We start from the raw sequence: 71,933 nt of genomic DNA on the forward strand, positions 1-71,933 counted from the left end.
ATCGTTGAACAAATAGACTCAGCGTTCTGTCTTGAGGCGCACAAACATCATGTCAGCGTTCCAAGTATCATGTAGAATTAAATCAGAGTGCAAGGCAAAACGATCCTTAAAGTTCCAATTTAATAAAGCAGACATCTTAGGCACATCTGTGTTAATCGCAATTCTGGAAATGACATCAGAATCCCACCCAGTTAAAAGTTCATGATCTTGTCCCCACACCCACAATCCATCACATGGTCCAATCTTCTTCTTCCACGCTGGCGTCTCCACCCAGTTGCTTCCGGTCAGATGAGATGAAGACAATATTTGCGTGGACCCCCATTAAGTGGAGGGAGATGTTGTTCCTTCAGACAAGTGGTGTCTTTTTTTACATGATATTGTTTTAATTTTGTGGAGCCACCCAGAGTTGTTCTGCCATTGGTCAGCCTAAAAATTGAATCAGTTAGTCAATAACTGGCAGAGAATAAAAGGTTATTGACCCGATGTTGACCACATTTAGGTGTGTTCTGTGTTGAAAGAAATGTCCTTCTGGGTTCGGCTCCAAGTGGGGAAAAAGACACTGGAGACATGGAGGCTGCTTGGAAAGATGGTTTATTGTTGGACAGGGCCACATGGCTTGAGCCCTGAACAGAAAAGGTGATCACATGTTTCAATGTTGGTGGAGAAGAAGAGAAGGGCTGAGGGAGGGGCTTGCTAGGCTTTTTATAACCTGTTCAGTCCCACCTCTCTGCTTCCTGTTCCTGTGTAAGAAATGTATTCTTATTGGTTGTCAGACTCCCATGGGGCCATGCAGGGGCAGCTCTCTAGGCTGCATTTTGAATCCAGGTTTGGTTGAGTTCTCAGATGCCACGTGGGGAGTTGGGGCCAATATTATCATGCTTTTAATCCCATTCCCCTGGAGCTGCAGTCTTTATTATGTAAAGTGGGCTAGCCTGGCCTTCTCAATGGCCTATTGACAAAGTGTGGATGGGCAGGAAGCTACAGGCAGCTATTCTGTCTTTTAAAACGTGTTTCTTTCTTTTCACATCCAGAGAAAGATTCTGCCTTTTCAATATTTCCTAGGATTATTTCATTTTTGTGGGAGAGGGCTGAGTGATAACTTCCCACAGGTGCAAGTGGGGAAATGCAGTTAGATGTTATGAATGGTACACTGTTTAAATATAATTTCATTGAAACTTTTAAACAAGAAGGTAAAAACTAAGAAACTAAGAAAAAGCAAAACATACCAAAAAAAAAATGAAGAGCCCTGAAGAAAAATAGAAAAGAAATAAATTTTAAGAAGTGGCTCCCGAAATTCTTCGCAGCAGCCATAACTAGATGGGTTTTTTTAAACCATTTTCTCTAAAGGTTCATCATGAATCTCCTGTTCATGATTTATCCTGTCTAATCATCAAAGACATGAATCATGATCATTTTTTCACATTTATGCAAAAGTCCATAAGAGGCTTCCAGGCACCAATAAATGTAGATGATGGTTTTTTTTTTCTAATAAGTCAATTTATCAATTCAGCTGCACTAACCATTCCTCCATCGTGGGTAAAAACAGCAAATCTTTCCATCTCTGCATATAATAATCTCACTGCACAATCATATATTTATTTCCCATGGCTGGCTTTCTTTCTTTCTTTCTTTCTTTCTTTCTTTCTTTCTTTCTTTCTTTCTTTCTTTCTTTCTTTCTTTCTTTCTTTCTTTCTTTCTTTCTTTCCTTCCTTCCTTCCTTCCTTCCGTCTGTCTTTCCTTCCTCTTTCTTTCTTTCCTTCCTTTCTTTTTCTTTCTTTCCTTCCTTCCTTCCGTCTTTCCTTCCTTCCTTCCTCTTTCTTTCTTTCTTTTCCTTCCTTCCTTCCTTCCTCATTCTTTCTTTCTTTCTTTCTTTCCTTCCTTCCTTCTTTCTTCCTTCCTTCCTTAGTTTGCACTCTTAGATAGAGGGTTATAGGTATTATTTTACCCAGGGGCTCATACTAGAAACCTCAGGTCCTTCCTGCAGTGTGGAATTTATATGGCCTTCTATTTCAATGGTATATATTGTAAAGATCATGAGTTGAAATGCTGGTAAAGTTGAATACAATCTATTAAATTAACCTGTGGGGGTCACCTAAGGGTGACAAACTCAAGGAAGAATGAAACTGATCTTATATTACCTACTAATGTTGAACAAAAAGTATAACTATTATAATACAGTACAAAGGCAAATACTGTACAGGTATCTTTGATTTATGACCACACTTTCGACTGGAGCTTTCATTGTTGAATTGCACCCGGTTTTACTAATATATTGCCATTATAGTTAAGTGAATCACTGTGGTTTTTAAACAAGTCATCAGGTTGTTAAGTAAATCTTGCTTTCCATGATGACTTTACTTGTCAGAAGCAATAAGGTAACTTTGGGTCATGTGTCACAAGTACATGCCAAATACGAAGAACCATAATTGCAATGGAAAACATGTCATATCAAAAGTAAATATCAAAAGTAAAAACGATGCTGCCTTCCTGCAGGCCTGGCAAAGAGCATACAGTACATGAAGGGGACATAAAATCAGTCGCTGCCTAGTGCTTTAGCCATGGCATTGGTAAAGTGACGGCTGTCACATGAAAGCAAGTGGCTTTGGGATTTGGGTGAAAGGCAGAGTTTGGCAGCCTTGCTAAAGGATGCGTCCAGGTAGGTCAAGCTGGGAAGAGACATTTCTGGGCTCTCTCTTCTCAGTATGATTTAGTAAAACCAAATGGCACTTTCGTCTCTCTTGTGAACCATCCACGAGAAAAGAGTCAGGTGAAAAATGTCGTGGGCTTGTTTCTCAAAGCTGTCAAACGCACTGCCTCATCGGGCACGGAACGAAGGCTCGGCTTGATCAATTTCCCGTCTCTTGCCAAGTTGAGTCTGCATGATCTGAATCTCCAGGAGGATCTTTCAAGGAACTTTCTTCTTCCAAGATGTCCGGTGAATCCCTACTTTTGGAGTCCTAGCTGGCTAGAAACCTGGCAAGACCCCCTCTGCTTCCTCCCTCCCTACGTTGGAGCAAGTATAGCTTTGTCACAGATAAAACCTCCAACCTCCGTGACCCGCCAAATGCGCGCCCGACAAAACCGCCGCAACAAAACGGCGAAGTCGAAAGCGCGCCAACAAAACCACGCCCACAAAAGCGCGATTAGGGTTTTTAGGTTGGGGTTAGGGTTAAGGTTAGGTTTAGGGTTAACGTTGTTACTGTTGTTTTTGCGTTTTCAATGGCGCGCTTTTGTCGGCGCGCATTTGTCGACGCGCTTTAGTGGGCGCGCTTTCAACTTCGCTGTTTTGTCGCGGCGGTTTTGTCGGCGCGCATTTGTCGGGCGCGCATTTGTCGGTGAACCTCCAACCTCACCTTCTCTTCTTCAGAGCTTCCAAAGCCTGTATTGGCGGTGTAGCACAGCTATCATACTTCTGAAACATAGAAAGAAGTTGGAAAGTTGCCGTAAATTTCCACCGGAAAGCGCTCTGGCGAGAGAAATCAAATGTTGCAGAAATACAAGACCGGGTGGGAAAGCCAAACAGAACCATCATTTTGGATGATTTCCTACAGGGCTGTACAAATTCCGCAGGGCCTTGAGGAGGATGCAAGGGAAAATATGGGGCAGGAATATCCTACAGGCAAAACGGCCAACAGTGATGCCATATGGGTGGAGAATCATCACAGACAGCAAAAGATGCTCGTCTCCGCAGACAGGAATGGACGGATCTAATAATGGGGCTCAGAATCAAGCTTACTTTCCTGTGGTTTTTCTCTCGTCTCGGTTTTTTGTCCTTGGTCATCTTGAAAGGGAAGGTACAGTATGTGTGTTTGCGTCTATAAATACACGTTGTAATCTTAGCGCTGTGAATTTTATATGTTATTATAGCTGCCCCCAAATTGAGCACTGCTTCTGTTTTTAACTCAGATGCCACTTCTGTCCTTATGTTGACACAAGAGAGTGGGCTGAGTTGTTCTTTTTTTTACACCTGCAGCTCAAACTTCCCTTAAACAAAATAAGTAAATAAATAAATAAGGTGGGACAAAAAGATCTCCAAGCTCCCTTCCAACTCTTTGTTATTCTGAAATGAAACCTTAAGAATTTGTTTCATGTGTGACGTTGTACACTTTGTGCCATCAGAAACCAGCAGTTTGAGTGACCGGCTTGTTGGAGCCATGGATGATAGCAATAGCAGTTAGACTTATATACCGCTTCATAGGGCTTTCAGCCCTCTCTAAGCGGTTTACAGAGTCAGCATATCGCCCCCAACAATCCGGGTCCTCATTTTACCCACCTCGGAAGGATGGAAGGCTGAGTCAACCTTGAGCCTGGTGAGATCTGAACCGCCGAACTACAGATAACAGTCAGCTGAAGTAGCCTGCAGTGCTGCATTTAACCACTGCGCCACCTCGGCTCTATACATGGATGGCTGATTCCTGCCATACAAACAAACTTGGCTTTTCCTCAACTGGAATGATTTTGTTCTCAAGACGTTGATTATCAAGTATTTCATCCATTCTATACACATAATGTAGTTTGCCAAAGTATTCAGAGTGAGGAAAAGATCTGCCTTTTGAACACCATTCCAGTTCCAAATCTCAGCTTTGCCAAGAACACACTTGGTCTATTTATGTTATGCCTCTGAGATGGCTTTTGTTGCTATTTCTTCTCCCCCATGGGACATTTGGAATTGGACCCCCCTGGAAGAAACTTCAACCCCGCAGTTCTTACTTGTGCTCACTCCTTATAATACTTCAGACCTAGAATCAGAGGTGGGTTCCTACCAGTTTTCACCAGTTCGGTAGAACCGGTTCGTCAAATCTACTGAACCGGTTAGAAGAGGCTCCACCAGAAAGCAGGCCGCACCTACAGAAGAGGTTCCAAAATTTTTTGAAACCCACCACTGACACAAACACACACACACACACACAAAAGGAGAAAGAAAGGAAGAAATAAATAAAAAAAGAAAAAAAGAAAAAGTGAGAGATGAAAGAAAAAAGGAAAAGGGGAGAGAGACAAAAGGAAGGAAAGAGATAGGAAGAGAGAGAGAGAGAGAGAGAGAGAGAGAAAGAAAGAAAGAAAGAAAGAAAGAAAGAAAGAAAGAAAGAAAGAAAGAAAGAAAGAAAGAAAGAAAACACATGGCTGGCAAGCCACTCCCACAAAGGAGGCCACACCTACAGAAGAGGTTCCAAAAATTTTTGAAACCCACCACTGACACACACACACACACACAGAATCACACAGAGAGAAAGAGAAAGAAATAAAAAAAAGAAAAAAAGAAAAAGTGAGAGATGAAAGAAAAAAAGGAAAAGGGGACAGAGACAAAAGGAAGGAAAGAGAGAGGAAGAGAGAGAGAGAGAGAGAGAGAGAGAGAGAGAGAGAGAAAGAGAAAGAGAGAAAACACATGGCTGGCAAGCCACTCCCACAAAGGAGGCCACACCTACAGAAGAGGTTCCAAATTTTTTTGAAACCCATCAGACACACACAGACTCACACAAAGAGAGAAAGAGAAAGAAAGGAAGAAATAAATAAAGAAAAAAAGAAAGAAAAAGTAAGAGATGAAAGAAAAAAAGGAAAAGGGGACAGAGACAAAAGGAAGGAGAGAGAGAGAGAGAGAAAGAAAGAAAGAAAGAAAGAAAACACATGGCTGGCAAGCCACTCCCACAAAGGAGGCCACACCCACAGAGTAGGTCACCACTGCCTAGAATGCAACCACCATAACTAGGAGGAAAAGGCTACGTTATAGAGGCATGGTGTGAGATTTTAAGCAAGGGATCTGTTCTACAGCCTCTGCTTTCCCCACTTCGTTCCTCTAACGCGATGGAGCACTGACCTACTTAACTGTATTGTTAAGTATGACTGAGATTGCATGGGATGTACTTTCAGCCCTTTGAAAGCGATACATCAATATAATGCATTATTATTTATTATTCATAAGCCCCTTGTTGGAAAAAAGAGGGATAGTGAAGTGGCTTTTAACTGCTACCTCTTTCCCAGGACTGGAAAACTTTAAGACAAGAGACGGGATCACCAACTCTTCATCCATCTACCTCCAGATCACCCTGGGTCTCCGATAATTGGCATCAAGTGAATCCTCAAGACAATTCTGTCCCGTTGCCAAACCCAGAAAGGCAAAATCGCATCCCTGTCCCAAGCAGAGTCACAGCTATTGCTTGTCATTGCATCTGACTTTAATTGAGAATCGGTATTAGCCAGAAACTGACATTGAAAAGGCTCTTACTGGCTTAGGTGGTGGCCCCAACAGAAGTTATATAACTGAAATCAAAACAAAGTGCATAGATTAAACAGTCACCAAAAGGAGGACATGAAGGGTTGAAGGAAGGGCTTGTGACCTAGCAAGGCCCCAAACCCAGGGTTTTTATAGGAAGGGGAGAGCCAGAGCTAGGAAAGGTTTCTTAGTCCCGTTTTGGGAGGCAGAACGTTGCGTCTACCACACACAAGATCTTAGCTGGAGATCACGTCTAGGAGAGAAGGTTCCAGTAGCGCCTTGTCCGAAATCCCTGCAATGCACCGCCTATGGGCGGGAAGTCCTCTTGTGTCCTATGTGTCTCTGCCCTGCGAGATTAGTTGTGTCCGGCTGGCCATCTTAGCAGAGGTGCAGGAGGTGGAAACAGGAGGAAAGAGGGTATTGCTCAGTTGTCTGGAGTGGTTCCAGATTGATTTGGTTGAATCGTGCCAACTCAGCAGACGGGGGGTGGGGGGGGTTCAGGCACATGCGGAGAATGTGGATGGCAGGAGTTCTGCATGCATATCGTAGCCTTCGTGTCCGGCCCTACGAAAAGGTTGTGGGAAGCCTGTAGGTTTCTAATGGCACATAACTCAGGTGTTTCCCCAAGATAAGGAAAATGCTTTGCAAGCCAAAGGAAGAAAAGATGGATATGCCTCTATCCCGGATTGCATGTTATTAACCTTTGCGCGCACACACACATGTGCATTCTGAACGTGTGATGTACATGCACGCACGACGAGGATGACATGCAGGCACATAAAAACTATAAGTGGAGGGAATGGTGACACAGTATTTGACGGTGCCAAGAAAAATGCAGGTCCATTGCGAGTGTAGGGAGAAGTGGGCATGCTGCAGGAGAAATGTGTGGGCCGATACAATCTGCCCAAGCAGGGCATCCCCTCATTTTCTGCCTCCAGGAAAACTGGAAGGAGAGAGGTACGAGAAATCAATCAAGAGGAACAATCCCGTCATTTGAACACACTCTCTCTCTTCCGTGACGCAGCAAGCCTTCCACGGACCCATCAATGCAAACTCGCCTTCCAATCCTTCCACGGAGTGTGTACTGTATGCATGTGTGTGTACATGTGCATGCGTGAATGTGTGAGATGCTTAACACTACATGATTTAGCAGGGCATGTCAACCACTTTCAGAGCCTGCTGCTAGGACCAGATCAATGACACCTGTTCTCCTCAACCGGGTAGAAGACGCCAAGCTTTACATGACCAAGCAGCACTGGCACGTCTTCTGCTTGCGCCTGTTGTGCTCTTGGCCCTCCTCCTGGTGTGACGCTGCAGGTTGGAAGTGGCACGAGGCAGGATTGCCATCGGTGGTGATGTAAATCGGGGCCTCCTGGACTGAGGCCCCCTGGTGCTTGAGGATCCCACTCTTGGACTGCTGCTGATCTAGAGAAATGTCCTGGGGCGTTAGTGCGGTTTTCAGGTCGTTCAACAAAGGTTGTTGCTCAGCAGCAATATTTTCTTGGATGTCGGTGGTCTCTGCTTCTGAAGCCAAATTAGCATCTCCATCTTCTTTCAATCCCCGGTCCTCTGAATTTACGGTTGCATCCAGAAGGGGTTGAGCAGAATCTTGGTTCACAGTCGATAAAGCATCAAGAACGGTCATCTCTTGTAGTATTGGGCCCTGGCTTTTGTTAGGGGTTGGAGTTTGATCCAGCAGTGTGGGCGTCTTTTCCACAAGAAATGGAGATGTCTTTCCTGGAAGAGCCTCTTCTGTTTCTTTAAGGGAAGAGGTTTGGTCCTGGAGAGAGACTGACGTGAGCTCCACAACTGTTGGCTGAGCTTGGTCTTTAAGCGGTTGTTCTGGGAGACAGGAAGGGGTCTGATTTTGAAGTGGTGAATGATCAGTTAGAGATCCTGTCAACTCCTTGCCATCCAGAAATGGGGGTTTCTGGTCCTGGAGGGCAAGTGGAATTTGGTCTGGCCCAGTTATTGGGGTCTCCTCCTTTTCATTCTCAGATAACGGGATCTGGCCTGGAGGAAATGTATCGCCCTCAGAAAGAAGCAGTGTTTGAGTTTCTGTAACCGTCGGCATTTGGACTTGCAAAGGTACTGGGACGTCTTCCAAGGAAGAATTATTGGCTTCTTCAAGGGGAATGTTTTGATCAGATAGAGAAGAGAGTTGATTAATAACCGAAGGGGCGATATCTGGAAGGGAACCTTTCATCTCCAACACAGATTGTTCTTGATCCACCACAGTTGGCAAGATGTGGGGTGATCTCTGCCCTTCATGTAATGGAATCTTTTTGGGCAGAGATGTGAGCTGGTTTGGAGAGGTAGGCCGTATCTGATCTACTACAGAATCACTACATTCTTGAAGAGCTGTTGAAATCTGGTCCAGATTTTCTCCATTAGCTCCATGTATGGATGATGGGGTCTGCTCAGATAAGAAGCCTTTACCTTCTTGAAGAGCGGCATCGTCTTGTAATGAGAATGCTTTCTGTTCTGGAGAAGACAAAAGGCCCTGCAGAGATGATGGATTCGAAGCGATCAAGGATTCTGGCAACGGAGATGGGGCTTGACCTAGAAGAGAATCCTTATTTTCTTGCAATGAAACAGACTGGTCCGAAAGGAGGGACGGACTCTGATTTGGTAATGATGACTGTTCTGACTCCAGGGACAGAATTTCAGTTTCCTGAAAAGATGATGGATTCTGTTCTGGAAGAGATACTTTAATATCGGACAGAGAAGGGATCTGATCGGATGAAGGTGAAGTCATTCCTGGATCTAGCTTAGCTTCTCCCAAAGGGTTCGGAATTGTTGTTTCTTGACCAGGAGGGATCTGGTTTGAAACAGATTGTTTGGTCTCTTCCCCTTCTTCTGCTCCTCCTAGCATTATTGTGTCTGATCCATGGCATTCTTGTGTCTCTTCCTTCTGTGTTTGATTTGCCTGGTTTCCTGCTGCTTCTTCTGTAGCAACATCACAGACTGCCAGGTTCCTGGCAGGCTCTGCGTCCTCTGCATTTTGTTCTTTTTGCCCCATTTCCTCTTTGACCAACAAGCCTATCTCCTGTTCACTATCTTCCTGCTTCCTGGGGGAATCAAGACAATTAGCACTGTCCTGAAGAAGGTTGGAAGAGTTTTGTTGATCGCAGGAAGTTGGAGACGCTCCCTCTGGGCCATCACGGCTACCAAGATCACAGTCCAGGTGGTTTTCAGTAGCACAACCAGTCTCCTTTTGATCCACCGCATTGCAAAGGCTACCTGAAGTGCTCCATTCTTCACAGTCATTTCCTACGTTGTCATGGTCTCCCAACTCATCCTCTTTTCTAATGAAGTTCTGTGTCTGCCCAACAGCATCCATGCTCCCCACTTCCTGCCCCAAATGATCTCTGATGACCATCTTTTCCACTGCCAGCTTCCTTTGGTGAGCAGTGGGGGCTTCACTAGTCTCCAGATTCTTCAAAGTAGGAGCAGCCTCGATTTTCCCTTGATGAGGCTGAAAGTCCCCGCCTTCTCTAGCCACGGGGTTTACTTTGACTCCTGCTTTTTCAGAGCTGCGTTCATTGCCAGAAATACCTTGGGGGAACAAAAGGAAATGTCAGATATTCTGGGCCCTGATCTAGATTCTCTTTTTAAATATCTCCAATAACATAGAAGGCAACCTTCCCCAATTAGGTGCCCTCCATATGCATGAGAACTACAAGTTTTAGAAGGTTCCACCACAAAACCGCGCTCGACTAAACCGCGTCCGACTAAACCGCGTAGCTGACGTCATCAACAGGGCGACAACAGCGCGGAGACAGAAGCACGCTGTAAACCCTAAACCTAAAATTAACACCTAAACCTAACCACCCTAATCCTAATCCTAAACCTAATCCTTAACCTAACCCTAACCCTTAACCTAACCCTAAACCTAATCCTAAACGTAATCCTAACCCTTAACCTAACCCTAACCCTTAACCTAATCCTAACCCTTAACCTAACCCTAACCTTAACCTAATCCTAACCCTTAACCTAACCCTAACCCTTAACCTAACCCTAAACCTAACCCTTAACCTAATCCTAAACCTAATCCTAACCCTTAACCTAATCCTAAACCTAATCCTAAACCTAACCCTTAACCTAACCCTAAACCTAATCCTAAACCTAACCCTTAACCTAACCCTAACCCTAACCCTTAACCTAACCCTAAACCTAATCCTAACCCTTAACCTAACCCTAAAGCTAACCCTAAACCTAACCCTTACCTTAAGTTGAATCGGCTTGCTTTCAAAGCGCTATTTAAAGCGCCCTTCTTTCTCCGCGCTGGCTGTTGTCGCCCTGTTGATGACGTCAGCGACGCGGTTTAATCGGGGGCGGCTTAGTCGAGCGCGGTTTTGACGGGTCACGGTTTTAGAATTCTTAGACACATCTGACTTTGGGAAATACAGTACAGATAATGGTTTGCTGCATTACAGATTTCTTGACCTCCACCTGCCTCCAAAACCTGGATTTTATAGGTTATGAGGGCGATAGCTTCTTGACAAAAGTGAACCTCTCAGTCTGACGTGGAGAAGGAGATTCATATTCATCTTGTCTACCTCTCTGCTGATGCCCAATCTTTTGTCCCTAGTTTGGACGTAGTACTTTATTTCATTCTTCGACAAAGTAACTAAATGAGTGGAGCAGCAAAATGCTGGTGGACATAGTATACTTCAGTGGTGGGTTTCAAAATTTTTTGGAACCTACTCTGTGCGTGTGGCCTCCTTTGTGGGAGTGGCTTGTCGACCATGTGACCTGGTGGGAGTGGCTTGCCGGCCATGTGTTTTCTTTCCACCCCCCTCTCTCTCTTTCCTTCCTTTTGTCTCTCTGTCCCTTTTTTCTTTTTTTCTTTCATCTCTCTCTCACTCTTTCTTTCTACTTTCTTTCTTTCTTTCTTTCTTTCTTTCTTTCTTTCTTTCTTTCTTCCTTCCTTCCTTTCTCTTTCTCTCTCTCTCTCTGTGTCTGTCTGTCTGTCTGTGTGTTTGTGTGGCAGTGGTGGAGCCTCTTCTGTAGGTGTGGCCTGCTTTCCGGGTCCACTGGTGGAACCTCTTCTAACCGGTTCGGTAGATTTGATGAACCGATTCTACCGAATAGGTGCGAACTGGTAGGAACCCACCTCTGGTATACTTGGATTTCCATAAGCTTTTGACAAAGTGGACCACACACTATTTCTTGGTAAGCTAAAAAACGTGACATAAGACATTACCACCAGATGGATTTGCAACTGGCTGACAAACTACACTGAACATGTAGTCTTTAATCAGCGGTGGGTTTTACATTTTTTTGGAACCTACTCTGTGGGTGTGGCCTCCTTTGTGGGAGTGGCTTGCCGGCCATGTGTTCTCTCTCCCTCTCTCTCTCTCTCTCACTCTCTCTTTCCTTCCTTTTGTCTCTCTGTCCCTTTTTCCTTTTTTCTTTCATCTCTCTCTCACTTTTTCTTTCTTTTTTCTTTCTTTCTTTCTTCCTTTCTTTCTCTTTCTCTCTCTGTGTGAGTCTGTGTGTGTGCGTGTGTCAGTGGTGGGTTTCAAAAAAATTTGGAACCTCTTCTGTAGGTGTGGCCTGCATTCCGGGTCCACTGGTGGAACCTCTTCTAACCGGTTCGGTAGATTTGACGAACTGGTTCTACCGAATAGGTGCGAACTGGTAGGAACCCACCTCTGTCTTTAATGGAATTACATCTACTTGGAGAGAAGTAAGCAGTGGGATAGCCTGTCTCTGTTTTAGCCCTCTTTGAGGACCTGGAGTTTAACCAGGATGGCTTGTGATACTGACATTGAGAGCCCTTTCTTTTAACTAAGACTTTTAACTCTCTCAAGATCAAGCTGATAATCCACACAGTTATGTAATGGATGACAGTCTTCCATAAGGACATAAAATGATCTTGGGAGGCTAGGGTATAACCCAAAGATTGACACTTGCACCATGATCTGGCTTATCTTCCTATCTTGATTTATATCTGGCAGTTGTGCCCTTTCTATTTATTTCAGCGCAGAGATCTTCCCTAAGGGATTGTGCGTTGATGGGAGGGGATAATGCAATTTAGAGTTTCTACTTCAGGCACCCCACCCCACTACATACCAGATGAAGCAAGCTTTGACTTAGAGAGCCGAGGTGGCGCAGTGGTTAAATGCAGCACTGCAGGCTACTTCAGCTGACTGCAGTTCTGCAGTTCAGCGGTTCAAATCTCACCGGCTCAGGGTTGACTCAGCCTTCCATCCTTCCGAGGTGGGTGAAATGAGGACCCAGATTGTTGGGGGCGATATGCTGACTCTGTAAACCGCTTAGAGAGGGCTGAAAGCCCTATGAAACGGTATATAAGTCTAACTGCTATTGCTATTGCTATAGTTGTTGTTTTTTCTTTTGAAACACTGGAAGGAAAGTTTCTTCTCCCTCCCTCTAGTGGGAATGCTCATAGTTTAACATTTAATGCACCATGCCTTCTGTGAAGATGATTGCAGCAAATTGTAGTCTGGTTTTTGAGGGATGAGGGGAACGGTAACGGTTGTAGTTATGGAATTGATCTTCTTGCTCATGAATTCCCAAGAGAAAAATTTTGTGTTTTCACTATTCTGACTAGTGCTGCCAATCTCGGGTTCTATTCCTGCTAATTCTATTGTGTTTTGTTTTTTTTCCAACTAGGAGAGAAGGGATCAGTTTTTCAGATTCAGAGAAGAGCCGAGGTGGTGCAGTGGTTAGAGTGCAGTACTGCAGGCCACTTCAGCTGACTGCAGTCCTGCAGTTCGGCGGTTCTAATCTCACCGGCTCAAGGTTGACTCAGCCTTCCATCCTTCCGAGGTGGGTGAAATGAGGACCCAGACTGTGGGGGGCGTTATGCTGACTCTGTAAACCGCTTAGAGAGGGCTGAAAGCCCTATGAAGCGGTATATAAGTCTAACTGCTATTGCTATCTATCTATCTATCTATCTATCTATCTATCTATCTATCTATCATCTATCTATCTATCTATCTATCTATCTATCTATCTATCTATCTATCTATCTCTATATATATATCCGTCTGTCTGTCTGTCTGTCTGTCTGTCTGTCTGTCCGTCCGTCCATCCATCCATCCATCCATCCATCCATCCATCCATCCATGTCTCTTATTTATCTATCTATCTAGAGCTGAGGTGGCGCAGTGGTTAGAGTGCAGTACTGCAGGCCACTTCAGCTGACTGTTATCTGCAGTTCAGCGGTTCTAATCTCACCGGCTCAAGGTTGACTCAGCCTTCCATCCTTCCGAGGTGGGTAAAATGAGGACCCAGACTGTAGGGGCGATATGCTGACTCTGTAAACCGCTTAGAGAGGGATGAAAGCCCTATGAAGCAGTATAGAAGTCTAACTGCTATTGCTATTGACTCAGCCCCTTAATCCCTATTTCCAAATTCACGGCCTAGTCTGCTGCATTCACTTAGACCTACCGGTATCTCCCCATTTTTGTCTGGTCTCTATTTCTCCTACACACACACGTCCAACTCTGCAAGTAACCTCCCGGGTAGGGATCCGTCTACTAGCCAAGAAGCTCCATTGAGTGCAGATGCGCCGAAGGACACGGAAAAAAGTGCACAATAACTTTATCTTCCCAGCTCCACTTTCACGTGATGGTGCTCCGGTTTAAAAGTTTCAGATAACCCTTCTCACGGAAGGCGTCCCTTCCACCGAAGAATGCTTACAGCTTCCATATTGTAGAAGCGACAGTGCCCATCTATAATGACTGACACACACACACACACACACACACACACACACACACACAGAGCCGTGTTTTGCAGCACGGAGGGAGACAGGCTGAAACTTAAAAGCTTCGTTTTAAAAGCTCTCTAAAAGCTCCCTCTGGGAAAAACGACATTGTTCCTTAGCCCTCTGGGCAAGGAGGAAGAGAAGGGGGAGAGAAAGGAGGAGTGGGCAGAAAGAGTGGTGGGGAGGGGGGAGAAAATAGCATAAAATCAGAAACATTTTTGGCTAGGTTTCGCCCAGAATAGCCACAGCCTATATGTCACTCTTGAAGAGTATTTCAGAGGGCAAGCAAACTTCAGCAGAACATATAGCAATAGCAATTAAGACTCATATACCACTTCATAGCGCTTTATGTCCCTCCCTAAGCCTTTTACAGAGTCAACACATTTCTCCCCATAATCTCAGTCTTCATTTTACCGACATTGGATGGATTCGAGCCGAGATGGCGCAGTGGTTAGGGTGCAGTACTGCAGGCCACTTCAGCTGACTGTTATCTGCAGTTCAGCGGTTCTAATCTCACCGGCTCGAGGTTGACTCAGCCTTCCATCCTTCCGAGGTGGGTGAAATGAGGACCCAGACTGTGGAGGCGATATGCTGACTCTGTAAATCGCTTAGAGAGGGCTGAAAGCCCCATGAAGCGGTATATAAGTCTAACTGCTATTGCTATGGATGGAATGCTGAGTCAACCTCTAGCCAGTGAGACTTGAACTGCCAAATTGCAGGCAGCTGGCAGGAAGCAGAAATAGCCTGCAGTACTGCATTCTAACCACTGTGCCACTGTGCCCCCCATCTCTCTCTCTCCCCCTCCCCTCTCTCCCTCTCTCCCTCTCTCTCTCTCTCTCTCTGAGAAGAGAAAATATTCAGCCTAACATTTCCTATATATACCATTTACACTAATACAAAATCCTCACAGCACATCCAAGAAATCTGTAGAACGATCTCCGTGGATAGTTACTGTGAGACTGGGTCAAAGGCATATTTGGGAAAAGCAATTTATTCCTTCTGTCTTTAGGGGAAAAAAACCTTTTACTGTCTAATAAGGACATTTAAAAATATCTCCATTATCCATTATAGGAGCTATTAAAGCTGTTTGTGGGTACAAAATAGTGCTTGTGTGCATATGGAGAGCTTTATCTCCAATCAGCTGCTAATCAGAGATCTTTCTGACAGAAATTGGGGCTGGATTAGGGTGGAAAGATCAGGGCTTTGGCAGAAGGGGGAGGCCTGATTGGAGAGGAGCTACCTAGACAGGTCAAGGATGATGTGACTCTTATGAGTCCTCCGGGATTGGGCGGCCTATAAATCTAATAAATAAATAAATAAATGAGGCCTACAAACTAAAAGTTTCCCATGCAGCAGATTTTTTTAAAAAAAGTATAGGATAAACCAGCATTTCATGAAATTGGCCTTACCATAATTTTGCATGAAGCTAAAGTGCATCTAATACACACTGGATTTTCCCCAAGTGTTAGTATTTTAGTGGTCAACAAGACTATGTTTCAGAAATGATTTTCCCAGCTCCTGAGAACCACAGGATTTCATTTTTTTTCCAGTTAGACTTATATACCGCTTCATAGGGCTTTCAGCCCTCTCTAAGCGGTTTACAGAGTCAGCATATCGCCCCCCACAATCTGGGTCCTCATTTCACCCACCTCGGAAGGATGGAAGGCTGAGTCAACCTTGAGCCGGTGAGATTAGAACCGCTGAACTGCAGATAACAGTCAGCTGAAGTGGCCTGCAGTACTGCACCCTAACCACTGCGCCACCTCGGCTCTTTTTGTCATGAACTCTCAGCAAAACAAAGTAATTTTCAGCATCCCCACTCTGCATACCCAGATTACTCTTCTAAAACCAGGATGAACTTTCAAAAGTCCTGACCCCAAAAAGGAGAAATCCACTTACAGCGGAAATCAGGGTATTTTTGTGATGGCAAAATTTTCTACCACTCTATTTCAAAGTCCATGTTTGTGAGAAATCATGCGACAGATGCAAAGCCGCTCAGCAGTTTTGCCGATTGTCCTTTGGACTGTGGGTTTTTCATTTTTTTATCACCAACCAAGGATCTGGCTCGATCCCTTACCTAATGGCAGACCTTGCCAAAGGCTAATACTCACCATCTCCTGACATATCTCCATTCTCCAGTTCTTCTTTGGCTGCTGCCTCCATGGGCTTTTGAATAGATGCAGAAGCCAACTCAAGTTTGGTCTCGGTAATATTTCCCTCTGTAAAGAAAGCATTACTTTCAGTTACCTTAACCAGGTCCCTTTGCAGAGGAAGAATGCTGGAGCCAAAAGATGTTTTTTGTAACTCAAAAGGTAAAACAATCTAGGCCTTTTGGTACCCTTGCTAAGATTGAAAGTTAAAAGTCAAGGAAAACTCAAGTCTCAAACTCCGATTTAACAAGATTGACTGAGATGAAATAGCAATAGCAATAGCAATAGCAGTTAGACTTATATACCGCTTCATAGGGCTTTCAGCCCTCTCTAAGCGGTTTACAGAGTCAGCATATCGCCCCCAACAACAATCCGGGTCCTCATTTTACCCACCTCGGAAGGATGGAAGGCTGAGTCAACCTTGAGCCGGTGAGATTAGAACCGCTGAACTGCAGATAACAGTCAGCTGAAGTGGCCTGCAGTACTGCATTTAACCACTCCGCCACCTCGGCTCTCTAAATCAAAGGTTGCTTCATCTGGTATGTAGTGGGGTGGGGTGCCTGAAGTAGAAACTCTAAATTGTATTATCCCCTCCCATCAACGCACAATCCCTTAGGGAAGATCTCTGCGCTGAAATAAATAGAAAGGGCACAACTGCCAGATATAAATCAACCACTGCGCCACTTCGGCTCTTTATAAGAATTTATAATTTATAAGAATTTATAAGAGTTATAAGAATTTCAGTAACTGAACTATTTCCAATTTAGAACCAATTTACCCCTCAACTAGAGCACCAGTTCGCAGCCTTAACACTTTTAAGAGGTCTGGACTTCAGTTTTCCAGAATCCCCCAGCCAAAAATGCTTTAAATTGCTAAGGTGTAAGAAAAACTACATTACAGAAAATATTTCCTTAAATTCTTTTAAAAACTTTCTTGTGAACTAACGTATGGGTTGTTCTTTTAGATGATGATAGATAAGCTTGCAGGTGACTGTTTTAAAAAAAATCACTCCCTGTGAGCTAATCAACCTTATGGCTAACTTTGCAAATAATAGTTTGCTCTTTAGTTAATTCATCATTTTGATATTTTAGCTGGGTGAAAGAGATTAAAAACTTAGAAATTTAGGTCAGAAACCAGAACATTTTGAGATCAGATGAAATATAACACTATATTTCCTTGGACAAGGTACTTTTTATACTGATCCATAAGTATGAGTGGAGGACTAGCTCCGCAACTACTACCCAATTCTAAAGAGGATATAAATCATCAGGTGTGACTCACTTCAACAAATGCAGCCCAAATTCCATGAAATTACCACTAGTTATCTCTTCCACTAATTAGTCTATAAATAGTCTTATTTATGAAGAGAAAGTTTAGAAAACTGGTAAAGTCATTCTACAATCTTTCTTTTGTCTTTTCTAGCATGTAACATTTGAAAAGAGAGCCTTCTCTGTGGCTGCTCCGACCCTCTGGAACGAGCTCCCCATGGAGATTCGAACCCTCACCACCCTCCAGGCCTTCCGCAAAGCCCTTAAAATCTGGCTGTTCCGACAGGCCTGGGGCTAAAGAGCTGTTGCCCCCCCGCCTCGAATTGGTATGACTGCTGTGTGTTTTTTAAATTATGTATTGTTATGTTCTGTCTTTTTATTTCTTGTCTGTACCCCCCTCCCCTGATTTGAATTGTGAGCCGCCCTGAGTCCCCTTGGGGAAAAGGGCAGCATATAAATGTAATCAAATCAAATCAAATCAAATTATTTATTTTAATGCAACTACATAAAAGAATGTCCAGGTTTCATTGGGCCAAGGGTATCAAAGTACTCCAAGCCATCTGCATTTTACCAAATAGAAAATTACTCACTTTCTGGAGAAGAGGAAGATGTCCCATCAATCTGAAAACCAAAGAAATTTTTTTGATAAGGTGATGATTAAGGAGATTTTCCATAAATAAGCTAAATGCACTTTATCTATATTTAACTTGATCATTGTCAGAGGAAACATTGTCAAGCATGGTGAATAAGAATACAATCATTTTCCTTTTCAAGGTTAAACTTCGGTGGGGAGGGGTGTGAATGACGGACATTTGCCAGATTGCATCAGAAGTTTTGTCATTACCTGGATACCATTTGTGCAACATCCACAGTGGTGGGTTTCAAAAATTGTTCGAACCTACTCTGTGGGTGTGGCCTCCTTTGTGGGAGTGGCTTGTCACTCATGTGACCGGATGGGAGTGGCTTGCTGCCCATGTGACCGGATATGAAATTATGAATTAGTACTTAGGTCGGTCCAAGTAGCTATTCAGAAACTCTGGCATTGAAGCATGCAAGTTTTAAAGCTGTCAAGTTACAAGATCCTTGCACCCGTAACCCTAAAGAAAAAACCCCCCAGGGATGTTCAAACTTGACAGCTTTAAGACTTGTGGACTTCAATTCCCAGAATTCCTCCTCCAGTCATGTTGGCTCAAAAACTCTGGCATTGAAGCATGCAAGTCAGTGGTGGGTTTCAAAAAATTTTGGAACCTCTTCTGTAGGTGTGGCCTGCTTTCCGGGTCCACTGGTGGAACCTCTTCTAACCGGTTCGGTAGATTTGACGAACCGGTTCTACCGAATAGGTGCGAACTGGTAGGAACCCACCTCTGAACATCCACTGCAGTTTTGTAACTCTTTAAAACAATGGGCTAGTTACTTGACTTAAGAGGTTGTGTATCAGATTCATCTCTCATACTACTCTAGGCCCAACTTAAAGCCTCATGTACCAAATGTGCTCCCCGAAATCTGCAAATCATACCCCAGACACTACTAAAACTGTTTATTGCATGATTTTTTTTTATCCTTAAGAAGGATAAAGTTTACTCCTCAGTTATTTTTGCTAGGTATAAGTACTGACTTTACAGCGGTAGAGACTAACTTGATCCTGCACCTAATAATGGCAGCAAGACTGTTGGTGGCGCAATACTGGAAGAAGGAAGACTTGCCTACTATTTAAGAATGGACATTAAAAGTCACAAATTTAGCCGAGATGGCTAAAATATCGGCATATCTTAAAGATCACTCAAATGAGAGATATAAACGAGACTGGAAAAAATGGATTGACTATATACAAAATAAATACGGGACCAAGAAATTCCAGTTAGCCTATGCTTAAGATCAGGAATGATTTAAATGGTTTAAAGTTAGCTTAGCAAAAAGAAGCTAAGATCAATGTAGAGATGTTATTAATTTCTTTATTTCTTTTTTCTCAATAGATTTTAGACTGTGTTTGTTAAAAATCTATACCGTGTACGGGTTCTGGGAAGTCGGGGGGGGGGAGAGGAGGTGGGGGGTCGGGGGTCGGGAGGAAGGGATATATATTAGGCTAGACACGATGTGTTAGATCTCAATGCAATGTGACTTCACATGTATACTGTTTTTCTTTAATTTTTCTTTAAAAATAGGATAAGCCAAGTACATTAACATATAGTGGAAATGCACCAAGGGGAGGAGGAGTAGGAAAGAAGGGTAGAGAGGGAAGGGAGAGAGGGTGGGGGGGAAGGTGAAAAGGGAGGGGGGGAGCGGATCGGGAGAGAGGAGTGGTAGAGGGCGAGGGGAAGTAGGGTAGAGGGGGATGATGGAGGGAAGACAGAAAGTAGGAGGGTGGTGGAAGAAAGAGGTGTATGGAGAATGGAAGAGGTATATTGGGCTTTTATTTTCTGGGGCATTGTTGACAAGAGGAATTGATGCAATTATTGTTTAATACTGTATGGTGTATACATGTGAGTCTATGAAAATGAAAATAAAATATACTAAAAGTAAAACTGTTTATTGCATGATTTTTTTTAACATAACGGAGGGTGAAATTATATTAATTAAATTCAAAGCTTAAATTAAATCAAATCAAAAATAGTTTTCGCTTTTCAAAATATAGCTCCTGGCACAGTACTTAAAATTCAGATGTTGTCCCCAGTCTGGAAATGATTGTGCAAATACAGATAATTTAATTTTGTCTTAGCATATTCTAGCTGTAACACGATGTTACATACCAGTGGTGGGTTTCAAAATTTTTTAGAACCTCTTCTGTGGGTGTGGCCTGCTTTGTGGGAGTGGCTTGCCAGTCATGTGACTGAGTAGGAGTGGCTTGGAAGCCATGTGACTGGGTGGGTGTGGCCAACTTGTAAAATGTGGTGAAACTCACTTAACAACGCTCTTGCTTAGCAACCAAAATGTTGGCTCAGAAACTCTGGCATTTGAAGCACGCAAGTCTTAAAGCTGTCAAGTTACAAGACCCTTGCGCCCCTAACCCTTTAGAAAAAAAAACCCCAGGGGTGTTCAAACTTGGCAGCTTTAAGACTTGTGGACTTCAACTCCCAGAATTCCTCCTCTCTCTCTTCATCTTGATGATGTGTGGACGGGCGGGGGGAGGGAGGGAGCTGGAACCGGTTCTAAACGGCACTGTGGATTTGTGGAACCTCTTCTATAGAAGAGGTTAGAACTGGCAGGAACCCACCCCTGATTCATACAAAACTGTAAATTGGAATTCTGCATAATCTTGGCTTATTATTCATGAAAAATGTGATAGAACATTTTGTTCAAATGCTCCTGCGGAGGCCTATTTCCACTAGAAAAACTTCACCATCAGCATGGATTGCTGCTTCCCAAAGATAAAAACCATAGTCTAATTTCAAAGCTTGTCTGTCTAGTTTTTTTTCCCTAGTGAATACCTTGCTTCTGATACCCTTTTTGGGAATGGCAGAAGAATGGAGAGTCCTCTTGAGCCGAACAGTGCAATCAAAAGCTTCAAATAAGATTTTTAAAAGGGAGCATAACAACAGTGAAATGAGATACATTTATCTAATAATATAGAAAGCAAAACACGCTCAACCCCTCTTAGCCCTTGGAAGGGGAAAAATCAGGAAAATGCAAGATTGAGAATCGTCATAAGAAAACAGCACATGGAAGAAAAAGATATGCCAAATGATTTTGGCATCTCTATTAAGACAACTGTACTGATGTAGCCATATTAGTCACCAGGAGTTGGATGAATCTTTATTTCAAAGGCAGCTTTATTTTTTTTTTGGCTACAATGACTTCTAACATGAATTAAAACTTTCTACTGGACAACAGCTTCTGGAAGGTCAACATCAAAAGCTTGTAAATCTTTTGAGGCTGCAAAGGAAGACTCTTAATCTGCTTATATCTATAGTGACACAAGCCACAACTGTATGATTAGATATTTACAATGTTCCACTCGTACTAGCTGCTGTTGCCCGTGACCCGTCAAGACCGCGCTCGACTAAACCGCGCCCGATTAAACCGCGTCGCTGACGTCATCAACAGGGCGACAACAGCCAGCGCGGAGAAAGAAGGGCGCTTTAAATAGCGCTTTGAAAGCAAGCTGATTCAACTTAAGGTAAGGGTTAAGTTTAGGGTTAGGTTAAGGGTTAGGGTTAGGGTTAGGGTTAGGTTTGGGTTAGGTTTAGGGTTAGGTTAAGGGTTAGGTTTAGGTTTAGGTTAGGTTAAGGGTTAGGTTTAGGGTTAGGTTTAGGATTAGGTTTAGGGGGGTTAGGTTTAGGTGTTAATTTTAGGTTTAGGGTTTACAGCGTGCTTCTGTCTCCGCGCTGTTGTCGCCCTGTTGATGACGTCAGCGACGTGGTTTAGTCGAGCACGGTTTTGTGGGTGAACCACTGTTGCCACGTTGCAATTATCTTCTAGGCCTTGCGCTAATTAGCAAAAGTTTCCAGAGGCAATTCAACATGCTAGTTTTGACTTATAGGTTCTAGGAATTGTCAGAATCTCCCACTTCAAGAAGAATTGGCCAATCTCTTCAGAGAACTTCAGTTTCATGAGGTGATGGAGACTAAAGCCAGAAAACACTATTTATGAATCTTATAACTGATAATAATTGATGCTTATTCACTGGAACAGACTCCCATTAGAAGCCAAGCTGGCTCCTTGAGAATGGCCTTGCCAAATACTTGCAACCAATACTCCCTTTAAAGAATGGCAGACGGGTATTTCGAAGTTTGGCATATGGCAAGAGGAAAAAACAAGAATTACATATAAACTAGTGCAAGATGTTAAGGAAAGAAGGGGGTTAGGTTTACCAGATTTGAAACTGTATTTCAATGCTTTTTATTTGGTCTGGCTAAAGGAATAGGTGAACCTCCAGAATAAGTGGTTACTTGGTGTAGAAAGTCATGGATTAAGACTTGGATGGTATAGTTATATATGGTATGACAAGGTCAAAGTAAATGTTGATTTTAACAATCACTTTGCTAGATGTGCCATTCTAAGAGTTTGGAACAAATATAAAATAAGGTTTTCTATGAAGATATCTCTCTGGGTGTCTCCCCAGAAAGCTTTTTTTAGAAAAGAAATGGTGGCAAAACTGTACTGGTAGACTTATGGTAAAATAATAACTTAATAATAATTTTTGTGATCAAGTCTATGAAAGAGCTAGAATCAGAAGGACGTGGTTTTCAAGTCTGCAACTGAAAGATTTAAATTAGACAAAAAGAACTGTGAGTTTGATTCTGTTAACAATGAATTGGAAATCCTACTGTGTGGTACTGATGAACATATTATTGCTAAGGGCTACAAAATGTTATTGAATTTGAATTTGGAAAGTGAATTTGTAAAGCATTGTATGATTCAGTGGCCAAGGAACTTTGGATACAATGTAAAGCTTGAACAATGGAAGAATATGTGGACAAAAGGTTTAAAATTTGCATTACATTACAATTTAAAAGAATTTTTTTATAAGATGATGATGCATCGTTGATAAGTTATAAAGAATGTACTGTATAAAGGAATTTCAAATGAATGTTGGAAATGCAAATGTAAAGGGACTTCTTATCATTTATGGTTGACATGTGATAAAGTGAGGAAATATTGGAGCAGGATTCATATTCTAATACAGAAGGTTCTCAAAGTGAATATAAAGATAAAACCAGAATTTTTTTCCTTGGGTTTAATAGAAAAAGACTTGGAAAAATATTTGAAACTTTGATGTTATATATGTTGACGGTAGCAGGATTACTTTATGGACCAAAATGGAAGAACCCACTTTAATCCCTACAATGGATAAATGGTTGCAAAAGCTAATGGGGTTAAAACAGATGGTTAAATTGACTGCTTTGATAAAAGAAAAAAACACACAAGGACTTTTGTTTCTACTTGGAAATTGCTTCTGGACTTTGTGCTTGAAGTGCAAAAAACCCCGAAACTTTGATTTATGGGTTTACTGATTAGATAGATCTGTTGTTATAGAAATGGCTAGTTTATACCATTATGTCAAAGTAAAAAGCTGGGTTTCAATGTTATTTCTTTTTTTAAAAAATATTCTTTTTTATTTTCCATTTTCATGACATACAATCACATGTATACTATTACATAGCCAATATCCTATTGTATTAAGTAGTAATTACATCAGTTCCTCTTGTCGTCAACGCCCAGAAAGATAAAAACCCATTATTAGCTCTTCTGCTCTCCATGCACCTCTTTCTTCTACCTCTCTCCTACCTCCTTTCTTCCCTCCATCATCCTTTTCTACTCTTCTTCCCCTTCCTTTCTCCTTCTCCTCTCTCTTCATTCCACTCCTTCTTATCCTCCTCATCTTCCCCCCTTACCCTCTCTCCTATCCCTCTCTTCCATCTTTCTTCTCCCTTCTGTTTCCCACTCTTCCTCTCATTGGTGTATTTCCGCTTCCATATCAATATACTTAACATATCCTAGTTTTAAAGAAAAGATAATCCAAAAAGATAAAAACCCATTATTGGCTCTTCTGCTCTCCATGCACCTCTTTCTTCTGCCTCTCTCCTACCTCCTTTCTTCCCTCCATCATCCTTTCCTACTCTACTTCTTCCTTTCTCCTTCTCCTCTCTCTTCATTCCACTCCTTCTTATCCTCCTCATCTTCCCCCCTTACCCTCTCTCCTATCCCTGTCTTCCCATCTTTCTTCTCCCTTCTGTTTCCCACTCCTCCTCTCATTGGTGTATTTCCGCTTCTGAGTTTCAATGTTATTTCTTATTCTACTGCACAAAAAGACTTGGAAGTCAATGCTTTTTCTTTCTTTTTCACTTCTTTTCTACACTTCGTCTTTCCTTTTCCCTCCCCCATTTCTCCTACTATTTGCTTTTGTATGTTTTTATTTTATGTTATAAACTAATAAAAAAGGATTGATGACGCCATAGGTTTATATCAAAAGAGAGAGAGAGAGAGAGGAGAGAGAATGGCCTTCTGAAGATAGTGATTACACTTCCAGAGAATCTTTAGGGAATACTGTATGCCATCTGGAAAGTTGCTTTATTAGTCAGCTGTTTAACTTGTCTTTTTGTTTGAGTTATTAAAATGTATTGCATCTTTCACCAGGGATGTTTAACTCTGTTTCTCTTTTGTCATACGCCGCTGTGAAGCTGCAAAATGTGGCAGCATGCAAATTAATTATAAGTACCTTCACAATGCCATCCAATTGCTTCACATCCTTCAAAGGCTGCTGTTGCTGCTGTCCTTGGGGAAGATCCATATTATCTAGGTCCTGCATTTGAGACTGAAGACTTCAGAGAAAGAAAGAATGAGGTATTAGAGAAAACTCACACCATACTGAGATCCAAGTTCTCCATCAAAGATGGAGAACCTGGGATTCTCTAGATTGGGATTTCTCAACCTTGGCAAGTTTTAAGACGTGTGAACTTCAATTCCCAGAATTTTCCAGCCAGCATATACATATACTGCCTGGGGGAACTGTGGCAACTGCACTAACCTCAAATTTGCCAAAGTTGAGAAAACTGTTGTGGATACTCCTTACATACCCAGCATTCCCAGACTGTAAGACCATTGGGAAGTGAATTCAACAGCATCTAAAGGGCATACCTTTCTCCATTCCTGTTAGCGAAGAGAAGACTCTTTTAGCAGGAAATTCATGGACTTGGGCAGTATACGTGCTTTGAGATCATCTAGAGCAGATGGTTCCACCACAAAACCGTGTTCGACTAAAGGGCGCTCGACGAAACCGTGTAGCTGACGTCATCACAGCGCGACAACAGCGCAGAGAAAAAAGCACGCTGTAAACGCTAAACCTAAAATTAACCCCTAAACCTAATCCCCCTAAACCTAATCCTAAACCTAACCCTAAACCTAACCCTTAACTTAACCCTAAACCTAACCCTAACCCTTAACCTAACGCTAAACCTAACCCTAACCCTTAACCTAACCCTAATCCTAACCTTAACCCTTAACCTAACCCTAAAGCTGACCCTAAACCTAACCCTTACCTTAACTTGAATCGGCTTCCTTTCAAAGCTCTATTTAAAGCGCCCTTCTTTCTCCGCGCTGGCTGTTGTCGCCCTGTTGATGACGTCAGCGACGCGGTTTAATCGGGCGCGCTTTAGTCGAGCGCGGTTTTGTCATGCCACGCGAGCAGATTACTATAAATGTTCAACTCAATGCCTGTTTTTGATGTGTTCCTAAAATACATTTGAGCCAAATTAGAACAGGTATTTAAGATGGCTTCTGAAAAACAGACAACAGTAAGCTTGACATTGTGAGGAAGCCAGAAGGATCAATTTCTTATAATTTGCCTTTCTCCACGAAGGGAAAGAAAGATTTGATCGGCAAACCTCAACCACGTGAATTTTTAGAGAGGAGATTCTAGCTGTAGAATAGAAGAGCCTGGAGAAACATGTGGCCCTTTAGATGTTACTGAACTCGGAATTCCCAGATCTAGAAGCCCAGACATTCATCACCATATAGAATATTAAAAGTTGTAGTACTAAACAAGATGGCTTTTGACACAAACATCTGCAAGCTGCTGAGACAGCTACGGAGTGGATGTAATTTATTACTTCAATATAGATGACTACTCAATTCATTATTATTTATTGATTCGGTATTTTTGTTTTTATTTTATACTCTTATTCTATTTGTAATCTCCACTGGAAAGCTTCTTGGCTACATAGAGGGGGGAAAATGTTAAAATAAATGTGTCTCATTGGTTAAATAGATTTCAAGTCCCTTTCCCTTTGAGAAACAATTCACCCAGCTGTCCTTTATACTGTGAGTTGAATACTACTTACTTTCTTGGGAAATTGTTGAGTAGCTTTTTAAGGGGTGTGCATATAACTGCTACATTTACAATGGGATTTATGTATGTTCCCTTATGGCTTCCCACCCCACACCTACTCAAAAGGTAGGAGTTATATGGTTCCAGTATCTTTGTGATTCAGCCATGCAGTTTTCTTGGCAACGGCCCAGAAGTGGATTTCTTCCAAGATGGTTTTCCAACTTCCTAATCTAGTCTAGTCTAATCTAGTCCACTCTTGGCATTACCTGGTGGTCTCCCATCCAAATATTAACAAGAATCAATGCTGCTTAGCTTTTTCAGGTCAGCCATGGATGCTTGGGGGGTTATCTTTGCATTGTCTCAGGAGGGCTGCTGAATCATCACTCATTTGAGCATTTCCATCCTCCTTCTCTCCAGTTCCCTGAGGCCAGATAGCGGTTTTAAATTTCTTGTGTGTTTGGTACCTCCCACTCCATACACACTTTTAGTTCAGTTTTGTTTTTAGGCTCTTCCGGAAAGGAGGAGGAGGAGGAAGACACCAAGTCCCAGCTAAGCAGTTCTCCCTGATGTCCCCAGAGAACCTCTATGCCATCATCAGTCCCTATTTGCAGCTCTATCCAGAATCACAAATGACTGGAAATGTGGGTCTTTATTTATAAACCAACACCAGAAGTAAAATCTCAGCCCAGGGTGGTTTAAGCTTGAAAATGTGATGCAGAGAAACAAAAGTGGGAGGGGAATGAAATGGAAACAAGTTCAGTCAATTAATGAAGCCAGGAGAAGATGATGAGGTCCATCCAGTCATTTATGCTTCAGGAAGAAAAGCATCCCAAATTCAAAAACTGGGCAGGACATTTATTACAGAGAAAAGTGGGCCAGGTTTTAACTTCTTTTTACAGCTCTTCATTAGGCTGGCAAGTACCGAAGATATCAGTTAAGGCAGTGTTTCTCAACCTTGGCGACTTGAAGTCCTCTGGACTTCAACTCCCAGAATCCCCCAGCCAGCACAGCTGTGCTGGCTGGGGGATTCTGGGAGTTGAAGTCTACAGGACTTCAAGTCGCCAAGGTTGAGAAACACTGAGTTAAGGTAAAACAGCAAATGCAGAGAAATCAAAGTGTGCCTATTTCTAAGATGCTTCTTCTGAGCTCCCAAAAGGAGCTACTCATATGATTCTGACACTGGGGATTGTGGGAAATTCTTCACGAACTGGGGAGGAAATTCAGGAAACAAGAAGGGTGGTGGGTGGCTGGAGTCAAGGCTCGACTACTGCAACGCGCTCTACATGGGGCTGCCCCTGAAGAGTGTTCGGAGACTACAATTGGTCCAGAATGCAGCCGCGAGAGCGATACTGGGTGTACCTAGGTACACCCGTGTTACACCTATCCTCCGTGAGCTGCACTGGCTTCCCATCAGTCTCCGGACACGCTTCAAGGTGCTGGTTATTACCTATAAAGCCCTACATGGCCTAGGACCTGGATATCTCCGTGACCGCCTCCTGCAACACACCTCCCAGCGTCCAATAAGATCGTACAGGGCGGGCCTTCTCCGGGTACCGTCTGGCGGCTCCTCGGGGGAGAGCCTTCTCTGTTGCTGCCCCGGCCCTTTGGAACGATCTACCCCCTGAGATCCAGACCCTCCCCATTCTCCTGGCCTTCTGTAAGTCCGTTAAGACCTGGCTGTTCCGGCAGGCCTGGGGCTGTTGATCTCTGATTGAGCTTCAGTCCCATTATAACTGAGTGCATGTTGTGTCTTTCTGTTTTTAAGTTGTACTGTTCTGTGTTTTAATTCTTTTTAAATATTTTTTAAATTGCTTTTATGTAAGCCCGCCCGGAGTCCTTCGGGATTGGGCGGCATACAAATCTATTAAAATTACAAAAAAATTACAAATGTTGGATAGGAAGCATCGAGGGTACTGGAAAAGTAAAGGCAGCTGTTTGCTGCGTGACCCGTCAAAACCGCGTTCCACAAAAGCGCGGTCGACGAAAGCGCGTATGTGACGTCATCACAGCGCGACGAAAAAGATCGAAAAATTGAAATAAAAATTAAATTACAGCAAGCCGATTCACATAAAGGTAAGGGTTAGGGTTAGGTTTAGAGCGTTAGCGTTACGTTTAGCGTTAGGTTAAGGGTTAGCGTTAGGTTTTTCGTTAGGTTAAGGGTTAGGTTTAGGGTTAGGTTTAGGGTTAGGTTAAGGGTTAGGTTTAGGGTTAGGTTTAGGGTTAGGTTTGGGGGGGTTAGGGTAAGGTTTTCGCTTTATTTTTACATTTTTCGATCTTTTTCGTCGCGCTGTGATGACATCACATATGCGCTTTCGTCGACAGCGCTTTTGTCTACCGCGGTTTTGTGGTGGAACCGTTTGCTGAGAGGGGAGGAGACCCGGAGACAGCTGTGGAAGAAAAGCCACAGACAGGACGATCTAAACGGCAACTGAGGCTGGCTTCTCCCGAGTTGCCACCTCCCGAAGGTATTGCAGATGGAGGGAAACCCCCTTAAAGCAACGACCGGTTCTCTTTGCATCAACCCTTCTCTTGAAACTCTCCTTCTGCTTTAGGAAACGGCGGTTTCTTCGGCTGGCTGAGATTCTGAGAAGCGTCATCCTTTCCAGTTACTGTATTCCCCAAAGCACTACACCCCCCCACCCCCCCACCCCCACCATCACTTAGGACACACCCACCTGGACAGATCTTGTTCTAAGTCTTGGACGCGAGACTCTGCCTCCCAGAGAGAAGACATGTGATCCTTGTCATCAGCAGGCATGGATGCTCCCTCCATCAACCAGCGTTCGCGCAGGGATTTCCTCTTAGGCAGAGACAGAGATTGCATTGAGGGTCTGCTTCACACACACTGGACGCACACGTGGGCCAACGGAATTCATCCAGGCAAACGAGTTCCAGTTCTGAAGCCCGTGCATATGGACACACACACACACACACACACACACACACACACACACACACACACACAGACGTATCTACTATCCTATGCTTGTTCAGCCACACCCATATATGTGGTCCTATATGAATGACATTTCATGTGAAGCTCTACTGCTTGACAGCGGATGTGGGACACACCCACCAGTGCAGATACTCAGCTCCATAATGCATACTATTCTTTCCCTTTCTCTCTCTCTCTCTCTCTCTCTCTCTCTCTCTCTCTCTCTCTCTCCCTCCCTCCCTCCCTCCCTCCCTCCCTCTCTCTCTCTCTCTCTCTTTCTCCCCACCAACCACACACATATAAGATTGTTCTGGGGAGAAACTGGAGCTAGCTCCTGGAGGAGAGATAGGATGTAAGACTAGCAAATAAACTGTCTCAAAGGCAAAGCATCAGAACGAAAATGAACACCGTGCAAATCCAACCAGCCTTCTGGGATTGCCTATAAGGACCCAGCCCCCCAAAGAGTCGGTATTACCCACAGCAGGGTGCATCACCGACTCTTCCTTCCCCATAGTTTGTTAGTGGGGAGGGGAAGGGGGGGGAGATCGGCTGTAGCTTACAAGTATCTCCTTTCTCCCTTCCATGCCGCCGCCGCCCCGCCCCGCCCCCCCATCTTTCGGCTCCTGATCCCCCCCCCCGCGCAGCCATCTCCACCTCTCGGTGGTGGTCCATCCATTCCTGTATCCTTTCCGCGGCTGGTACCTTGAGGCGTTGGGCTCTCAGTCTCTCTTCCTCCAGTTCCCGCCGGGTGGCTAAGATGCGCTCTTGCAGCCTCCGCCGCTCCTGCAGCAAAGCAAAAAAAAAAGAGGGGTGGGTGGGCGGAGGGGAGGCGGAGAGAGAGAGAGAGAGGCGAGGCGAGGCAGGAGCCGCCCTGCAAAAAGGGCGGACAAAGGGCCCGGCGCGGAGGGAGGCAGGGCGGGATCGAACCCACGTGGGCGACCGGCGGACCCGGCTGCTGGTTTTTTGCCTGGGCCGATCACGCCGCCGGGGATGAATCCCCCCAGCAGAAATCAGCCTGGCTTAAAACGAGGCTTCTCCTGCGCTCGACTGTAGTCCCGCCTGCAACGCTGGGTCGGTTCCTTCTGCCTCCCACCCACCACCCCCCCACGGCTGGTTTGGGGAGTCCCGCTCTCGCCAGGCTTCCCAAACCGCCCAGCCGCCCAATTCGCTCACCCTGGAAAACTCTGAAGCGCTTGCCCGGTGAAAGGCATCAAGGGGAGCGGGTGGGGGGGGGAGAGTGCCGCACCCCCTCGCCCTCCCAGCGGCAACTTTGATTTCGCTTTCTCAGAAACCCCAAACGCCTTGGGAGCAGAGAGAGAGACTCTTTGGATAGAAAGCAAAGGAAGCAGCTTTGATGCCAACAAATGTGTTAGCATAGATTTCTTATGAAGGATCTTGTTGAGTGTCGCCCTTTCTTCTTCTTCTTCTTCTTCTTCTTCTTCTTCTTCTTCTTCTTCTTCTTCTTCTTCTTCTTCTTCTTCTTCTTCTTCTTCTTCTTCTTCTTTTATGCACTTAAGAAATTAGTAATGAGGGATTTGTACACCATTTAACTAAATACGTATTCTGATTTACAATATTGGTACTAAAACGCCCTTTCTTCTTCTTCTTCTTCTTCTTCTTCTTCTTCTTCTTCTTCTTCTTCTTCTTCTTCTTCTTCTTCTTCTTCTTCTTCTTCTTCTTCTTCTTCTTCTTCTTCTTTGCACTTAAGGAATTAGTAATGAGGGATTTGTACACCATTTAACTAAATACGTATTCTGATTTACAATTTTGGTAGTAAAACGCCCTTTCTTCTTCTTCTTCTTCTTCTTCTTCTTCTTCTTCTTCTTCTTCTTCTTCTTCTTCTTCTTCTTCTTCTTCTTCTTCTTCTTCTTCTTTGCACTTACGAAATTAGTAATGAGGGATTTGTACACCATTTAACTAAATACGTATTCTGATTTACAATATTGGTAGTAAAACGCCCCTTCTTCTTCTTCTTCTCCTCCTCCTCCTCTCCTCCTCTCCTCCTCTTCCTCCTCCTCTCCTCCTCCTCCTCCTTCTTCTATGCACTTAAGAAATTAGTAATGAGGGATTTGTACACCATTTAACTAAATGCACATTCTGATTTACAATATTGGTAGTAAAACGCCCTTTCTTCTTCTTCTTCTTCTTCTTCTTCTTCTTCTTCTTCTTCTTCTTCTTCTTCTTCTTCTTCTTCTTCTTCTTCTTCTTCTTCTTCTTCTTTGCACTTACGAAATTAGTAATGAGGGATTTGTACACCATTTAACTAAATACGTATTCTGATTTACAATATTGGTAGTAAAACGCCCCTTCTTCTTCTTCTTCTTCTCCTCCTCCTCCTCCTCCTCCTCCTCCTCCTCCTCCTCCTCTCCTCCTCCTCCTCTCCTCTTCCTCCTCCTCTCCTCCTCCTCCTCCTTCTTCTATGCACTTAAGAAATTAGTAATGAGGGATTTGTACACCATTTAACTAAATGCACATTCTGATTTACAATATTGGTAGTAAAACGCCCCTTCTTCTTCTTCTTCTTCTCCTCCTCCTCCTCCTCCTCCTCCTCCTCCTCCTCCTCTCCTCCTCCTCCTCTCCTCTTCCTCCTCCTCTCCTCCTCCTCCTCCTTCTTCTATGCACTTAAGAAATTAGTAATGAGGGATTTGTACACCATTTAACTAAATGCACATTCTGATTTACAATATTGGTAGTAAAACGCTCCTTCTTCTTCTTCTTCTTCTTCTTCTTCTTCTTCTTCTTCTTCTTCTTCTTCTTCTTCTTCTTCTTTGCACTTACGAAATTAGTAATGAGGGATTTGTACACCATTTAACTAAATACGTATTCTGATTTACAATATTGGTAGTAAAACGCCCCTTCTTCTTCTTCTTCTTCTCCTCCTCCTCCTCTCCTCCTCTCCTCCTCTTCCTCCTCCTCTCCTCCTCCTCCTCCTTCTTCTATGCACTTAAGAAATTAGTAATGAGGGATTTGTACACCATTTAACTAAATGCACATTCTGATTTACAATATTGGTAGTAAAACGCTCCTCCTCCTCCTCCTCCTCCTTCTTCTTCTTCTTCTTCTTCTTCTTCTTCTTCTTCTTCTTCTTCTTCTTCTTACTTAAGAAATTAGTAATGAGGGATTTATACACCATTTAACTAAATACGTATTCTGATTTACAATATTGGTAGTAAAACGCTCTTTCTTCTTCTTCTTCTTCTCCTCCTCCTCCTCCTCTCCTCCTCCTCCTCCTCTCCTCCTCCTCCTCCTCTCCTCCTCCTCCTCCTTCTTCTTCTATGCACTTAAGAAATTAGTAATGAGGGATTTGTACACCATTTAACTAAATAAGTATTCTGATTTACAATATCGGTAGTAAAACAATATCAAGTTTGAAACTACCGGCAAAAAAACAATGTAACATAAATCAAAATATTTAAAATGTTCAGAATTAAAATTTAAAATGACAAAGTAATGTCGCATGTTAAGTACTGAATCTTCATACAGCTACTGGATGATCAACTTTTCCAGGTAACGGGAAATATTTTTTTAACCTAGTTAGGAGTGAGGGAATCCTTGGAAAGGCTATTTCACGGCTAGGATGCAGCTACCCAGAAATCCTTTTCCTGCTCTCCCAACGAAGGCAATATTTGGGCCACACGTAAGGCCAGACAGTCAAATTAAAAGTGAACATCTTTAATATCCATATTCCATACATACATATATAGATAAAGGTAAAGGTTCCCCTTGCATATATGTGCTAGTCATTCCCAACTCTAGGGGGCAGTGCTCATCTCCATTTCAAAGCCGAAGAGCCAGCGCTGTCCGAAGACGTCTCCGTGGTCATGTGGCTGGCATGACTAAACAGCCAAAGGTGCACAAAACGCTGCTACCTTCCCATCAAAGGTGGTTCCTATTTTTCTACTTGCATTTTTTTAAGTGCTTTCGAACTGCTAGGTTGGCAGAAGCTGGGACAAGTAACGGGAGCTCACTCCATTACGCAGCAGTAGGGATTCGAACCGCCGAACTGCCGACCTTTCTAATCTATAAGCTCAGAATTTTAGCCACGGAGTCATCATGTCCCATACATACATACGTACATACATATTCCATACGTGGCTTTAAACAAAAACATAGATTACCATGTTTTCAGATCCTGGAGCAGCCACTACTTAGGGGTGATAGAAACCAGACTTCATAAGCAAGACTCAAGAAACAATTCAAATTTTAGTTTCTGCTAACACAAAATGGTGTGTGTTTCAGGCTCAGATGACAGAGGAAGACTTTGAATAAGAGTCAGGCACTCTATGTGACCTCCGTTAACAATAAGAAACTTCACCATGATAAGGGAAGAAGAAAGAGGTAAGGGAAGGTGGGTGGAGGGGAGAGAAAAAGAAGAAGAGGAGGGAGGAAGAGAAAGAAAGAAGGAGAGAAGGTAGGAAGGAGAAGAAAAAGGGTAGGAGTAGGGAAGAGGTAAGGGAAGGAAGAAGGGGATGGAGACGAGGAAGGAAGTAGAGAAGGAAGGGAGGGAGAAAAGAAAAGAAAGAGAAAACAAGGTGGTGTCTTAGCAGGTGCAAAGTATGGTAAACAAAGCATTTTAAACTATACCTTATAACCTTCCAAATGGAATAATAATAATAATAATAATAATAATAATAATAATAATATAAGAATGGCAAAGAGAAAGAATAATTATGTGAATGAATACCTATAACTGTATGTAAGAGAATAAATGACAGTAAAAATATAAAGCATAATATAGGTAAATAATATTTGGTCATAAGTAGCTAAGTATAAATAAATAAAGAAATGTATATAAAAATGGATAATGAATAAGGAGATTATGAACGCAAGATAGAAATGTATAGAAGGGAAAACACTAACTGCAAAGAAACCGATTCGGAACTGCTGTATGATATACGATGGAACTTATTGTTCCTATGTTGTTTTTAAGTTATGCGTTTGTTTTTGTTGATGTGCTTATGTGTTTAAAATAAATAAAAAATTATCATCAAAAAAAAAAAGAAACTTTACCATGAATTACTGTACTTGTAGCTTCTAAATATTTCTCCTATACGTCTGAATATGTATATTTTATTTTTTCAGACAATGCCAACAAGCTAATAATATTTTGGAACCTTTTGCAACTTGGACTGATCCATGTAGATCTATATATTTTTGGAAATCTGTTAAAGCTTCCTTTTATTCAAACAGATCAGACTCCCTGGTGATTCACTCCATTCATAGGAACAGGGAAGCGAAAGCAGGCAGGCACCATTCCTGGAGTTTTGTTTTAATTGTTGGAATAACGATTCTATGACAGGAAGCAAAGAGTCGGAGGTGGTTAAGAGAGACTCCGTCAAGAGGAGATGGTTATTTCACTGCAAGTTATGATCGAAGGGTATTGTATATGATGGGTGTCTGTCTGGAGCACCTAACTATTGAGGATGGTGCTCTTTTTCCCCCAGTGGCAATGACTTTCTAGGAAATGAAGGATCCTCCCCCTTTTGCTACCTGAGATCAATTACCTAATGCCATAGATTTAATGTGGAACTGTGGCAGTGGTGGGATTCAGCCGGTTCGCACCTATTCGGGAGAACCGGTTGGTAACTTTCTAAGGAGTTCGGAGAACCGGTTGTCAGGCCTGGGGCTGATGAGTTCCCAGCCCCACTCGAATTGCTGATTGTTGTGTAGTTTTTAATCTGTCTTTGTATCCTGTCTTGTTTCGTTCGTTTTTGTATTGTCCCCTTCCCCATGTGTCTGTTCGCCGCCCTGAGTCCCTCCGGGGAATAGGGCAGCATACAAGTCTAATATAGAAATGGAAATGGAATGGAAGAAATCTCCTTTTGTTTTTTCCCACTTTACAAGGCTAATCCTGTAAGGAAGGCAGGAAGGAAACATTCTAGTATTGTTTCTAGCTTAATCTTTATTGCCCTGCTTACAGAAACTGAAGGTTTGAAGGTTTGAAGGTTTATTGGGATTTATATGCCGCCCTTTTCCCCGAGGGGACTCAGGGCGGCTTACAACCACAGGGGAAGGGGGTGCAAGGTCAAAAACAAAACAATATGTGAACAAAGAAAAAATAATAAAACACAACTTTCATTCAGCAATCAAACACTCGGGCGGGTAATTGGAAGCCTATCCCCAGGCCTGCTGGGAGAGCCAGATCTTGAGGGCTGCGCGGAAGGTCTGGATAGTGGTGAGGGTACGGATCTCCATGGGGAGCTCGTTCCACAGGGTCGGAGCAGCAACAGAAAAGGCTCTCCTCCGTGTAGTCGCCAGTCGGCATTGACTGGCAGATGGGACTGCCTCTCCGGTTAACCCTTATTACCATTGTAACAACTAAGACGAAGCGCCCATCGACCTGAGTGACATTGAGTTGGCCACGCCCACATGAGCACATGACCACCAAGCCCCGCCTACCCAGCTGGTCATTAAGGCAGAGAACTGGTTGGTAAATTATTTGAATCTCACCACTGAACTGTGGGTATACAGAAATCCCCGCTTTGGATAAGAAGGAAAATAAAACGCCTGCCTGCCGCATTGGATTTGGAGAGCAGAAAACAGACAGATCTGATTCCCAATGAACAAGCCGACAGGGCTTCTCAAAATTGCACCAGGTCACTGAGAAAACGCTCTTTTAATAAGAACTTGATCAGGAGGAGACTTGTCTATGATCCTCATCACATATGAGAGACCGCCTCCTGCCATTTACCTCCCAACGACCAATAAGATCGCACAGATTGGGCCTCCTCCGGGTGCCGTCGACCGGACAATGCCGGCTGGCGGCTCCCCGGGGGAGGGCCTTCTCTGTAGCTGCTCCGGCCCTATGGAATGATCTACCCGTAGAGATCTGGACCCTTACCACTCTTCCGGCCTTCCGTAAAGCCACGAAGACCTGGCTGTTCCGGCAGGCCTGGGGCTGTTGATCAGCATCCAGCCCCACTCTAGCAGTATGGATGGTGTGAAATTTTAATAATTGTATCCTTATTTTAATTTTTTTATATATGTTTCTTTTGTCTTGCCTGTAAGCCGCCCAGAGTCCCGAGGGAGTGGGCGGCATACAAATGTTAATAAACTAAACTAAAACTAAATATGCAGAAAAGAGGTGGTGTGTTTAGTTTGCCTTGGTCTGCCCTTCTTGCTAAGAGGTGAAACGGGATTCTTACCTGCATCGGTGTTGGATAAATGAAAATAAAAACTGGTGTTGGCTTTGGTTTAATTGGTGCCAGTGAGTACCAGGAAATTTTCTATTTGGGCACGTACCTTCTGGTGCCTCTGCTCTCTGTGTGCAAAAGAGTACTAGCTGCTTATGAAGTCTGCGTGGGTACCAGACACCTTGCTGCAGACATATGGCCATTGATGTGTCTGTTACTGATTGCACACTCTTGGTTCCGGTGTGTCTCCAAAGTGCACAGGCTGTTTTCACAGCCTCTTTTCTGCCCTCTGCACTCGGCTCTGTCCAGATCTGGAAAATCAGCCCAGATTTGATCCCTGCATAGAAGCATTTACTAAAACAATTCATATTAGCAATAAATATGTACTTGAGAGACCGCCTGCTGCCAATTACCTCCCACAGACCCATTAGATCTCACAGGGTCGGCCTCCTCCGGGTGCCGTCTACCAGCCAATGCCACCTGGCTATTACCCGGGGGAGGGCCTTCTCTGTGGCAGCTCCGGCCCTCTGGAATGAACTCCCCCGCAGGGATTCGAACCCTCACCTCTCTCCAGGCCTTCCGAAAAGCCGTCAAAACCTGGCTTTGCCGGCAGGCCTGGGGGTGATGAGTTCCCCTCCCCTCTCGACATGTATGGTTGTGTGACTGTTGTTTACTTTTATTATTTGTATTTTGTTTTTTATGTTCCCCTTTCCCTCCCTTGAATTGTTCGCTGCCCTGAGTCCTCCCGGAGAAGGGTGGCATACAAATAATAAAATACCAATACCAATACCAATACATATTTGCTACACTCTCCGGAATGCAGCATTCATGTCAAGCTCATTATCAGGGTGTGTGTGTGTGTGTGAGTGTGTGTGTGTGTGAGAGAGAGAGAGAGAGACTCCACACAACGGTAGCTGGGCTGCAGCTCAGGAAACAACCGGAACCCAAACTCTGCCTCTCCAAATCTGGGCAAGGCTCCAAAGTTCTCTCTCCTTCTGTTGGGTTCAGGTTGAAGCTATTGTCTGGTGAATTATTCATTTGTTTGAAGAGAGGCTAAGCCAAAGAAAAGGACTCAGGTTACCCCAGGTTTCCCATGGAGGAGGGCAAAGAGCCCATATTTAGCACAAACCCAAAGCCACTGGGCAGAAAGTCAAAAGACTGTAAGTGGAGAACAGCTGGCACCTCGGTCGCTTCTACTTGGGACATTCCTGCAATTTATTTTAGACATTCCTCGGACAAATCAGCCAGAGTCTGGCAACTTTTCCCCAGCAAAAATAAGATTTAATGAAATCGTCTGGAGAGCATCCGTTATTCTCAAGAGGAATACCCCTTCTGCCTCTCCCCACGGAAGTAGAATCTCAGAAATTCCATCCCCAGCAAGGCAATATTTTTAATGAAGGGAAGGAATTATAATGGTTGCCTTCAATTTCTTCAGCTTTGTAAACAGCCACTTGGCACAGTGAGAATTGAGAATTGTAGTTAGTGCACAATTTCAGTAGCCTTTAAATTAACCCAGCTGCACTGTTACTGTCGTCCTTTTAATCTAAGACAGAAACTAGGCCTACAAATGGTACTATAGTTTGCTTAATCATAGTTTTCTGATCAATCCGGAATTTGATGAATTCGTAAAATATATTAAGCCGCAATGCATTTTACAAAACGCGGCTGGGTGTGTGATCTATTCGTGTCCATTTTGCATCTGTCAGCCTCTGCTTTGCTGCTGTTTCGGCTGCCATTGAAACAGGGGAGGGAGGGCATGGTATTTGGGAGGGGTTTACTAATTGTGCTGGAGGAAGATTCTGGAGCTCAGCTGCCTGTCGGACTACGCATGCGGAGGAGGTTCCCGCCAAGGCCAAACAGCACCGACATTCCATCTTAGTGATGCCTTTCGAAGTTATCCCACACCTGACACTTGGGAGAATTATGATTGGACTGTAACTGGGATGCAGTGGTGGGTTTCAAAATTTTTCGGAACCTACTCTGTGGGTGTGGCCTCTTTTGTGGGAGTGGCTTGCCGGCCATGTGTTCTCTCTCTCTCTCTCTCTCTCTCTCTCTCTCTCTCTCTCTTTCTTTCTTTCCATTTGTCTCTCTGTCCCTTTTTTCTTTTTTCTTTCATCTCTCTCTCTCACTCTTTCTTTTTTCTTTCTTTCTTTCTTTCTTTCTTTCTTTCTTTCTTTCTTCCTTTCTTTCTCTTTCTCTCTATCTCTGTGTCAGTCTGTTTCTCTCTCTCTCTCTCTGTTTGTGTCTGTAGCAGTGGTGGGTTTCAAAATTTTTTGGAACCTCTTCTGTAGGTGTGGCCTGCTTTCCGGGTCCACTGGTGGAACCTTTTCTAACCAGTTCGATAGATTTGACGAACCGGTTCTACCGAATAGGTGCGAACTGGTAGGAACCCATCTCTGCTGGGATGCCAAGGGGAGGGGAATGGGTTATTCTATATATCATTTGCTTTCACACCTAAATAATCAGTCTTTCGCTTTGCTACGCTTCTAATCATTTATAATTAGTAAAAGTACACTTGATTTCTATCAATGGAGTCTCGTGGTTTTCTTTCCTAATTATTCAATGGAGGAGTGCTGACAGCATCATTGCACCCCTCAAAAAAACCATTAAAATGGTTCTTAACTTCAAAGAGTTCCCTGCTAGGTCATTTTGATGGGGGGGGGGGAATATATCCCGTTTCCTTCCCCTTGCTTATAATGAAACACCTTCATTCTGCTTTTCTGTTGTCCAAAAAGATCCTTCTTTGTTGTTTTATCTGTGTTAAATTAGAAACTGTAGGGTCCCCTTTGCAAATGCTGTTGTCAGGCCTGGAAGCCATCTTTTGCATTATGGTCACCAGGCCTGCCATATTTAATGCTGTGGGAAATTGGGAGAGGGGATTATATGGAGCGTGAGAGATACAGTCAAAATAACATTCCTTTCTCAGAGAGTCAAGGACGTCTTGCCCTGCACCTGGAGTGGTGTGACTGGGAGGCATCTCCAGTTGGGATGGTGCCTGATTGGGCCATGTGATGGACATGCGGGTGCTGGGTAAGGTGCTTGGACTTTCTTTTGAATGGGGAAAACCTGGAAGCTTTCAGATTCCAGTTTTCCCAGATGTGCCGATATGTCATTTCTAATAAAATGGAACTTTGAGGAAACGCAAAGCCTCAGAGTCTTCTTTCATTGGGGGTGTTACTTGGAAGCCTGACAGCTGTTCTGTACTCAGGAAAGCACCACCTCACATGAATAAAAAAAGTAGCATCGGTAGCAATATTATTGTCACCTCAAGGCTCTATTACTGCAACGCACTCTACATGGGGCTGCCCTTGAAGAGTGTTCAGAGACTACAGTTGGTCCAGAATGCAGCCGCGCGAGCGATATCGGGTGTACCTCGGTACACCCATGTTACACCTATCCTCCGCGAGCTGCACTGGCTCCCTATTAGTCTCCGGACATGCTACAAAGTGCTGGTGATTACCTTTAAAGCCCTACATGGCCTTGGACCTGGATATCTGAGAGACCGTCTCCTGCTACACACCTCCCAACGTCCAATAAGAACCCACAGGCCAGGCCTCCTCCGGGTGCCGTCGACTGGATAATGCCGGCTGGCGACCACTCAGGGAAGAGCCTTCTCTGTAGCTGCTCCGGCTCTGTGGAACGAGCTACCAGCAGAGATCCGGACCCTTCCCACTCTCGCGGCCTTCCAAAAAGCCACCAAAACCTGGCTGTTCCGACAGGCCTGGGGTTATTGATTTATAAATCAGGTCCAACCCCCAGCTAAGCCAAATGTATGTTGTGTTTTTTTTAAAACTGTTTTGTTTCTCTCCCCTATTTGTTATTTTATTTTATCTCGTATTTGTAAGCCGCCCGGAGTCCTGTAGGTAACAGGACGTAGCAGATCTGGCGTGTCCCTGGGAAGGGATGAGACAGGCCTAGGAGCTGGAGGACGGAAGGACCTGCTGGAGCACTTGCCTTCCGAAAGCTGCATCGGCCGATGCCACAGGGGAGAATGGGAAAGCACACTTACCGCAATAGTATGCAGCCGCTGGGCGAATAAGGAGCCTTCTGCCATTTTCCTTCTGAAAGAGAAAAAAAGCCTTTTGGGATATGTCCAGTGGAGACTGGTTGACAGTACTCACCATCTCACCCTCTTTCGTCCCCCAACTCCCATCTCAGGTCCTTCATGCTTTATTCCCTGCACTCTGGTAGACCCTTCTCTCTCTGTCTTCTGCTCCCAACAGCTGGTCATTGTCTTTTAACAGAGCCGAGGTGGCGCAGTGGTTAGGGTGCAGTACTGCAGGCCACTTCAGCTGACTGTTATCTGCAGTTCGGCGGTTCAAATCTCACCGGCTCAAGGTTGACTCAGCCTTCCATCCTTCCGAGGTGGGTGAAATGAGGACCCGGATTGTTGGGGGCAATATGCTGACTCTGTAAACCGCTTAGAGAGGGCTGAAAGCCCTATGAAGCGGTATATAAGTCTAACTGCTATTGCTATTGCTATTTAATGTCTGTCAGTAGCAAGGTATGTAGGACAATTGGTGTACAGACAGATTTCTCTCCTCTAACTTCTTCTATCACCTGACCCACCACCGTGTTCCTTTTTCAATGGAGAAGCAGCATCATTCCCATAGAGAAGGCCTCCCAACACAGCTCAGCTCAAAGAGGTAAAATATAAATGTCATTTTTTTAAAGAGAAAGAGAAAGCACATTCCCAAAGGTGTGTACTCATAGTTATCTCATATGTGCACCACACTGGCCAGATAATAAAGGCTCCACCGGTAGTGAAACGGCCAATCATGTGCTGAGAATGCATGAATCCTCCTTCTGCTGGTCTTCAAGTATCCCTTTTCAGACCACTATTGTCACGTATAAAAACACTGCAGTGCAAAACTCTGCATATTCTACACACATGGTAAACTCGAAGTGGGAAGCACACAGTTTATGTGGCATACACTATCCTCAGCTCAGAATGCCTCCTCCCTGAGAGTGCACTGACAAATTACAGAAATATGATTTTCAATTATTATTCTGTAAAATTATCTATCTATATCTATCTATCTATCTATCTATCTATCTATCTATCTATCTATCTATATCTACCTACCTACCTACCTACCTACCTATGGTATCTGTTCTGACCCCCTCCTCCATCCAGTAACGAATGCCGAGACAAGCTTAAATGAGAATGTCCTTTAATAACAAGTTCAGACTCTCAGTGGCTGAAAGCCAAATAAACAAACAGATAAGGACCTTGGCAGCAAGGCCGACAAACTTTGGCAGCAATTCAGACAAACTCTGGCAGCAATCCAGCCTGCCAACTTTGTTTCTCTTTAGTCAAAGCATTGACTTCTGCAAGAAGGGCGTCGCACAAGCAGTCTCTTTTATAGTCTGGAGAGGAGCCTAATGACCATCAGCTGAGCGTAATTACCTTCTGTAATTACGTAGTTGTTCTTGACGCTGAGTAGCCCTTCGACGGTGTTCATCCCGGAACAACTCACAGTTGGTTCACAGTTGGATCACTCTCCCTTATCTCCTCCCCACTGATCCAAGGCTCAGGCGCCACCTGGTAGCCAACCAGTCTCTCTGCGCCCTGCTCGGAGTCGGAACCCTGTCCAGGGTCCTCCACATCCTCCAAGGCCGACTCATAGGGCCCCTTGCTGTCGGAGTCTGGTGGCAGCTCCAACGGCTCCTGCTGGGCCACAACAGGAATCTATCTATGGTATCTATCTATCTATCTATCTATCTATCTATCTATCTATCTATCTATCTATCCATCCATCCATCCATCCATCCATCCATCCATCCATCCATCCATCCATCCATCCAGTTTCTGTGCCATATCCCATTATTCCTTTTTAATGTCAACTTCAGCAATGCAATTCCACATTTTACCACCACTAAAACGCCTGCTCATGGATAGATGATAAGAGGGAAGAATTTGCATTTCTAATGGTATGATCATCTGGGTTTATCCAATAGTGTTTTGTAATTATACAAATATATTGAAGACTGAAACCTTTTTGTGTGGGAAAAAAATGGTATTAGGGCACAGTGCCCAATTCTGGCAATAGCAATAGCAGTTCGACTTATATACCGCTTCATAGGGCTTCCAGCCCTCTCTAAGCGGTTTACAGAGTCAGCATATCGCCCCCACAGTCTGGGTCCTCATTTCACCCACCTCGGAAGGATGGAAGGCTGAGTCGACCTTGAGCCGGTGAGATTAGAACCGCCGAACTGCAGCTTAGCAGTCAGCTGAAGTGGCCTGCAGTACTGCACTCTACCCACTGCGCCACCTCGGCTCTACAATACAATACAGTATGAGCTATCTACCATATACATTTGGTGCAGAACTATTAGAACCAACCATTGAAACCCCACCATGAGTGTTCAGCGCCAGAAAGTAGAACATTATTAGCTAGGCAACTAGGAGTAAATGAAGCAAGATAGCAATGGGTAGCATATCGCATTAGGTATATTTCAATTGGGTGGCACAGGAAGTGTGAAAGATATTTTTAAGACTTATCAAGAAAACACTTAGAATACAGATTCTACAAATGGCAAGAGATGTTGGACTGCACTACTACTGGAAGGACACAGGATGATGAAATGAAATGTCACAATAAAATTAAGTTAAACTTAGTTAAACTTTGAGTACTATGTATAAGACAAAGTAATAATAGTTATAGTTAAATAAATGATTAACAATGGTAATAATGCATTTATATATACTAGATTGATAATATGAAATTTTATATAAAATTGCAAGTGGAACTATGGAGATGATGTTGAAAAGCCTTTTTATAAAAGATAAACAATTTTATATAGAATAGAATATAAAGAAGTAATATCATTGGATGATTTCAGGATGATGTAATGAAACTGTCCATAATATAAATTTACTTTAAATTTAGTATTCTTCATATTAAAAGGATGTAACAATAGCTATACTCAATGAATGTTTAATAATCATAATAATTGTATACATATACACTAGATTGATGATACCAATAATGGAAGAAACATGGAATTGGAAATTATTAGAGAATGTTACCAATACTAAAATCATAGAATGACTTAGAATAGGATATAAAAATACTTTTTTATTGGATATATTGAAGATGATATAATGAATTATTATAATATAAATGAATTCATATTTAGAATGTCTTGTTTAAAATGAAGAAACAACAATTATGATCAAACAAATGAAGTATTATAACAATAATGCACACAAATACATTTGATTGACAATATGTGACTTTAGATAAAGTTTAAGTGATGACTATGGAAAGGACGCACAAAAACCTTGTAACCAATCTGTACGTAATTTAAGATGTTTTTATGTTACATGTCTTGTTTGTTTATGTTTGTTTAAAAATACAAATTTTATTTTAAAAAAAACAAAACAAATTGTGGCAAGTTCTTAAAGAGATTGGAGTACCAGACCATCTTATTTGTCTCTTGAGAAACCTATATGCGGATCAAAAAGCAACAGGACATGGAACCACTGATTGGTTCAAAATTGAGTATACAGCAAGGCTGTATACTGTCACCCTGCCTATTTAACTTATATGCAGAGCACATCATGAAAAAGGCGGGGCTAGATGAATCACAAATTGGAATTAAGATTGCCGGGAGAAATATCAACAACCTCAGATATGCAGATGATACCACTCTAACAGCAGAAAGTGAAGAGGAACTAAAGAGATTCTTGATGTGGGTGAAGGAGGAGAGTGAAAAAGTTGGCTTGAAACTCAACATTAAGAAAACTAAGATCATGCCATCTGGCCCTCTCAATTCCTGGCAAATAGGTGGGGAAGAAATGAAGGAAGTGACAGATTTTATTTTCCTGGGCTCCAAGATCACCGCAGATGAGGACTACAGCCGAGAAATTAAAAGACGCTTGCTGCTGGGGAAGAAAGCTATGGCAAATCTAGGCAGCATACTAAAAAACAGAGACATCACCCTGCCAACAAAAGTGTGTATAATCAAGGTTATGGTTATCCCAGTTGCAATGGATGGCTGTGAAAGTTGGACCATAAGGAAGGCTGAGCATCAAAGGATTGAGGCCTTTGAATTATGGTGCTGGAGAAGATTCCTGCGAGTCCCTTGGACTGCAAGGCGATCCAACCTGTCAGTCCTCGAGGAGATCAACCCAGACTGCTGTTTAGAAGGCCAGATCCTGAAGAGGAAACTCAAATACTTTGGCCACCTAATGAGAAGGAAGGACTCACTGGAGAAGAGCTTCATGCTGGGAACGATGGAGGGCAAAAGAAGAAGGGGACTTCTATCTATCTGTCTGACTGACTGCCTACCTATCTATCAACTATCTATCTATCTATCTATCTATCTATCTATCTATCTATCTATCTATCTATCTATCTATCTATCTCCTGCGAGTCCCTTGGGCTGCAAGGCCATCCAACCGGTCAGTCCTAGAGGAGATCAACCCTGACTGCTCTTTAGAAGGCCAGATCCTGAAGAGGAAACTCAAAGACTTTGGCCACCTAATGAGAAGGAAGGACTCACTGGAGAAGAGCCTCATGCTGGGAAAGATAGAGGGCAAAAGAAGAAGGGGATGACAGAGAAGGAAGTGGCTGGATGGAGTCACCGAAGCAGTAGGTGTGAGCTTCAATGGATGGTAGAGAACAGGAAGGTCTGGAGGAACATTGTTCATGGGGTCGCGAGGGACACAACTTCACAACCAACAGCAACAAATTCAGAAATGTAGTTCATGTTTCTAAATATGGAGAAACACATACTGTATAAGAACAAATTAACCTTTCCCAAAGGGCATTTTCTATGCTGTAAGAAGTACATACCTAAACAAGAAGAACAAGAATCTTGGACTAAAACATCTAACAAATAGATGCTTCTTATGGAGACCAGGGATCCACATGCAAATATAGGCAGATGTTGCTCGTAGAACCTATCTGCCCCCCTGGGCTTGCTCAGTCTAAATCTAGGGTGTTTTTGAGGGGTTCAGCCTTTAATCCTGAGAGACCTGATCCTCTGGGTGTCAACCAGAGGTGGGGTCCTACCAGTTCGCACCTATTCGGTAGAACCGGTTCATCAAATCTACCGAACCGGTGAGAAGAGGTTCCACCAGTGGACCCGGAAAGCAGGCCACACCTACAGAAGAGGTTCCAAAGATTTTTGAAACCCACCACTGGTCCTTGGATATGATTATTCTACACTATCATGATCCTATTTATAAAACTCAGTGCCTCTGTGAAAGGGAAGGATGTCTCCTGCGTTTGTGGTGCAATCAGAACATTGCGTGTGTTGAAGTTGTTTTAACGCAAACCAAAGATGCCTTTTAAAAAACAAGTTTACATCCTATTCTTATGCATGCCAGTGCTGTGTGTGAGGTCATTTAAGGTGGTTCTGACAAGTGTCGTCGGCATCTTCATATCCGGTCACATGGGTGGCAAGCCACTCCCATCCGGTCACATGGGTGGCAAGCCACTCCCACAAAGGAGGCCACACCCACAGAGTAGGTTCGAACAATTTTTGAAACCCACCACTGGTGTCAACCCATTGAAGCGAATGCTGACAAACTATGGAGCCGTGTTCCTTTTATAATATCAGTGTGTGTCTCTCTGTACGGCCCTGGTTGAATGCCCATTTGCCCAACAGGCAGATCAGATCGTCTGTTCTTTGGCAGAAGGGCAACCAGCCCTTCAATTAAAGAGCATTTGCTTTGCCTGCTTTAACTGACACTCATTAACCTTTCACTGGGCACTTGTGCAAGAGGCCAACTTCTGCTTAAAAGCCCTGCTCTGAAATGGCTACTTTGCCCTTTTGGGCTGCCTCCTCCCACAAGGTTAATGTCCCACGCCACCAAAAGTGCTGCTTCAGAGGAAAGAGAGGCTTGCGGTTATTCCAAAGGTTATGTGGGTGAAAAACAACAGCCAATAGGAAGAGAAATGTGCTTTCAGATGGCTACAGAGGCCAGGCCTCCAAATTAGGATCCAAGTGATTCCACCATCATCTTAATCGGCAGCCCCAGCAACCAAATAGTCTTGGCCCAGTTGAAGTCCACAAGTCTTAAAGCTGTTAAGTTTGAACACCCCTGGGTTTTTTTTTCTAAAGGGTTAGGGGTGCAAGGGTCTTGTAACTTGACAGCTTTAAGACTTGTGTGCTTCAATGCCAGAGTTCCTGAGCTAACATGACTGGAGGAGGAATTCTGGGAGTTGAAGTCCACAAGTCTTAAACTGTCAAGTTTTAACACCCCTGGGTTTTTTTTTCGAAAGGGTTAGGGGTGCAAGGGTCTTGTAACTTGACAGCTTTAAGACTTGTGTGCTTCAATGCCAGAGTTCCTGAGACAACATGACTGGAGGAGGAATTCTGTGAGTTGAAGTCCACAAGTCTTAAAGCTGTTAAGTTTGAACACCCCTGGGTTTTTTTCTAAAGGGTTAGGGTGCAAGGGTCTTGTAACTTGACAGCTTTAAGACTTGTGTGCTTCAATGCCAGAGTTCCTGAACCAACATGACTGGAGGAGGAATTCTGGAAGTTGAAGTCCACAAGTCTTAAAGCTGTTAAGTTTGAACGCCCCTGGGTTTTTTTTTCTAAAGGGTTAGGGGTGCAAGGGTCTTGTAACTTGACAGCTTTAAGACTTGCGTGCTTCAAATGCCAGAGTTCCTGAGCCAACATGACTGGAGGAGGAATTCTGGGAGTTGAAGTCCACAAGTCTTAAAGCTGTCAAGTTTGAACACCTCCGGGTTTTTTTTCTAAAGGGTTAGGGGTGCAAGGGTCTTGTAACTTGACAGCTTTAAGACTTGCGTGCTTCAAATGCCAGAGTTTCTGAGCCAACATGACTGGAGGAGGAATTCTGGGAGTTGAAGTCCACAAGTCTTAAAGCTGTCAAGTTTGAACACCTCCGGGTTTTTTTTCTAAAGGATTAGGGGTGCAAGGGTCTTGTAACTTGACAGCTTTAAGACTTGCATGCTTCAAATGCCAGAGTTCCTGAGCCAACATTTTGGTTGCTAAACAAGAGCGTCGTTAAGTGAGTTTCACCACATTTTACAAGTTGGCCACGCCCACCCAGTCACATGGCCAGCAAGCCACTCCCACAAAGCAGGCCACACCTACAGAAGAGGTTCTAAAAAAATTTGAAACCCACCACTGGTAAAGGGACGTAGTTGAACCAATTATTTCCATGTGTAAAACAGTATTCTCAAACATACTACATACTACAGTGAGGCTTATTTTCCCTATTGGATTTTTCAGGCAGACACAAAACATTTATCTAACATTTATCTACTATCTTTTTTAAAAAAGTAATTTAAGAGTGGACAGTGAAAAAAATACAATTCTTCATAATGGGAAAGGGGTGCTTAAATACATAGAATTCTTTAATATTCCTCTACTACTGCTATCACTATTTTATTAAATGATAAGGATTTGCTTATCATTGCTTAAAGACAGTTCAGTCTTATTAATTTGTACAGGGAGTAGTTGCTTGGGCAAACCAGCAACCAGTAAATCCCACCAGAGTTAAACGCTGGTGCTTAGTGAAACATTTTAAGTTCTTGTTTAACTCTGTCACTGAATTCAGTAAGGATTCAAATGGCTAATTCCTGGCTTGATCAAGTCCTTTCTGATGTACGTATGTATATATTCATTTAGACAGGAAAGGAGCTTAAAAGTAGTGGATTTGAGTTCGATACCATGAGCATTGAAGCATGGCAGTTTCCTGAGATTCACTATTACCATCTTTCCTGTAATTAAATCTGTGTTTCAGACATCTAAGGACAAAACTAGGGGGAAGGAGGGGATTTCCAGACATTTGGCCAAGGGATCACCTCCTTCAGCTCATCTTAAACTAATAGATAAGACTGAAATCGCAACATCCATTTCCTTACAACAATGACACTTCATCATATACCTTAAACCAGTGCTTCTTAACCTTGGCGACTTTAAGTCCTGTGGACTTCAACTCCCAGAATCCCCCAGCCAGCGTAACTACGCTGGCTGGGGGATTCTGGGAGTTGAAGTCCACAGGACTTCAAGTCGCCAAGGTTGAGAAACACTGCCTTAAACAAACATGGAGGAGAATCGTAATTTGATATTAGATTAGAGAGATCAAATGATAAATTATGCCCGCATAAACAAAATAGAATTCACTTGCCTTTCTGAAACCAACCAGAATCCCTCAGGCCCTTTAAGGAAGCTAACTTTGCAACTTCAATGAGGCGAAAGTAGTATTTCCCCCAACAGAAATATCACCAGCGGATCTCAAAGGATCAAGACATGGAGGAGGCTCCTGCTGTTGTAAATTAAACAGCAAAAAAATATATTAAACCAGCAACTCTCTGTACGGTGCACAGAAACTGGAAAAGCAGTCAGTGCAGCTGACGGAGTAGTAATTATGCACCCTTGGCAAAAGGAAGTGGTCAGACACGTAGCTGCAGCTTCAGAAATTTGTTTGAAAGCACATTTCATGTCATGCGCTGCAAATCTCTGATCCTTCAGATTACAAAAGCATGATTTTTTCAGTTGATTTTGGTGGATGAACTATAGGATTATAGAAACTCTGGGAACATTAATGAGTTCCCTTAACTCCCTAATTTCAAACAGCGATCACTCAAATGCAAGTGGGGTTTTCAACCAGGTGACTAGTGCATTGCACGTCAAAACAACTAGCCACTAACCTGATTTTGCATTTAATAACTGCAGCTAGATTGTTGGTGGCGCAATACTGGAAGAAGAAGGAAGACTTGCCTACTATTCAAGAATGGACATTGAAAGTAACAAACATAGCCGAGATGGCTAAAATATCTGCATATCTCAAGGACCATTCAAACGAGAGATATAAACTGGAGTGGAGAAGATGGATTGACTATACTCAAAATAAATATGGGACTAAGAAATTTCAGATAGCTTATGACTAAAGAAACAAGGAATGATATATAATTTGCTTAGAGCTATTTATTTATTTATTTATTTATTTATTTATTTATTTATTTATTTATTTATTTATCTATTTATTTATTTATTTATTCATTCATTCATTTATTTATTTATTTATTTATTTATTTATTTATTTATTTATTAGACTTATATACTGCTTCATAGGGTTTTCAGCCCTCTCTAAGCGGTTTACAGATTTTTAACAAATTGAGTCAGCATATCGCCCCCACAGTCTGGCTCCTCATTTCACCCACCTCGGAAGGATGGAAGGCTGAGTCAACCTTGAGCTGGTGAGATTTGAACCACTGAACTGCAGATAACAGTCAGCTAAAGTGGCCTGCAGTACTGCACCCTAACCACTGCGCCACCTCGGCTCATATAAGCTAGCCTACCAAGGAGGAGTTAAAGCTCAAATGAAAGATGATATTAACTTTTTTTAAAGCTCATTTTAGAATGTTTTTGTTAAAGATAAGCACTCTGGCAGCAAGTCCTACAAACCTTGGGAGCAATGCAAACAAACTCTGGCAGCAATCCAGCCTGCCAAGTTTGTTTCTCGCTAGTCCCTAATGTTGACTTCTGCAAGAAGGGCGTGGCACAAGCAGTCTCTTTTATAATCTGGAGAGCAGCTTAATGAGCATCAGCTGAGCATAATTACCTCCTGTTAATTACATAGTTGTTCTTGACGCCGAGTAGCCCTTCGACGGCGTGCATCCCAGAACAACTCACAGGTGGTTTCTGGATCACTCTCCCATGTCTCCTCCCCACTGATCCACGGCTCAGGCACCACCTGGTGGCCAACCAGTCTCTCTGCACCCTGCGCAGAGTCGGAACCCTGTCCAGGGTCCTCCACATCCTCCAGGGCCGACTCATAGGGCCCCTCGCTGTCGGAGTCTGGTGGCAGCTCCAACGGCTCCTGCCGGGCCACAACAGCTACCATAAACATCCCTCCAGAGATATTGGGACCTTCAGTCTCCCGGTGACAGGAAAACCAGTTGTAAAGTTGTAAAACTCAGTTGTTTCAGATGTAGCTAATGATTTAACTCCGAGGCTCCCCTCCTCCCAATTGAATGGCAGTATCACTTTTAGGGATCTGACAGTATAGTTTGTGTTGATTGCATATTTAGTATCCTATGGCTATCACTGAGTGTTGTATCTTATGATTTATGATGAATATATTTTATGATTATGATCATGATTTATCACTTGCTGCTTGTATGTGCACTGAAAGCTTCTACACCAGAGACAAATTCCTTGTGTGTCCAATCACACTTGGCCAATTAAGAATTCTATTCTATTCTATATTAGTTACAATCAGAGGTGGGTTCCTACCAGTTTGCACCTATTCGGTAGAACCGGTTCGTCAAATCTACCGAACCGGTTAGAAGAGGTTCCACCAGTGGACCCGGAAAGCAGGCCACACCTACAGAAGAGGTTCCAAACTTTTTTGAAACCCACCACTGGTCCTTGGATAGGATTATTCTACACTATCATGCTCCTATTTATAAAACTCAGTGCCTCTGTGGAAGGTAAGGATGACTACTGCGTTTGTGGTGCAATCAGAACATTCCGTGTGTTGAAGTTGTTTTAACGCAAACCAAAGATGCCTTTTCAAAAACAAGTTTGCATCCTATTCTTATGCATGCCAGTGCTGTGTGTGGGGTAATTTAAGGTGGTTCTGACAAGTGTCGTCGGCATCTTCATATCCGGTCACATGGGCGGCAAGCCACTCCCATCCGGTCACATGGGCGGCAAGCCACTCCCACAAAAGAGACCACACCCACAGAGTAGGTTCGAACAATTTTTGAAACCCACCACTGGTTACAATGCAGCCAAATGATTATGGTAAGTATTTAGCTAGTTTCCTGGTGACTATATTGACTAATGCCTCCTACTTTAATCTATAGGCTTTCAAGAACATTCCAGCGATTTCTTCAGACCCTATTATCTATTATCTTCCACTTCTTGCTCTTGCCTCAAACTTGCCAAGTTTAATCATTTTTCTAATCTAGCCCCTTGCGTCACATGTCCCAAATGTGTGACTTCTGGCTAGCTGATAATCACTTCAAGGAAGCAGTCGGTTTTATTTGGTTATAAGATGACTTATAAGAAAGTCAAGGAGGAAACAGGAGATTATTATTATTTCTTTTAAAAATCCAAATTATTATTTTTAAATATTTTTATTTAACAGTTATTTTTAAATTTCCTCGTAAATGTACTTCTCCCCCGCCCCCTTATTTCAGTCTATACATATACATATGTATGTACATATTTTTGTCTATACATATGATACTATTATATACATTCCTTAATTTACAATCCTTCATTCCATCTATATGTATTTATTCATCTCTACCTATACATTGCTAAATTTAACTCCTGTGTCTACTTCATTTAATCTTTCCTTAAGCTTTACACCTGTCCTCTAGCCATTTGTACCACTCGTTCTATACCATATAATATTCTGTTTCCTCCTAATCCACATTAATGGTATAAGAAATGGGTATAAGAAATGGGTAGCTTCATCTGTCAGGGTTCCGAGTAACCAGAGGTGGGTTCCTACCAGTTCGCACCAGTTCGGTAGAACCAGTTTGTCAAATCTACCGAACTGGTTAGAAGAGGTTTCCACCAGTGGACCAGGAAAGCAGGACACACCTACAGAAGAGGTTCCGGAAATTGTGAGTCCTGGTCCTGCTTTAGGCATGAAAATCAGCTGGTTGACTTTGGGCCAGTCATCATCCTCTCTCACCTCCCAGGTTTATCGTGGGGGAAATAGGAGGAAGGACTATACGTATGTTTTCCGCTTTGTAAGTTTGTAAGTTTGATTTTATTTATAGCCGCCCAATCCCGAAGGACTCCGGGCGGCTTACAGAAGGGAAGAGAAAGAAAATAAAAGAAAGTAAAAATAAAATAAGAAAAGTTAAAACGACACAAAGACATTTATTTCAATCGGGGCTGGACCTCAACAGTGAGGTCAACAGCCCCAGGCCTGCCGGAAAAGCCAGGTCTTGACAGCTTTTTTGAAGGTCATGAGAGTGGGTGAGGTCCGGATTTCTGGGGGTAGTTCGTTCCAGAGGGTCGGGGCAGCCACAGAGAAGGCTCTCCTCCGGGGAGCCGCCAGCCGACATTGTCTGGCTGACGGCATCTGAAGGAGGCCAACCCTGTGGGATCTCACCGGCCGCTGGGAGGAATATGGCAGTAGGCGGTCTCGCAGGTATGCTGGCCCTAAGCCATGTAGGGCTTTAAAGGTAATAACCAGCACCTTGAATCACATCCGGAGACCAATGGGTAGCCAGTGCAGCTCGCGGAGGATAGGTGTAACATAGGTGTACCTAGGTACACCCAATATTGCTCACGCGGCTGCATTCTGGACTAGTTGCAGTCTCCGAACGCTTTTCAAGGGCAGCCCCACGTAGAGCGCGTTGCAGTAATCCAGCCTTGAGGATTTGTTAAAATCCTTTGAGTCATTTGTTAAAAAAAAAATAATAATAATAAAGGCAGGATTAAAAAAAATCTACAATAAATAAATTGGCCATGCTGGCTGGGAATTCTGCCGGTTGTTAATTTTACATACCTTGAGGGTTTTAGACTGGGAAAGACTGCTACGTAACATAAAATATAGAACAACAAGGACGGAAGGCAGACTACAATATTGAAATGCTGCTTTTTGCCAGCTAAAAAGAAACCAATGGGAAAATTGTTTCAATGAGCTCAAAGTGATTCACGCCCAGATTTCACTCAGCCAGACAGGATCGGACACAGATTCTAGGTGGCTCAACAAGCACCAGAGACTATTAACTATGACCATGCTATCTGCCACCAATCTAGATAAAGGCCCATTTTGCAAACTGGGGTGTCAGGAACAATAGAATGGACAGATTTCTGATGCTGCTGAAGTGACAGTGCTGTAGTGATTTTGCATTCGACCGCTACTCCTGAGGTTTCTCTTTGACAGTTCCCATTTATTTTGAATGGCTCTGTGTACCGCTGTATCCCAGAGACTTACGCCTTGTATTAATTAGCAAAGCCATAGGTAACATTTTAATTTTATGCCATGGATGCCAGTGAGTCTTTATTCAGCCCTGAAGCCAGATCAGTGGTGGGATTCAAATAATTTAACAACCGGTTCTCTGCCCTAATGACCAGCTGGGTAGGCGGGGCTCGGTGGTCATGTGATCATGTGGGCGTGGCCAAGTCAATGTCACTCAAGTCGATGGGCGCTTCGCCTTCGTTGTTACAATGGTAATCAGGGTTAACCGGAGAGGCAGTTTCTGTAAGCAGGGCAATAAAGATGAGGCTAGAAACAACACCAGAATGTTTCCTTCCTGCCTTCCTTACAGGATTAGCCCTGTAAAGTGGAAAAAAACAAAAGGAGATTTCTTCCAACAACCGGTTCTCCGAACTGCTTAGAAAGTTACCAACCGGTTCTCCCAAATAGGTGCGAACTGGCTGAATCCCACCACTGAGCCAGATGCATAACAGGTGCTGGAGATGCTGCTTTTTAGCCTTGGCAAATTCAGCTGCCAGCTGAGTATCTCCAAGCCCTTTTCTGCCAGAGACCATCAGCATTTGCTGCCAAATGGACTCCTTCCTTCCTGTTGTGCTAAGTGGTAACCTCTGATGTATCAACAGCACCAAGGATAGGAAACCACCACAGCTCCCTGATCCGTGTCCCAGCGAGGCTCTCTGGGAGGCTTTCTACTGCCATTTAAGGAGGCAGGGAGTGGAGAAGGACCTTGGGAAGAAGAATGCAGACTGCAGGCCATGCTTTCTGTATCTTGACTTGGCTTCTGTAATATGGTTGACGCAGGACGACGTGAAGGTGAGCAGAATAACAGTTGTGAAATATGCTTTAAGAGCCGAGGTGGCGCAGTGGTTAAGAATGCAGTACTGCAGGCCACTTCAGCTGACTGTTATCTGCAGTTCAGCGGTTCTAATCTCACCGGCTCAAGGTTGACTCAGCCTTCCATCCTTCCGAGGTGGGTGAAATGAGGACCCAGACTGTGGGGGCGATATGCTGACTCTGTAAACCGCTTAGAGAGGGCTGAAAGCCCTATGAAGCGGTATATAAGTCTAACTGCTATTGCTATTGCTATTTAAATAAGAATGTGCTCAGCCTTCGCGATCCCTTTCTTAAAAAGTTAAAATCTGGCATGGGCTTCTCAATCTCAATTTTCTTTTTGTGGAAACACAAAAGCTGAGGACCAGAGATGCTTTTAGCATGCTGTAGAAACCCTTGCCGCTATGTTTTAAGGTTTCGGTGAGCTACAGTGGTCTTATTTCAAGAGCTTCCTTCCCACTGGAGCTAAGCTCAATTCAAAAATGTTATTAACTTTCTACATTTTCTTTAAGTATATCTTAAACTGTTTTTGTTAAAGATTTATACCTTGTATTGGTTCTGGGAAGTCAGGGGGGGGGGGAAGGTTGGGAGGGGGGAGGGAGTGGAGTTTACTAAGTTGGAGAAGGGATGTTGGATGATTGTACATGTATACTGCTATTTTTTTTCCTTTCTATGTATATTGAAATGGAATTATAAATACCATCAACACAAAAGGGAGTTTGCTCAGAAGCTGAAATACACCAAATGAATGAGAGGAAGAGTGGGAAGCAGAGGAGAGAAGAAAGATAGGAAGAGAGGGACAGGAGAGAGGGTGAAGGGGGAAGATGAAGTGTATAAGGAGGAGTGGTAAGGGGAGAGAGGAGAAGGAGAAAGGAAGGGGAAGTAGAGTAGAAAATGATGGAGGGAAGACAGGATGTAGAAGAGTGGGAAACAGAGGAGAGAAGAGAGATAGGAAGAAGAGAGGGATAGGAGAGAGGGGGAAGGGGGAAGATGAGGTGTATAAAGAGGAGTGGTAAGGGGAGAGAGGAGAAGGAGAAAGGAAGGGGAAGTAGAGTAGAAAATGATGGAGGGAAGACAGGATGTAGAAGAGTGGGAAACAGAGGAGAGAAGAGAGATAGGAAGAAGAGAGGGATAGGAGAGAGGGGGAAGGGGGAAGATGAGGTGTATAAAGAGGAGTGGTAAGGGGAGAGAGGAGAAGGAGAAAGGAAGGGGAAGTAGAGTAGAAAATGATGGAGGGAAGACAGGATGTAGAAGAGTGGGAAGCAGAGGAGAGAAGAAAGATAGGAAGAGAGGGACAGGAGAGAGGGGGAAGGGGGAAGATGAGGTGTATAAGGAGGAGTGGTAAGGGGAGAGAGGAGAAGGAGAAAGGAAGGGGAAGTAGAGTAGAAAATGATGGAGGGAAGAAAGGATGTAGAAGAGTGGGAAGCAGAGGAGAGAAGAAAGATAAGAAGAGAGGGATAGGAGAGAGGGGGAAGGGGGAAGATGAGGTGTATAAGGAGGAGTGGTAAGGGGAGAGAGGAGAAGGAGAAAGGAAGGGGAAGTAGAGTAGAAAAGGATGATGGAGGGAAGACAGGATGTAGAAAGGGGGAGGAGAGAAGGGGAAGAAAGTGTCGGATAAGGTATAAATACGGTGTATGGAGAGCAGAAGAGCCAATAACTGGGTTTTTCTTTTTCTTTTTTTTCCTTTGGTAGTTGATGGTAAGATGAATTGTTGTATGTACTTAATAATACAACTTGATATTGACTATGTAATAGTATACATGTGATTATATGCTATGAAAATGGAAAATAAAAACTTTTTATGACGAAAAAGAGCTTCCTTCCCACTGTGTCTCTCCTACGATAAATGCCCTCTACTGGGAGCTGATATCTCTTGCACATGTGGATCTCTTATTGTTCCCTCAATAATTTCACTGGGTGAATTATTGTTTTGGAATTACTTACTACTTATGAAATGGCCCAATGGAACAATGATTCATCTAGGGACAGAACCAGAAGGATGAAGTCGCAAACTGAACAGAGTCTCCAATTTTAATTCAGAAAAGGACATCTTTGGTTATGAGAAACTTGGAAAACTGGCATGCCAGAGCTGTTTCATCTGAATGGATAAATCAATGATTAATAGGATGCAATAGATTTTTTTTTCAATATGAGCTTGCTTATTAATTTCTCTTAGAGGAATCATGGGGTGGCAAACAGCCAATTAATGAATCAAAAAGAAACCATAATCTTCTAACAGACATAAGCACTACTTTTTAATCCAGATGCTGGAACAGGGGCAAATAAATAAGCAATGGAAGATGGGCTAGATCTGCTAGACTAATAATTGTGGGATTGTTTACCTGACTGTTGCCCAGAATACGACTGACAAGCAGATGTCAATCATTAGAAACAGCGTGCCATGAAAGCTAGGCTTCTTATGATTGGGATGATTGATAGTTGCTAGGATATTTGATGAATTTCAACCAACACTTTGGATGAGCAAACCAAATTTTTTTCCCCCCCACTAGAGACCCTTACTATATCTCAGCTCTTGCGATAGTAAATGTAACCTCTTGTTGGAATGATAATGTGAGGTCTTCATTCTTGTGGTGTCTGGCTAGGAAAGTTTGTTGTGCTAAAGGGAGTGAGATGACTATCTGGAGGGTGTTAATTATCTGAGGAATGGGCAACAGCAGGAATTTCTCTCCCTCCCTATTTTCAAATAGAGGAATCCTCCAGGAAATTTACCAATAACTAATCAAGGCTGGCTAGAGACTTATTGAAAGGAAAGGAAGCAGCATAATAAAGTCTGTAATATAATGAGATTTTTACCTCGGATTAAAAAAAAAGAACTAGCACATTAACCTGGATTTTAATCCTCCCAAAATTGGGGTACGCAACGTCTTTGAGTGCATGTTAAGGTGAGGATTATTTTTAGCAACCATGTTCATGTAAGTCCTTTTGCAAACAAATCTTATCCAGTCTCCCCCACTTTCCCCCCTAATTATCTCAATTTTAGGGGCTTAAATCAAGAGGACAGAGGATTTTTACCATGGTATTCTCACATGATTACAGATAGAAAGATCTGCTGATGTACAGTATTTCAAGCTACAAACCCCCAGATGCCCCAGCCATTGAGTAGCTCAGTAACATCAGGAGGGCCACAGTTTCCTCTGACCATTTCAGGGGGGGGGGTTGGAAAAGGCCCAGGGAGAAGCGAAGAAATGAGCAGAGCTAAGCGGGTTTCAGAAGATCCGAAGGCTCCGTTTCCAGTCTCAAATGCACTAAACCGTTTCAAGGCCAAGTCAAGGACAAAAGCTGCTACTGGACAAATAAGGGACAGATCTACTCTGGGCATTTTTACACTTGCTAAATTGATCTGGAAGATCCTTCATGCCTTTATTTATTATACATAAAATCATTAAAACGCAATTAGGTCATGTGATACATATATACATATATACATATATCCATGATCAACCTAAACTTGGTTTACTGAATACAGTTATCTGGATGCAGTGGTGGGTTTCAAAAATTGTTCGAACCTACTCTGTGGGTGTGGCCTCTTTTGCGGGAGTGGCTTGCCGCCCGTGTGACCGGATGGGAGTGGCTTGCCGCCCATGTGATCGGATGGGAGTGGCTTGCCGCCCATGTGACCGGATATGAAGATGCCGACGACACTTGTCAGAACCACCTTAAATTACCTCACACACAGCCCTGGCATGCATAAGAATAGGATGTAAACTTGTTTTTTAAAAGGCATCTTTGGTTTGCGTTAAAACAACTTCAACACACGCAATGTTCTGATTGCACCACAAACGCAGTAGTCATCCTTACCTTTCACAGAGGCACTGAGTTTTATAAATAGGAGCATGATAGTGTAGAATAATCATATCCAAGGACCAGGGGTGGGTTTCAAAAAAATTTGGAACCTCTTCTGTAGGTGTGGCCTGCTTTCCGGGTCCACTGGTGGAACCTCTTCTAAACGGTTCGGTAGATTTGACGAACCGGTTCTACCGAATAGGTGCGAACTGGTAGGAACCCACCTCTGTCTGGATGTATAGTACACACAAAACACCTATTGGGTGGGTTCATACAACACACTAAGCCAGAAATTAACCAACTACATTTTAAACTAGCATGTTGACAGCTTAATACTTTTGCTTCATGACCATATTCATAACTATAGTTGAGAAAGGGGGTGAAAGCCTTGTGGCTTTGATTAAACTTCATACCTCAATAAACTCAAAGTGTGCATCCGGCAGAACATCTAAAGAATTTTAAGAATTAACCACCTTTAAAAAGTCATTTTCGGTGTGCATTCTTCAAATACCTATGCATGGAGGACACCTGGGCATGATATCTCCCAGCAGTCACCTTAGGCTGAAACTATTCCCTTGAAACTTCACCTGTAGCCCAGTAGGGAGACGTTTGAACATGTGTCCACTGGAAGTCCATAGGGTGGAGCCAATGATGTCATTCGGGTCATGACATCATTGCAAACCATATAGGGTTTGCAATTGGCGTCATTTGTGCAATATCGCGGTGCACGAGACTCACTGGGGCTTCCACCGGGGCACCCATAATGAAGAAATTGGAAGGTGGGGGTTCTGATTAAAAAGTTGTACACCTGTTGTTGTTGTTTTTGACAACCCCTTGAACATCTGCAGCTGTCTGGAACATCAAGGCCTCCCTTTCCTTAACACTGATTGCTTTTTTGCAGCCCTAATTATTTACTTTGCCCAGCAAGGAGGCACTTTAGGACAGAGACCGGAGTTAAAAAAAAAGGGAACATAACAATTTGAGCGAAGCAACTTGGCTGCTCCCTATAGAACAAGTTCCACCTGCTATCTTCCTTCATGTATGGAATTATAAAGGGATCCACAGCTGCCGTCTTTGCCTCTGGTCACAAATGGCATGATGAGGAGCTTTGCAAAACAGGGGTCTTGTTGTAGGACTAACTAGCTTGGTTACTTTTTCTCCTGCTCCTCATTTTGTTGGATGAATTGCTCTGGCCTGGTTTTAACCCAACAGCCCCCAGCCTGGTCATTCCGCTCTGCTTTTCTCCCTTCACTTCCCAAGCCCCTTGGCCAGCATCTACCCGAGCTGTCCAGTCCTCTTGTGCCTTCCTTACCTTTCAGCCACGGGATGTCCAGCCAGCCAGTGGTTCTTTTTCAGAGTTTCTTCTGACGCAGAAGGGATGAGCAAGGGGGTGGGAAGAGCTTCTGTCCCGCTTCAGTGGGATGCAGCCAGAAGAGCAGAATCAAAGAGCGCATACATCTTTTAACATCCTAGCAGGGCCTGACTTGGCTCCAAGCCTTTCTCCTCTCTCTGTGTGCCTAGATCAAAAGACAGAGGAGAGAAGAAATGAGGCTCTCTGGAGCTGGTCAGTCCGGTTTCAGTTCGGAAAAAGCCGAGAGGCAGGCAGAGTTGGGCGAAGGGAGGTGAGTTTCCCCCGCACAGGCAGCAGCACCAGCCCTGCTGGGCCCTGGCGCCCTTGAAAGCCTCCCCCCCCACTCCCCCCCCACTGCTGGGTCAGTGACTTATCAGCTGCCTAGCTGAATTATTTACCAGCATTCCTGAGCTGTTTGGTTACTTCTGGTTTTCTGTCCTCCCTCTTGAGACCATCTTAAGGCCAGAAAATGAAAGAAGAGAGAGAGGGCTGCCCACTGACGCGCTAATGGTCCCCGTCCATTTAGGCTTAAAAATCCAGTCCTTAATGGTAAGGCTGACCGTACACAGCTCCTGTGGGACCCTCCTTCTGGGTCATCCCGTTTCTGCCCAACTGTCTCCTTTCCCCCTGAGTGCAAAGCTCTCCCCCAGCTCTTTCATGGCTCAGTGAAACAAAGGAAAGAGAGAGAGAGAGAGCGAGAGAGAGAGAAAGAAAGAAAGAAAGAAAGAAAAAGAGAGAGAGAGAGAAAGAAAGAAAGAAAGAAAGAAAAAGAGAGAGAGAGAGAAAGAAAGAAAGAAAGAAAGGAGAGAGAGAGAAAGAAAGAAAGAAAGGAGAGAGAGAAAGAAAGAAAGAAAAAGACAGAAAGAAAGAAAGAAAGAAAGAAAAAGAGAGAGAGAATGAAAAAGAGAGAGAAAGAAAGAAAGAAAGAAAAAGAGAGAAAGAAAGAAAGAAAAAGAGAGAGAGAAAGAAAGAAAGAAAAAGAGAAAGAAAGAAAGAAAGAAAGAAAAAGAGAGAGAGAAAGAAAGAAAGAAAGAAAGAAAAAGAGAGAGAGAGAAAGAAAGAAAGAAAGAAAAGAGAGAGAGAGAGAAAGAAAGAAAGAAAGGAAAAAGAGAGAGAGAGAAAGAAAGAAAGAAAGAAAGAAAGGAAGGAAGGAAGGAAGGAAAGAAAGGAAAAAGAGAGAGAGAAAGAAAGGGAAGGAAAGGAAGGAAGGAAGGAAGGAAGGAAGGAAAGAAAGAAAGAAAGAAAGAAAGAAAGAAAGAAAGAAAGAAAGAAAGAAATGGTCAAAGGTTTCCATTTCATGAAATCGTCTGTGTGGCAAAGGGCTTATGTTACAATCCTTTCTCTTTCCAAAAGCTGTTCAGCTGCCAGAAGACTCTGCAACTGGGTTTTCAGAAACAGACCCGTCATTTTCAAAATTACCACATTTTTCTGGGTTTAAATGATCTGACTGCAACAATGTGGATCACTATTAGATGTTAGCAAAGGTATCCCTTTGCTGCCATCTTACTATTCCCTGGGTTTTTGTAACATACTAAAAATCTGTTCCCCCCTCCCCAAAACATGAAAGCCAGGCTGCCTGAATTCATATACCATGTTTCCCCAAAAATAAGACAGGATGCTGAGGTGGTGCAGTGGTTAGAGTGCAGTACTGCAGGCCACTTCAGCTGACTGCTATCTGCAGTTCGGCTGTTCAAATCTCACCGGCTCAAGGTTGACTCAGCCTTCCATCCTTCCGAGGTGGGTAAAATGAGGACCCGGATTGTTGTTGTTGGGGGACGATATGCTGACTCTGTAAACCGCTTAGAGAGGGCTGAAAGCCCTATGAAGCGGTATATAAGTCTAACTGCTATTGCTATTGCCATTTTCTTTTGACCCCCAAAATAAGCACTTGTGCTTATTTTGGTGGAGGTCTTATTATTATTTTTTTGAGAAATTTTTTTATTGTTTTAGTTAAACAAAAAGACAAAAAAAGAATCATCTTTCGTTACATCTTGTTGAAAGCGTATCGATTGGTTACAAATAGATTCCGTGCGTTTCTTCCACAATCCTTACATCTGCTTCACTCAAATCAGGTTGTACATTTTAAGTCAAGAAAGAAAAGTTATGTATTTTACTATCCCAGGTACCATAATTCTCATTTGGTTACCATTGTTTAAACATGTTTTTTATCTAGAATCATTTATATTAGAAGACACAACCACCTACTGGCGTTCATTTGCAATTTCAATAGATCTCCAATAACATTGCACCTTTATAACATATTCTAAAATTAATTCGGTTAAGTAAGATATCTAAGCGTTTCCCCCCCTGTAACACACCTGTATGTATCATTAAATATTGTCCATTAACATTTCATTGTTATTATTGTAGTTAACTAAAAGGAGGTCTTATTATTTTTGAGGGGCAGGAGGCGGTGAGGATGGTCACCTAATGGCTGCTTCTGTGTTGCAATATTTTTGGGGAGGGCTTATTTTTTTGGGGGAGGGATTATTTTACCGCATACGGTCAGCTTATTATCCAGGGAGGGCTTATTTTACAGGGAAACAGGGTAGTATACATGGGTAATATATAATTAGCAAAATTGGCTTTGTTATTTTTGTTTTAGTACTCTCAAAGTTTGGTGTAATCAATAAGATGTGGACTAGGACCAGGGAGATCCAGATTCAGGTCTTCCCTTAGCCATGGAAACTCAATGACTCATTTTGGACCACTTAATCTCTTTACCCACTTACTTTGTGTTAGTATGTGGGTGGAGAAAGGAGGGTTGTGGTTATGAATTAAAATAGGAGAAATGATGGATGTGTATGTCACCCTAAGTTTCTAAAACTGAACAAGAAAAAGTGCATATCTTGGGAACATATTGGTGATTCTTGATAGATCCAACCACATACCATGCACCCAAATATTTTGATTCTCACCACCCATAATTTTTCATGCATTCATTCATTCCGTTTTAGTCTGCTGTAATGTTGTTAAGATTCCTAGCAGTCAAGAATAGGCATACAATATTAAAACATTCACAGCAACAAGCAAAATACCCATGATGAAATGTTAGCGTCAATAATAGCAACCACATATATGGCCTATTCAACCTTGGTAGTGTCATTCCTTCGCTTCTTCTTTGGAAGAATTCATTTTTAGCATTTTCTTAAACAATTTCACAAAGTTTCTGTAGCTAGAGAGTGACGGGTTTCTCTATACCGATTAAAAGTTAAAGTCATAACACAGATTCCAGTTCCATCTAACTCTTACAAATCAGCTAATTAATTCTTACAAATCAGCTATCATTAAAAAGCAGAAAAGCCGAACTCCTTTGATGGTTTTTATGGTGATCTAAATAAGTTTTTATTAAACCTCCCCAAGATCACTGGAGGGAATCAGCAAAACACAATGTCTTATCTCCAACCATAATCTGAAGAGAAATGATGAGATATTCCTCCTGAATTACATTTTATCTCCTCTTTCCTGGTACTCTAATTCTGTTTAGTGTGCGGTTTTATGAAGCTAACGTAACGTGTAGGCCTGAGGTTTTTTTACATTTCCTGTCATTTGTCTAGAACAGCACTTTCAAATCTTAAAGCTTTTCCTTGCATCAAATCAGCACACAAACAAGACATATTTTCTTCTGCTGTATTCATATAATGTTAACTAGACAAGAGACACAGATGTTAATTATCCATAATGTTTAATTTTTTTTTTTTTTAAATTTGTCTTTGTAAATATGTTTTATTTTCCATTTCATTTCGTACAGTCACATATATACTGTGCATAACCAGGGCCATATAACATTAAACAATAAACACAGCCATTCCTCTTGTCAATAATACCCCCAAAAATAGAAACCCAATGTACCTCTTCGACCCTCCATACACCTCTTTCTTCTGCCCCCCTCCAACTTTCCATCTTCCCTCCATCATTCCCCTCTACCCTACTTCCCCTCCCCCTCTATCACTCCTCTCTCCCAGTACACTCCCTCCCTTCCTTCTCGCCCTCCCTCCAATCCTCTCTCCCACCCTCTCTACCCCTCTTTCTTCTTTCCCTCTACTCCTCCCTTCGGTGTATTTCTACTATCTATCAATATATTCAGCTTGTCCTATTTTTATACTAGAATTAAAGAGCAACAGTATACAAGTGCAATCGTGTTACTTTAAAATCTAGCACATACTATATTTCCCCCCTCCCCCCTCCCCCTAAGACCCCACCTCCCTTCCCCCCCCCCCCGACTTCCCAGAGCCCGCACACGGTGTAGCTTAATGTTAAGAGTAGTATTTTCCTCCTTATTGTGCCACTATCTAAGGCAGCCCTCAGATGTATAAATTTCACAAGATGTGGTCATGCTTATATGCTAGAGAGAAGTAGTTGACTGTTCTGCCATGAAGCAATAAAGATTAGTAATCGGGACAGCAAATTTCATGCTGATGCAGTTTTACGTGGACAGCACTTGAAGGGAAGGAGAATAGATGTGGATCAAATGATCAGTGAAATAAGGAGAATGGATTACATCAATTTGGAAGATACAGTTTATTAATGCTGTCGTGTTAATTTCATGCAAAGAAGACACCATGGCAAACAAGCTAAGAAGGCAAACATTTCTTTAACGCCTTGTTGCCATCTAGTGGTCATCCAGGGTTTTGCAGCCCATTTGTGATCGATATACTTTAAACCCATATAATGTGGCTTGAAGCATAGATCCAAATTTTAGGTAACCAGAAGGGTTACGAACCAGCTGTCAGGCCTGTAGCGGTTCCTTTAAGAATCTTTGCCCTGCCACGCTCTCATTAAAGCGGGGGGGGGGGGGGTAGCAAGGGCTAGAATGTGTTGTTTTAAAATTTAAAAAATCCTTTCTAGAAACTCAAGGTCATCTTTTGTCTCCGCACCTTTGCACCTGACCGGAAGCAGCTGGGTGGAGATGCCAGCGTGGAAGAAGAAGATTGGACCATGTGATGGATTATGGGTGTGGGGACAAGATCATGAACTTTTAACTGGGTGGGATTCTGATGTAACTTCCAGAATTGGGATTTCAGAGCCAAGGTGGCGCAGTGGTTAAATGCAGCACTGCAGGCTACTGCTAGATCAGCAGTTCAGCGGTTCAAATCCCACCGGCTCAGGGTTGACTCAGCCTTCCATCCTTCCGAGGTGGGTAAAATGAGGACCCAGATTGTTGGGGGCAATATGCTGACTCTCTGTAAACCGCTTAGAGAGGGCTGAAAGCCCTATGAAGCGGTATATAAGTCTACTGCTATAATGCCAAGATGTCTGATTTATTAAATTGGAACTTTAAGGATCGTTTTGCCTTGGACTCTGATTTAATTCTACATGATACTTGGAACGCTGACACCAGCTTGTCTGGCTATTTACCCGATCTCAAGTTGAGGGTGGGAAACCAGTAAGGGTAATGATGAAGAGCCGAGGTGGCGCAGTGGTTAAATGCAACACTGCAGGCTACTTCAGCTGACTGCAGTTCTGCAGTTCGGCAGTTCAAATCTCACCGGCTCAGGGTTGACTCAGCCTTCCATCCTTCCGAGGTGGGTGAAATGAGGACCCAGACTGTGGGGGCGATATGCTGACTCTGTAAAACCACTTAGAGAGGGCTGAAAGCCCTATGAAGCGGTATATAAGTCTAACTGCTATTGCTATTGCTATAAGAACTAGGAATTGTAATTCGGCAACATTGATAAGATCACAGGTTCCCCTGTCCTTACTGGTGGGGAAGTCGTGTGTTTTGTATACAGCAGGCTTTAAATTCAGTCACCGGTGCCTCGAGGTAGTACGGCAAAGATCATCTGAACCCTTGGGGAACTGTGGCCAAGGCAATGTCCTGCTGAGATGGAAGGGCAATGGCATTATTTTTTTTATGGTCCTCCTGGGACATCTGGCAAGTGAAGTAATTTTAACCTGCATTCTGTGAAGAAGAAATAAAAACCACAAACGAAGTCCTTCATAACCACACAGTATGTCATGAATCAGTTAATCTGTTATTTATTATAAGGTCTGCAGGTTCTCTCTCTCTCATAAAACTGAACCAGCCCAGTGCGACTGTGTGGGCTGGAACCAGCAGCATTAAACCTGAGGCTGCCCACCCTCCTCATTTACGTTTCTGTCTCCCTTATCTATAAATGACTTATAAATGACTTAGGCAGGCGGTTGGACTAGGAAAATTTCAAAGGACCCTTCCAGCCTTACGATTCTGGTAGCAATCAGGAATATTTCTATTGTGATTAATCCTCTTGCAACCCCTGCTGGCAAGGAAATGTATTTCCCGAGTTACATTACTTGCCTTCTTTCCACATTTCAACCGTGGCACGACATAACCGCGAACGTCAAAAGCGTGCCGACAACACCGGGGCGCTAAAACCGCGATGTCAAAAGCGCGCCAACAGCCCGCCGACAACAGTGCGCTGACAGAAGCGCGATTTAACTTAAGGTAAGGTTTAGGGTAGGTTTAGGGTAGGTTTAGCGTTAGGTTTAGGGTTAGGTTTAAGGTTTTTTTTAGGGTTATGTTACAGCGTGCTTCTGTCGGCGCGCTGTTGTCGGTGCGCTGTTGTCGCGCGGTTTTGACGGTGCGGTTTTGTCACCGCGCTTTAATCACACGCGCTTTAGTCTACCGCGGTTTTGTGGTGGAACCCATTTCAACTGCTGCTATCTCCCTATTGCAAAAGCCTTCTCCACAACCCACACCCTGTTCTTCCTTATTCTCACTATTTTCCATAGCTATTTGGTGGGGAAAGCGATGTAGGATCTGATCTTTCCGAATAAAAATCTGGACCTGTGAACTACTGACTCACTCGGTTCCCAACCCCAGAAAGTTTACACTCCTACCTCTCCGATATCAGTTTTTCTTTCGACTCTAAGTTTAGATAAGCATGCCAAACAGAAGGTGCGCTATTCTCCCTTTCCCCAACCGATAATTAAATGTTAGCTTCTCTTCCGAAAATATCTTCAGCCATAAGGAAATAGGTGGAACTTAACATTAAAAACAAACATGCTAATCAAATGGGTTAAGATTTCTGTGCAACCTGTTTTATGTTCTTCCATCAATTTCTCTGCGTATTTCATACATTGTGAGACAGAACAAATTCTTCTAAATCTTGTGTCTTTCTCTAGTTTTCCCTGCCCTGCAGTCCTAACAGAGGTATTTTCATTTTCATTTAATGTTTAAGTAGTTAAAAATTTTATATTCGGGCATTCGGCGGAATGCCATTTGTTGCCGTTTCGCTCTTGATTTCAGCAGCATTTTACAATATACTATAACCGCACAAATTATTTCCATGTCAGCCTTAGAATTGGAATTGGAATTTATTGCATTTATATGCCGCCCTTTTCCCTGAAGGGGACTCAGGGCGGCTCACAATCCAAGTCAGGGAAGGGGGTACAGACAAGGGATAAAAAGACGAACATAACAATACACAATTTAAAAGCACACGACAACCATACCATTCGAGGGGGGGGGACAAAAGCTCTTTAGCCCCAGGCCTGTTGGAACAGCCAGGTTTTAAGGGCTTTGCAGAAGGCCTAGAGGGTGGTGAGGGTTCGAGTGTATAAAATGCCTATGAATATCCTGGGTGCCAATCCTGGCTTCAAGGGGAAGAGAAGAGCATCCAGATGAGAAAGAACAAAAGACATGGGTCCCGACAGAGTCTCTCTCCGTCCCCCCCCCCCACCATCAAAGGCACTTGGTTACCTGTTTTTATTTTTCACAACCAAAAGCATTTTTTGTTTGTTTGCCTAACATGCCTTCAAGTTCATCTCTCAGGAGTATTAAGCAGCTTAGTCTTCTAAAGACAGCTGTATATACCAAACACTGCCCCACCAGGAAAAGGTTTGGTGATTAGGAAGACAGAAATAGAAATACATTGATGCAGGCTAATTTACAGGGTGTTGGGAAGAAGAGAGATCCCATAGACACGGTATGCAAGAAGATAGGTTTCCTGCACACAACTAGAATACATGATTCAAGACGTAGTCCCCAGAATTTATTTATTTATTATTTATTTATTAAATCGATTTATAGGCCGCCCAATCCCGGAGGACTCCGGGCGACTTACATCGAAAGAAAAAAAGAATAATAAAAATGACAATAAAAACATGTTAAAAACAACACACATACATTCATTATGATCGAGGCTGGACCTCAACAATGAGGTCAACAGCCCCAGGCCTGCCGGAATAGCCAGGTTTTAACAGCTTTCCTGAAGGCCATGAGAGTGGGTGAGGTCCAGATTTCTGGGGGTAGCTTGTTCCAAAGGGTCAGAGCAGCCACAGAGAAGGCTCTCCTCCGGGGAGCCGCCATCCGGCATTGTCTGGCTGATGGCATCTGAAGTTGGCCCACCCTGTGGGATCTTACCGGCCGTTGGGAGGAATGTGGCAGTAGGCGGTCTTGCAGGTATGCTGGCCCTAAGCCATGTAGGGCTTTAAAGGTAATAACCAACACCTTGAATTGCATCTGGAGACCAATAGGTAGCCAGTGCAGCTCGCGGAGGATCGGTGTGATGTGGGTGTACCTAGGTATACCCAATATCGCTCGCGCGGCTGCATTCTGGACTAGTTGCAGTCTCCGAACACTTTCTCCGAATCTTTGCAACATCCTTGATTGGTGGATGTTGGTGTGTTTAATACTCAAGCTGTATACAAAATTGGATTTGTAAAGGATAAAGTTTACTCCTCAGTTATTTTTACTAGGTATATGTACTGACTTTACAGTGGTAGAGACTAATTTGATTCTGCACCTAATAACTGCAGCCAGACTGTTGGTGGCGCAATACTGGAAGAAGGAAGACTTGCCTACAATCCAAGAATGGACATTGAAAGTCACAAACTTAGCCGAGATGGCTAAAAGATCGGCATATCTTAAAGATCACTCAAATGAGAGATATAAACGAGACTGGAAAAAAAATGGATTGACTATATACAAAATAAATACGGGACCAAGAAATTCCAGTTAGCCTCTGCTTAAGACCAGAAATGATTTAAACTGTTTAAAGTCAGCTCAGCAAGAAGAAGCTAAGATCAATGTAGAGATGTTATTAATTTCTTTATTTCTTTTTTCTCAATAGATTTTAGACTGTGTTAGTTAAAAATCCATACCGTGTACGGGTTCTGGGAAGTCGGGGGGAGGGAAGGAGGGGGGGGAAGGAGGAGAGGGGTTGGGGGGGGTGGAGGGAGGGAGGGGCACACAAAAATAAATTGTACTTCAATGTCTTCATGATTGACGAATGATGAAATATTTGTGTTTTTTAAAAGAAATAAAATAAATATTTGTGGAAAAAAAATTGGATTTGTAAAATTATTGTTTGTTTTTTTTTAATTCTAGAGCCCTGGTGATGAGAATGTTCTCTTTTGCAGTGTATGTACTGAGGCCCTCGTCTGGCGCCATCATCTGTGAATGCACTTTGGCAAGGAAACCTTGGGCATCCCAGACAATACTTTACCCTTCTAAAATGGAATGAATTCTATTACACAATCTCCATAATTGTGTATCTGGCTCTCTGACCATTAATATCCGAGACTAATTACAAGCAGACTGTTTCCTTTTAATTTTCCTATATTCTTTGTATTCTTCCCCCCCATCTCCATATACGCATTCTTGATGAATAATTTCGTGCAGGATTGTTGCCAGCGCAATCCAGCATACGGGAGGCAATTAACCTGGTGCCCTCCAGTTGTTTTTGGATCGCAGCATAATTTAATATCCAGTCAGAGAAACATGCAGAATGTGCAGGATAATTTGCAAGTCAAAAATGTCAGTGTTGTTTTTGAAGCTCCAGTTCATTTTCGCCTCTGGAGCTTTCACTGTGTTTTGTGATACCAACCGATTTTGGCTTGCTACGTCGTAGAATACTACTGTTTTCTCATTCCAACTCGGAATATAACCTAGACTTTTGCAGAGAGAGAGAGAGGTTGTTGTGTCCTTTTGCCACTTGCCTACATGCCTGCCTGCCTGCCTGCCTGCCTCTTTGGATGAGCGTGGATAGAGAATGGGGTTTCCCAGATGAAATGAGCTGGGGGGACTCTGAGGAATATAGCGGGTGAAGAGAATGGCATCCCGGCTGTGACCAGGGGGGGCCTTTGCCCAGGTTCGCGTGGTACACCAATTGCAGCCCTACTTGGACAAGGGGACACTTCAAACAGTCACTCAGGCCCTTGTCACCTCAAGGCTCGATTATTGCAATGCGCTCTACATGGGGCTATCCTTAAAAAGCGTTGGGAGACTACAGCTAGTCCAAAATGCAGCCGCGCGAGCGATATTGGGTGTCCCGAGATACACCCATGTTACACCTATCCTCCGCGAGCTGCACTGGCTGCCAATTGGTCTCTGGACGCAATTCAAGGTGTTGGTTATTACCTTTAAAGCCCTACATGGCTTAGGACCAGCCTATCTGTGAGATCGCCTACTGTCATACACCTCCCAACGGCCAATAAGATCCCACAGGGTGGGCCTCCTTCGGATACCGTCAGCCGGTCAGTGTCGGCTGGCGGGCCCCTGGAGGAGAGCCTTCTCTGTGGCTGCTCCGATCCTGTGGAATCAGATACCCCCAGAGGTCCGGACCTTACCCACTCTCATGGCCTTCAGGAAAGCCGTTAAAACCTGGCTGTTCCGGCAGGCCTGGGGCTGTTGACCTTAGTGTTAAGGTCCAGCCCCGATTAGAACGTATGTGTGTTGTGTATCTTAAACTATTTTTTTTACTTATTTTGCTTTTCTTTTCTTCTTCTTTCATTGTAAGCCGCCCAGAGTCCTTCGGGATTGGGCGGCCTATAAATTTAATAAATGAAATGAAATGAAATCCTCAAGGATTTCGCCCATGTGACCGGATGGGAGTGGCTTGCCGCCCATGTGACCGGATATGAAGATGCCGACAACACTTGTCAGAACCACCTTAAATTACCTCACACACAGCACTGGCATGCATAAGAATAGGATGCAAACTTGTTTTTTAAAAGGCATCTTTGGTTTGCGTTAAAACAACTTCAACACACACAATGTTCTGATTGCACCACAAACGCAGTAGTCATCCTTACCTTTCACAGAGGCTCTGAGTTTTATAAATAGGAGCATGATAGTGTAGAATAATCATATCCAAGGACCAGTGGTGGGTTTCAAAAACTTTTGGAACCTCTTCTGTAGGTGTGGCCTGCTTTCCGGGTCCACTGGTGGAACCTCTTCTAACTGGTTCGGTAGATTTGACGAACCGGTTCTACCGAATAGGTGCGAACTGGTAGGAACCCACCTCTGGTTTAACTGCTATTGCTAAGTCAGACTTCAAGGCAACATAGAGGAGGAAAAGGAGGTGGTCATCATCTGATTATGGCTTAGCATGGTGGTGTAGTGAGGCCAGCCTGTAGATTGTAGATTGTTTCGTTTCGCCTTGGCACAACATTTGAATCCAGCCATTGTGCTGAAGTTATAGCCTAGTCTAGTGCAACAAGTGAATCCTCCCACGGCGGCTTAATAAACACAACATGATTAAAGAAAGTTGTGGCTTAATGTGATGTATAAACCAACCCGTCATTAAGGCTATATAAGATGCTACAAATACCTGAATATTTTCATTTGTGGATTACAGGGTGGTTGCGGTACATGGATTGAACCCCAAAGCATGTTGCTGGAGGCAGCAATTTTTTCGCCATGTGGTTCTCAATTATTTCCTTCCTAGTTTTTCCACTAGTGCAGGACGGACTTTTTTTTTTAAATCAATTGAGTGTTGATCCATTGGTTGCAACAGGAATGATTGATTGGTTCATTACCTGAGCTTGACATCCTAGGCTCAGGGTGACCAGCACAAAATCACCCAGCTGACTTGAAGTGGAAGTAGAATCCAGTTTTCTGGTTTATAGAATTCACCACTAAAACCAAACTGGCTGTCTTATCTGATTCTCAGTGTAGATCCAAAAAAATTAGTCATGTCTAATAGCTATGCTTTATCTCAGGAGGCTATCCCAAGATGCCTTGCAGCACCCTGTGGCCCAGATCCCAAAAATGGTCGCTCAACACATTCAGCCAAAATATAATTAGGTTTGTCTTACTGCATTGTGCAAAGCCAGCCATTGTGTATACCCAAGCTTTCTGGGTATGGGGATATGGGGGAGCTAAATCAGTGGTGGGTTTCAAAAATTTTTAGAACCTCTTTTGTAGGCGTGGCCTGTGTTTGTGGGAGTGGCTTGCCAGCCACGTGACTGGGTGGGAGTGGCTTGCTGGCCATGTGACTGGGTGGGAGTGACTTGCCGGCCATGTGACTGGGTGGGCATGGCCAACTTGTAAAATGTGGTGAAACTCACTTAACAACGCTCTTGCTTATCAACCAAAATGTTGGCTCAGAAACTCTGGCATTTGAAGCACGCAGATCTTAAAGCTGTCAAGTTACAAGACCTTTGCACCCCTAACCCTTTAGAAAAAAAACCCCAGGGGTGTTCAAACTTGACAGCTTTAAGACTTGTGGACTTCAACTCCCAGAATTCCTCCTCCAGTCATGTTGGCTCAGGAACTCTGGCATTGAAGTGTGCAAGTCTTAAAGCTGTCAAGTTACCCTTGGACCCCAGGTCAGTCTCAGCTGGATGTTCCCAGCAGTGCTTTCATTAACAAGCATTCCCAAGTAGTTCCTTCTCTCCACTGAATTATTTCACTGTCACTCAATTATAGCATCTACACCTGGCGAAGCATAGATCAGGAACGCTAAAAACAGCCATGCTCACAGCTTAAGAAAATGCAGGACAGAAGACATCTGGAAGAGAAAAGCTGAGACATGAAATGTTTGCATGCTTAAATGAGCTTAGAGGCAAACCACCAAGTTTGATTTGATTTGATTTGATTTATTGCATTTCTATGCCGCCCTATTCCCAGAGGGACTCAG

The 71,933-nt window shown here is 43.3% G+C and overlaps 1 protein-coding gene across 3 annotated transcripts; it reads right to left on the bottom strand.

The window, feature by feature from the left end:
* Positions 1-6,152: 6,152 nt before the first annotated feature.
* On the bottom strand, positions 6,153-59,417 carry PALM3 (paralemmin 3). Of its 3 annotated transcripts, none has more exons than XM_087710981.1 (8): positions 59,050-59,417; positions 40,209-40,260; positions 29,769-29,849; positions 28,807-28,931; positions 24,524-24,626; positions 17,958-17,988; positions 16,061-16,168; positions 6,153-9,766 (listed from the first exon to the last, which is right to left on the bottom strand). In XM_087710981.1, the coding sequence occupies exons 2-8, from the start codon at positions 40,251-40,253 to the stop codon at positions 7,446-7,448; spliced, it is 2,814 nt and encodes a 937-aa protein (XP_087567107.1). In that variant the 5' UTR covers positions 40,254-40,260; positions 59,050-59,417; the 3' UTR covers positions 6,153-7,445. The 3 variants fall into 3 exon arrangements, with proteins under 3 accessions (XP_087567107.1, XP_087567108.1, XP_087567109.1); XM_087710982.1 differs by lacking the exon at positions 59,050-59,417 and adding an exon at positions 48,315-48,406; XM_087710983.1 differs by lacking the exons at positions 40,209-40,260; positions 59,050-59,417 and having other exon boundaries at positions 28,807-28,929; positions 29,769-29,819.
* Positions 59,418-71,933: the final 12,516 nt, after the last annotated feature.

Source organism: Thamnophis sirtalis, unplaced genomic scaffold (assembly GCF_051295495.1).
Source record: "Thamnophis sirtalis isolate CommonGarterSnake01/CBP01778 unplaced genomic scaffold, rThaSir2_p1.2 scaffold_3, whole genome shotgun sequence".
In the NCBI taxonomy this organism is placed as follows: domain Eukaryota; kingdom Metazoa; phylum Chordata; class Lepidosauria; order Squamata; family Natricidae; genus Thamnophis; species Thamnophis sirtalis.

Bases quoted from the DNA above. Each gene is read 5' to 3' on its own strand.
- PALM3 (XM_087710981.1), bottom strand. From the start codon at position 40,253: ATGGCAGAAGGCTCCTTATTCGCCCAGCGGCTGCATACTATTGCG. The intron at 29,850-40,208 runs GTAAGTGTGCTT...GCTTTGCTGCAG, and splicing joins AGCGGCTGCATACTATTGCG to GAGCGGCGGAGGCTGCAAGA. The intron at 24,627-28,806 runs GTGGGTGTGTCC...CTTTCTCTGAAG, and splicing joins TTAGAACAAGATCTGTCCAG to TCTTCAGTCTCAAATGCAGG.